Here is a 72,089-nt window from a genome sequence, read left to right on the forward strand (position 1 = left end):
CTCAAAATTAAAGTGGCGATTCCTCACTCTTTCCCACTTCGGTGAGTGTTCGTCCAGGCGACCGCAAAATACCTTGCGACATATAATATAATTTCTTGTAGTGAAATTATATGGCTTAACTCTACTTTATCATAAAAAACTTCAATTATATGAAATTTAATTCGAGTGGTAATTAATTACAGATCTATGATTTGTAATTTGTTATATTGACTTTGTTTCTCATGATTTATAAGAATAATAATAATTTTTTAATGTATAAGTTAAATATAAAAATAAAAATAATTCATGATATACAAATTCTAGCATAAGAGATATTGCCATTAAACTCGTCCAAATTGATAAATCAACTGAATTTTGCATAAAATTAATCTAAATTTTACTTAATTACATTATGAACATCATAATTTATTTGAAAGGAATTCGATTTATATAATATTATGGACCAAGCATACGAGAAAGGAAAAATAAACATATAACCTTAAGATTTTAAAAATATTATTTACACCGAATGCAAGTCATTTTATATTAATTGAATTGAATTCTTATAAAATTTTACATTTTAACCAAGGGGAATAGATGATCAAATCTATAGGAGAAAAGAGTAAATAAGTTATTACCTCCATGCACAAGTGCCCAAATTGTATGCCTATAACTGCTTTGTGTGGAGCTAGTGTGTGCTTCAATGTTGAAGTGTGCCGAAAGTATTTGTATGCAAAAATGTAGCCAAAGCATCTCCTACTTTCTTTTTCGATTTCGATCTCTCAACAAATAGTCCAAGAAGGGTGACTTGGACTCTTATACTTTTTGGCCTTTGCTTGTAATCGTATAAAAAATTGTAGCTTAGTTTAACTATATGTGTCAAAGTATTGTGAAGATGCAAAGCAACCCAAATACATACGCTAAGTATGCTCAAATCAAAGCTCTATAATATATCAAAACTAAGAAACAATATGTAAATCCCAATCGATTCAACTAACCCTATAAATATATCATTTAAATCAACAATTCAAAATAACACAATAAATTGTATCAAAGTAAAGATAGAAAAGTCAAGAGAGTTTAACACATGATTTTATAGTGGTCTGCTTTTAATTAGCCTATATCCACTCTTTAATGACCCACTTTGAGAGTTCACTCCACTATTTACTCTTTTCAACGGGCAAAAAATCAACCTTTGTACATCTAACAGTCTTTCCTAAGCACTTGCAATCATTTACATATGTCACACCAATACTCAACTCAACATCAAGTTTCAGTAGGTGCTTTAATAACCCTTATAAATGTGTTTTGAGATGATTGTCACTCAATCTCACTCAATTACATTCAAGAATTACAAAGATGGGAGAGAGTAGGCTTGTTAATAGAGAACAAAGAACAAGTTTAAGCATTTTAAATAAAAGCTATAAATGAAGATCCAAATGGTAAGAGAAATTTGGAGGCTGCATTAAGTGTAAAATGGCTAAAAATAGGTGCATGTAGCCCAAGGACCTTTTTTTACTGTTTGAAGTAACTTTGGTACCCAACATTAGGGGAGAGCAGTTTTCGGTTTAAACCGAACTGAACCGATTCAATTCAGTTTCATCGGTTCGATTTTAAAATTCAATCGGTTTGGTTTGGTTTATAATTTTGATAATTTCGGTTAATCGGTTTGGTTCGGTTATTTTCATAAAAAATAAAAAAATGAACCAAACTAAAATTATTAATATATATAGAAAATTAAAGAAAATCGAATCAAACCGAATCGCACCGAATCAAAGTCAAAGAAAACCGAACCGAACCTTAAGATTTTTTAGTTTTGATTTCTAATTTTTTTTTTTGTTTTTATGTTTTATTATTTAGATTTAATGTTAAAAATGCGAAATTTTATAAATTTCAGTTTGATCGATTTAAAACCAAACTGAACTGATATTTATCGGTTCAATTTTCTCTTATTAATCGGTTTGATTCGGTTTTTAAAATTTTTTATTTTTTATTTTCGGTTTTATCGGTCCGGTTCGGTTCGAAACCGAACCGACCGTTTACACACCCCTACCCAACATACACATTTTCAAGCAAACTAGCCATTATTTTATTGTTTTGTGCAAAGTCTAAATAGGTGTGTCTGAATTTTAAATTTAGTTAGCTAATTTTGAAAATTAGCAAACTAAAATACCTTTTGCATCTTTTACGAAATTGAAAAATTAATTTGCTCATTCCAAAACTTTAAACACATATTAAAAATGATTTTCAAGCATTTAAATTTGAAAAACTTAGGGGCTAAAAGCTTCAAATATTGGTAATACTCGCTCTTACTTTTGTACAAGAGTCCTAAAACATAAGAAACTAGTTCTAAACCTTTAATGATGTTCAATTGCACTTGAAAGGCAATATTTCTATCTTCCTTTGACTTTGATTCATCTTTGTGTTAGCCTTAAATAACTTCTATCTGTGAGTTGGCTTAATACAACGTGTTTTTTCTTTAATAAATACTAGGAAGATACTTCACACAACTTGAAGTATGATTTGAATGGTTATACTTGAATTTTGTTATCATCAAAATTAATGCTCACTTTGAGCTCAATAAACCGTCACTATTCATTGAGACTGAAATTGATTGGTTTTGCTAAGATTGACTTTCTTCTTCCTCCTTTTCTCATTTAGATTTGTATTGATAAATTTCTCCTTTCATTATGCACCAAGGATTGGAGAGAAGGGATTTGAGGAGATTATTTGGGTTTTTTTTTCTGTCTGAAGATGATAATTCATTGAAGGAGATCAAACTGGTAAAGAACCCGTTACAAACTGATACTAGTACACAGGATTAACATTGAATGAAGCATCATGCAAAGACTTTTGAGCTAAATAATGGGTAGCTCTATTACCAGCATGCTTGACATAGTTAAAAGAAACTAAATCTAAGCCTCTACTCATGCTAGTAATATCAAAAACTAAACTTACAATGTTTTGAAGCCTCTTATCAAAGCCATATAAACTGCAGCCTTACAAGCCAAACTGTCTAACACTAAAGGATCTGATATATAAGAGACAAGATGATTATTCCAACTAATAATTGAACCTGAATGGTTTATAAAAATGACTACCACAGCTACTCTCTTCCTGCTTGAAATCCACAGCTGCATCGAAAGTTGCCTTCAGCACATTAGTAGGAAGGGGCAGCCAAAAAGGCTGTTGCAAGTCTAAAGGGTTCTTTAGGAATTGATCTATGGGATTCACAGCAACAAAATCTTGGTAAAAGGAAATAACATAATTAAGAACCCAAAGATAATCCTAGTGTTACCCATTAAAGACATGTGCATTTTTGCATTTCCAAATGGCCCACCAAATAAATACTGCTAACTAAATGAAATTATGACTTGATTGTTGATGCATTAGATGATGAGTAAGCTCCTCCCAACAATCCAGGATAAAATGGCCAGCAAAGAGAGTTGACTGAACTCTAAAAAGGGAGTTAAACAGATGGCCAATACTCTTGGACAATCAAAGAAGATATGTTTCGTTGTTTCCCTCTGACCATAAAGAAGGCAATTCAATGATGCATTGCACATCCTTCAATGAAGAAGGTCCCTAGAGGGCAGTTTTTCCTTAAGAAGAGACCAAAAGAATATAGAGAGCTTACTTAGAAGTGGTATCTTCCAAATAGATTTCCAAAAAGCATCATTCCTTAGCTGAGAAGATGGACCAGGACTAGCTGATGCCCTTAACAAATGAGATTTGAAAATTTTCTTGGCTATATAATAACCAGACTTAACTGAATAAACACCTCGTCGATTGTAATGCCATAAGATACAATCCTCCTGTCTATGAAATCCCACTGGAATGGATAAGATATTCTTTACCTCTTCCTCCTCAAAGTTTTTCTTAATCAAGTCAATATTCCATGAATTGGAAGTCGAATCTATGAGATGGGACACCAAGCAGACTTGTGGATCATGTGAATCTTTAATTTTAGTGGGGGGGGGGGGGGAAGGAGGGGGATGAGGGAACCTTTTGAAACCCATTTCTCGGACCTACAAAGAATGTTTTAGCCATATCCTACTTGCCATATAATCCCTCTCTCTAACACTTGTCTCCCCCCATAAAATACTCTTCCAACCCCATGAAGGTTTACTTCCCGCTCTCGCTTGCATGAAGGATGTGGAATGAAAATATTTGCCTTTGAGAATCTTGTCTTGCTAGCAAGGCCATATTAAAACTCTCTAAGTGTTTGAACGCCATACTTCCTGAAGCTTTTGGATCATATAGTGAATTCCAAGAGACCTAGTGAATCTTTTTTCCATTCCCCTTCTACCCCCACCAAAAGTTAGAGATAACTAAGTTAATGGAATTACAAAGAGAAGTTGGAAGCCTGAAACAAGACATAGCATGCACCAGGATAGCCGTGGCTATTGCTTTGATAAGAGTTTCCCTACCCCTTTTTAACAAAAATTGCTCCTTCCATCCCATAGTTTATTTTATTGAAAATCCTATCTTTGATGCTGGAAAAAATTTGATTCTTTAATTTTAGGAATATTTGCAAGAAGATCAAGGAATTCATCTGGATAATCCACCCTACCAATTCTTAAAAAAGAAGCTATCCGGCCTCTAAGGTTCCTCGATGTGTTGGCATTGAAGATAAGACTAGACTTCTTAAAATTAATACATTGACCATTGGCTATCAAGTAAGAGTGAAGAATAAAAGCAATCTTTGTAGCTTCCTCCATAGATGCTTTAGAAAACAAGATCGAATCATCCGCAAAAAGCAAATGAGTGATAGTAGGCCCATATCTGGAGATGGTTAGACTCTGAAGAGATGAAACTTTAATGTTATGAGCAAGACCTTCCACACTAAAGAGAAACAAATATGGGGAAAGCGGATCTTCTTGTCTTAGGCCTTTACTAGGGGTTATAAAGCCATATCAGTACCCATTAATTTGAATAAAGTAAGAAACTATAGTAATACATTCCATAACCCATGCAATCGAAGTTCCATGAAAACCAAATTTTTGAAGCATATGCTTGAGAAAGGACCATTCAACACACTCATATGCCTTACTCACATCTAGTTTCAGTGCCATACCATAGTTCTTGCCATACCTCCTTTGCTTAGGATTGCGCATAATATCATGATTGATTAAAATATTATCAAAAATAGGCCTCCCTTTTGTAAACACACTTTGCTCTTGATCAATTATCTGGTTCATGATAAGCTGCAGTCTGAAGGTCAAAATCTTGGAGATGATCTTATAAAAAACATTACACAATCCAATTGGGCAAAGATCCCTCATTGATTGCACATTCTTTACCTTAGGAATTAAGGTAATGATGGTATGATTCACCCCTTTGACCATTTGTCCACTTGCAAAGAAATGTTGGACAGCTTCACAAATATCAAAGCCAATAATATGCCAATAATTCTAAAAAAATGAACCTGTGAGACCATCTTCTCCTGGGGCTTTGGAGGGGTCTATAGTAAATACAGCTTTTTAGATTTCTTCTGAATTGATAGTTTTGATCAAAGTCTCATTCATCACATTTGTAATCCTTGTTTGGAAACCTCTAGTAATTGCATCAAAATTGGATGGCCTGGATAAGGAATAAATGTTTTGAAAATAATTGGGGGTAATGGATTAGATGTCGTCCAAGGTTATCTTCCACACTCCGTTATTATCTCTTATCCCTATAATGGAATTTCACTTTCTCCTTTGAACACATTTAGCATGAAAAAAAGTTGTATTTCAATCTCCCACTTGAAGCTAAGTATGCCTTGCTTTTTGAGCCCAAAACTGCTCTTAATTTTGAATTTCTCTCTCTAATTCCTTTTCCAATCTCTTAACTCTGTCCCCATCCCAAACTTGCATGCTGCCTTTGACCTGCTCTAACTGATCTTATAATTGAGTGTTCCTCTGCCTAGAATTATAGTTATTGTTCGTGTTCTAATCCACAAGGCATATCTACAAGTTTTCAATTTAGAGAAAACATTAAGAAGAGTAGAACCTGTCTTATTGGAATTTCAGCCTGCCAAAACTACTTATTCCACCTCTGGTTTAGCTAGCCAACGTCTATCAAAGCGAAAAAAAACATTTAGCTTTTCGGAAAGTAGGGTCAGTTTGGAGTAGAATTGGCTGGTGATCTGAGCCCAAGTCCGTGAGGTGATGCACAACTACAGATAGAAAATGAAAAAGCCATTTAGAGGAAGCTAAACATCTATCAATTTGCTCCTGAACATTAGCTTTACCATGCCGATGGTTATTCCAAGTCATCATTGGACCATTGAACCCTATATCTAATAAATTCAAATGATTTATAAAATCACAGAATGTGTATGATTTTGGGTCTAAGTTCTCCAAACCACCTCTTTTCTCATTGCCATTTAAGATAGCATTAAAGTCTTCCAACAAAGCTAAATTCTGAATTTGATTGTAGTATTGTATAAGGAATTCTAACTGGTTAACCATAACATCCATCTCACAACATATGTACATCAAAATCACATTCCAATTCATTCCAGGCTTCAAATCAGAGATTTCGGCATAGATGCAGATTCCAGCCATTTTTACAATGGAGACACTACAACCAGAATTCCAAGCAAAAATAACACCCCCTACAGTACCTTGAGGATCAACTACAACCATGCCAAAATAGACACACTTATTTAAAACTCTTTTCACTATTCTACTTTTATTGTTTGTCTCCATTAAGTACACAAAATGGGGGGAAATGGGAATGGCATAGCCCCTTAAGATTGTGAATTATTAAGGGGTTCCCCACACCCTGACAGTTCCATGAAAGAAAACTCATTGATCCAATTGGGGCCATTCAAGGCTGGCCTCCCCCACCTTATCAGAGACTACATTGCTCAAGCACATCTTCTTGTTAAGGGATTTAGAGTCATCACCATTCCTGTAGCACTTTTTGTTTCCCCTTACCTTTCCATCCAAGGTATCAGACACAATAAGTATTTGTTTCAGTCTCAATTCCTCAATTACCACTCCCTAGTATCCTTATGATTTGGCACGAGCTGCTTTTTTCTAGCTTCTTGAGGTTTAATTTATAGGTTCAACTAAATTTCCATGTTGTTCCATGTTCTATTCTTCTTTATTCACTGGAGGGGGAAATAAATCACTTATAATAGAGATCAACTGTTCCCAGTTTAGAAGTTACTTGGGCCCCATATTCCTTTTCAGAGCAATTAATAGAGAGCATTGGGCCTTACATCTTGACTTCTTCTTAGCTTCACTGCCTAGCTTTAGAGTAATGCTATGGGCTATGGGCTTCCTTAATTCCTTCCTCATTCATTGTCTTACCAGTATTAATTCAAAAGTCATTGTGGGCTTTGTAGCACTAATAGCTTCTAGGCTCACCTGGCTTTGGATGGTTATTTTGTTAAGGACTTTAGCCTTTTTTGTAGCCTTTATATTATCAGCAGCTAACTTACCTTTTCCAGAGGACTGAGAAGATAAAAGGGATGGGTCTTGTAGAACATTCATTACTACCATTTGAAAATGGTTAACCAAATAGGGATGTTTCTCAAAAAAAGCTTCTGCATCTAGGTGGTGAATATCAATGGAATGGAGATATTACTGAAACAAGATGAGTATTTAGCTTAAGGGGAAGGATTCAACCAAACTGACATTCGACAGTAGCAAATTTGGTTCACTTCCTGAAGTTTCACAAAAAAAGTAATCTTTGGAAATCCCTTTTGCTTTGTTCTGCACATTACTATTATGGGTATGAATATCCTCCTCCTCCTGGTTTTGGTTGTGAATGGTGGTTTTTGGGGATATTGGAGCAGTATTGTGTAAGTTAAGGGCAGTATTGATTGGATGTAGTGAAGTAGTAAGATTTATTGGGATAGTTTCCAGCAGGTTGGATTTGTATTTGGTAGCACTAAGACAAGGATGGATGTGGCTATGTCGATCTAGAGTAGGAAGGATGGCCAGTTATTTAAGGGTTAGAGGAAAGGAACTTTGGACCAAAACTTTTGGCTTGCCCCTCCCATTGGGTTTAGCTCCTAGCATTAAAGATACATTTAGAAGAGTTATAGAAGGAATCTTGCTAGAGGGAAGCTTAGGAGTTGTGTAAAGTTTGGTGTAGGAGGATTTGTAACTGTACACACTGATGGAGGGGAGTTAGGTAGATAGACTTTCAACGATGGTCTGAAAAGTTCTTTCTATGGCAAATTGGGATTGTGTGGGGTTTTTGGTAGAGCACAAAATTTTCGAATATGTCCCAAAATTCTACAATTAAAACAAATGTTCGATAACTTCTCATATTTGATTTGGACCCAACTAACTGTACCATCCATTTTCTTACTGTGGAACCCTGTGATGAAAGGTTTGTTAATATTCAGTTGAACTCTGATTCGCATTAGATGAGGATTGCCCTGAAATCTCTCTTGAGCAAAATCTGTTTCAATACGGTCTCCAATGAAATTTCCAGTGATATGAGCATTTTGGGCAGTAATTCTATTAGGGGGAAGGCCATGGACCTGCACCCAGAAAGGAGATAGGTTTAAGGTTAGCTCTTACACATGAATGACATTTATTCCGTGCTCGAAATCAAATAGGAAGATATTACTCCCTTTGCCAATCACTTGAAAATCCCTGCATGTATAACAAGCTTTAGAGAAAACCATTTTAACTATTGATGCACTGAATGTTTTTGTGGAAATCACTTTCCCAACCAGTAGGTTCTTTTGTAATTGCATGCCTTTACTATTATTAGCTTCCAGCTCTAGTAATGAGTCAGAGCAGTTTAAATTCTGAGCTTTATCAATGAGATTTATGACATCCATTTATGGGTTAGACATAAAGGAAAGATGATTTGGTAGTTGAGAAGTAAATGATGAAGATGAAGGCAAATAAAAGATATCTAAGAAGACAAAGGAGATAAAAGTTGAAGAGATAGCAAACAGAGGGAGAAGGGAAGGTGGATGGACTAAGACGGTGGTCGGAGATATACCAGGACAAGGCTAACACCTTACAGAGAAGACCCCCAATGGGCGGGTAACTTGGTTCTTTAAGCATATAGGTTCAATTCTCAAAGTGATTATTTGGGTTGGAAAGAATGAATTGGAAATTGTTTATGGGATGCCATGCATGGTCAATAATTTTTTTTTTGTGATTATGAGGTACAAGGGTCCCACATAGTAATACTAAAAAATTCTAGCTAGAATACCACATCATCTTTGGCACATTTCCCCAAATCCAATTCAAAAATTGAATAAAATTTTCAAAATTTTTATAAAATTATACTATTTTACCCAAATCGAAACATTTGGATTAAAATGGACATTTGCACAAAGGGAAGAAGAAGCAGTGGCAATTCTATGAGAAATGAATGGGACTTCGTGCAAAGGGAAAAAAAGGAAGAAACAATAGTAGCAACAATAGCAATTCTATAAGAAATAAAGGGATAAAGAGTACTATGAAAGATGTAGAAGACGTAGTTGATTTGTACATAAAAGATTGAGATTCTCATTTTATTTATAGAAAGGCAAAATAACATAATATAACAAACTTTATTAGTTTTTTTTTCTTTCAATGCTCCCGTCTCAAGGAAGAGAGGCTCCACCTTCTCTATTTTTCTCATCATTTCTCCTCTCCCCTCTTCTTTTCTCTTTTTGATCTCCTATTTGGGTAGCTACCAGTGAATATTCTATCAGTGGCAACCCCTCCCCTTTCCTTTCTATTTTTTTTTATAATTTTTTTCTTTTTTTTTTCTAATAGCTGCCAAATCTATGTTCTTTTAAAATATATTATAGACATATCCCATCAAAGATATTATTATTGATAGACTTTAAGTGAGTAAATTTTCAAATCTATTATTCTTAATAGATCTTAAGTGTATGTGCTATCTCTTTAATAAGTTTTATTGTTTTCTCTAAATTGATGGAGTTATTCCTCATTATTAAGGAGTTTTTATATATGGTTATTAGTGAGTTATTTTATTTTGACAAAAAGTTATAGGAAGTATAAATCCTTTTTAAATAGAAGATCTAAATTTAAAAGTTATTTAATGAGACATATAAAAAGATGATGAAATAAAATAAAAGAGCGGGCAACTTGTTTATTTGCTGACCATGTTTTTGTTAAAATTATCATATCTTTTAAATCTTTTGTATTAAAAATATAATATATAGATTTGTAATGCAATTTTATATTATATTTTCAAGTAGTTAAATATATATTTTTTTTCATAAAAAAATTAGCTTATTTTTTTATTTTTTAAAAATAAACAAATCAAATAAAAAATTTTAAAATATTAATTGAAGCAAATCATTTAAACTGATCTATAAAAAAATCATTAAAACTGAAAATTTAAATTAAAAAAATATTAAATTAAATTAATTTAATTCAAAAATTTTGCAAGAATTCACCCTTATTTGAAGTAAAGTTTGTAAGAATTTAATTCATTTAATTTTTTCGCTCAATTCTCCGAAAGATTTTAATTTTTTGTAATTTAAAAAAATAAATTAAAAATATTTACATAAAAATTTAATTAAATTATTTTATTTCAAATAATTTATTGGAAAGAAAAAGCTCTCTAACGAGTCGAGCTTCCCTTCCAGCTCAAGGACAAAGCCTTTCTTTTAAGTTTTAACTGAAGCTGAGGCATGGGCTTTGACGCTGACTCAGCTTACTCAGCTAACCAAGCACCGCTTTCGGTTTTGTCCAGGCCAAAAATAACCAAAAAAAAAAAAACCCACCGATCTGATGTACCTCTGGTCTGGTGTATAGATCTCTTACAGCGCTTCAAATTTTGTGTTCTTACAAAGGTCAGTAAATAAACAGAGAGAGAGAGAGAGAACGAGAGAGAGAGACAATCATGAGGTATTATTATGGATCCAGAAGGAGAAGAGTGTCCGTTCACGCATTTCTCGGCGTGGTTGCGGTTTTCACTGGCGTTGGCTTACTCATGCTCACACTGAGATCCGTTGATCCGCCTTACAATGATGCCCTTTTTCTTTCGAATCTCCAGGCTGAAGAAGATGATAGAGGTGCAGCAGGAGGAGGTCTAGATTCAATGTTTGCCTCACGAAATGGCACCATTTCGGCAGAAGTGGATGCTTATAGAGAGAAAACAGGAGGTTCAAAATCTTGTGCTACGGTTGAAGAAATGGGCGAGAGTTTCAAGGGAGCCGCGTGGAAGGAAAGTCTGCGAGTGAGAAGAATCATCCAGGAGCACTTCGCTGTAAACGGTACTTTTATTTATTTATTTATTTTGTTTTATTTGAATTACGTTTTGTTTGGTTACCCAGAAAATGTAGGACTTTGTGGGAGAAAAGGGAGGGAAGGGATACTCAAAATGACGACGTCATTAATATTTTTGAGAGAAGACGTTAATACTCATTTAATTATTTTAGTAAAAGAAATTTAGGAAAAGTGACGTAGTAAATTTCATATTTGTAATTTTTTGTGTGTTTAAATTCTGTTATGGACGAGGATTTGGCAATCTACTGACCAATTGGGTATGAAATGCTTTCTTTTAGTCTTATTTTTAGCTTTGGTTTCATTTTTTAGGATAAATTTACGTTTTGAGAACTTTATTTTAAAAGAATAAATCCAATTAACGAATTGATGAAAAAAAATATAGTTTGATGCTAAGAAAATTTTTTTAGCTTTTCATTTTTATGTACAATAAGACGAGCATATGGAAACGTCAAGCTAAGAAATTGGAATAATGAAGAGTGTACAAAACATTACAATTTTTTTTGTTTTATTCAATGGAGCGGCACAATGGCAAGGTAACAACTAGTTTGTGACACAATTACACAATGGGAGGTAATAGGTGGATGGAAAGATTTGAACTCGATATCTTTTCACTCTTTATAATCTACAATATGAAGGAAGACCAATCAATTACCCACTGGTGTGTTATATGATACAATGGTAGGTAACAATCTCCTTTGTCATATAATTAGATGAAGAGACTCAAACTTGAGACATCTTCCGCTCCCCTTTGATTGGCACAAAACATTGCATTTTTACCTTGACATTTTTTGATGGAATATATTATCATTATAACTGTAAATTCTGATTGGTTGTTATCTTTTTGCTGATTTCTGCGTCATGATGAATGTATTGTTTCTTCCCCTTATTTGTTTATAGTTATGTTCCTACTAATTGATGTATAACCAATAAATATTGAGGGGATTTTCTCAAGTTAGAGCTAACAAATTCTCAACTTATTGCTCAAAGTAATAGTCAATAATCATAATAAGTCTGTGAATAAAATAGAGAAACTGGACTCCTACTTATAGAACTTGAAATCTCAATCACATTAGTATTTTAGAAATCTTGATTCAATCCTAATTAGGAATTACAAATTAATAAAAGTAATAAAATAAAATAAACTATTTTCTGTAATTTTTCCTAAAATGAGTAGTTCTAAAGTCTCTAGGATTTCCTACATCATTAACCTTTTATAGCAAGCAAGTGCTTTCCTGTGCATACTGATCAATTTGGAAACATGTGATGAAGGCATCGGGTGCAAATCATGGAGATGTTCTTTTGCACTTCTACTTGAAGATTCAGTCATTTGCACCTTCCTGCATTGTTTATATTCCAGTTCAAAAGGAAAAGAAAAACTTAAAACAATTATTGTCTTTCATTTTTTAGGGGTTCATCAAAAGGTTATTACCTTTTGTGAATGCATTTGAGAATTTGGACTGCAAATGTTTGGTTCTGTTTCAGGTGCTTCAAGAATCCGAAATCTTCCTCCAGGGCAGTTCTGCAAGCATGGCTTTGTCTTGGGGAAGGCATCAGAAGCAGGTTTTGGCAATGAAATGTACAAGATCTTAAATGCTGCAGCATTAAGCATAATGTTGAACCGGTCCCTGATCATTGGGCAGACCAGGCATATTGGTTCTTCCTCAAGCCTTTCTGTTTCGCATTTGAATTGAAATTATAACTTAGCAAATGCTAGGATTTTGGATTATCTGCTTGCTGCTATCATCATTTCATACTGTTTGTCATCTATGTATCACCATAGCCTATTAGATGAGTCGAAGATAGTGTTGAGTTCAGAAGTGACACCCAACAGTAACACCACATAGATGGTGTACTATGACAATTTTTCAGATAAACATTAAAAAGGCCATTGAATGACCAATAAACTTAGCTCAGTGGTATTGGAGTCATCTCCAGGATTATAAGGTCTTGAGTTCAAATTCTAATTGGAGCCAACTCAACTCAACTCAATTCAACTAAGCCTTTATCCCAAAAATTTGGGGTTGGCTATATGGATTCGCTTTTTCCACTCTGAACGATTTTGGGTTAAATCCTCAGAAATGTGTAATGCTTCTAAGTCATGTTGTACTACTCTTCTCCAAGTCAATTTAGGTCTACCCCTTTTTTTCTTTCTATCCTCTAACTTAATGTGCTCTACTTGTCTAACTGGAGCCTCCGTATGTCTACGCTTCACATGACCAAACCACCTCAATATCCCTTCTCTCGACTCATCTTCAATTGGCACCACTCCTACCTTTTCTCTAATACTCTCATTACGGACTTTATCTAGTCTAGTATGGCCACTCATCCACCTTAACATTCTCATCTCTGCAACTCTTATCTTAGATGCATACGACTCTCTCAATGCCCAACACTCACTACCATATAGCATAGCCGGTCGTATGGCTATACGGTAAAATTTTCCTTTCAATTTATTGGGAATCTTACGATCACATAAAACTCCCCTGGCACGTCTCCACTTCAACCATCCGGCTTTAATCCTATGATTAACATCCTCCTCACATCCCCCATATGCTTGAATGATTTAGGAAAGGTTACATTTTTATGGTGAGCAGATCTCAAGCAATTGTGAATTTAGGATTTTGAATGAAGGAAGAACGGGAGAGTTTGAGCTAAGGAAATTGATTCAGAGCTTGTTAGAGTGAGAAAAAAGACAAAAGAAATTGGAGATTGTTGAGGCTGTGAACATTATCCAAGGTAGTGTAGCAGTCGAGGGGAAGGAGGAGAGGAAGAGAGAAGAGGGAAGAGAAAACTGGCACCAGGCCTTTCAAAACAAGTCCTCAATATCATTATGAAAACCTAAGAAAATACGTATGTGTTTCTAGAGCTAATACTACGCCTACTAGGATTAGCAATTCCCAAACTTGGAATATTCTAAACAAATACTGGATAGTATGAGCAAACAACCTTTTAAAAATTCTTAATGACTATAAATATTCCTAAGTAGTACTAAACCCTAAGCTTCATATATAGCAATTTGCAAGAAAAATCCGAATTTTACAACTAAAAATTAAATAGAAATAATCCTTAAATCTTGTTTTCCATGAATGCATCATTGTGGCAAGCCATTTTTTACTCATCCTCCAAACTTGTGGTCTTCGGGGAACAACAGAGCATGTAAATAGTTATGCAATTTTGTAGATGCTTAGTTTTTTTATTAGTACTGATTATTGCCTCACTTCTACTTGTCAGGGGCAAGTATCCTTTTGGTGATTATATTTCTTACACCAATCATTCTTTCACCTTGAACGAAGTGAAGCACCTGTGGCGACAAAATGGCTGCGTAAAGAACTATGGAAGGCATCTGGTTATAAGGATTGATGACTTTGAGAAGCCAACTAAAACAAATGTCCTCTGTAGTAATTGGAGAAAATGGGAGCAACCTATCATATGGTAAGGTGAGGATACTTTTGATATCTGAGTTATTCTTCGCATCATCACTCATGTTTAACTATTGAACCGCAGGTTTCAAAATACAACAGATGCTGTGGCCAGTCAATTTTTCTTGAAGAATGTGTACCATGAAATGAGAGATGCTGCTTCTGATTTATTTGGACACCCAGAACAGTTACTATCTCGGCCTAATGTTTTTGGGGAGCTGATGAAAGTTCTTATATCCCCTTCAGAAGATGTTATGGAAGCAGTCAGCAGGGTTCTTGGTGGTGGGGCAGATCCTGATATATCATTGCACATGCGGATGCTTATGAGCAGGTATTGTTATTAAGTTTTTATCAATTTCCATGCAAGTATCAAGAAGATGATAGTTATATGCATATGAGCTCTTCTCTACCATTTGAGCCTAGTGATCACTGGCAATTGGATCAATTCATCTATTAAGTTTGATCAATATTAAATGGTTTTCCTCCTTCTCGGTGCTTTACTTAGGGCAATAAATCCTTTAGAATAGTTAAATATGATTTATATACTGTTGTATAAAAGCAAAGATGCAACCTTTTGTGTAGTCACCTGAGCAATAATAAAGATGGAAAATAAATATAAACCTTTTCATGGGAAATAAAAAAAAAAAATGTTTGTGTCCCATATTTCAGGTCAGTGAGAGCCACACAGGCAGCATTGAACTGCATCAAAAAAGCCTTGCGTAATCAACACCAAACATCAAGACCTAGGGTGGTTTTAGTATCAGATACTCCATCTTTTGTAAATAGTATTCTTCCGAACATAAGTGGATTTGCAGAGGTAATTTACTCAGTACTAAATAATGCTGTTAATAGCTTTGATTTGCTCATGCAATGAAATTACTGTTCATGTTCAACTAACATCTATATGGTTTAGTCTTTAACTAAAATTTTAATGTTAGTTAGCAATACGATAATATTCTCCAGTACTGTTGGTTGAGTTAATTTTATTCTAGATTCAAAATCAAGTTCGATTTAATTTCCAATCCAAGATCATGTGACTGCTCATTCTCAATTAAAAATGACTTGCTTTTTTCAGGTTCTTTATTTTGATTATAAAAATTTCCAAGGAAATGTCTCTCGAAATGTTAACACATCACACAGTTTAGATTTTAGAGTGAAGGATTGGGGCCCTGCACCCAGATGGGTTGCATTTGTGGACTTCTTTCTTGCATCACGAGCAAAGCATACTGTTGTCTCCGGTGCTCAAAGACGTGTTGGGACTACCTATGCCCAATTAATTGCAGCATTGGCTGCAGCAAACCACCTAGGTACTTCTTCTCACTTCCTGATTTATGTTTATTTGGGAAAGTAGCAGCTAATAGCTTTTTTTTTTTTTTTTTTTCTTTTCACAGGGGAAAACTCTACTGGTTCAAGTTTTTCTTTCTTAAGCAGCTTCCAAAGTAATCTGTTAACAGATGGTTTAAAGTTGCAGGTTGGATGGGGACATGTTTGGAATAGATTTGCAGGCCCTTTGAGTTGTAGGAACCAGTCTAATCAATGTGCCTTCACGCCACTTCTCCCTCCAGCTTGGTGGGATGGTCTTTGGCAATCCCCAATTCCACGGGACGTCCGCAGGCTAGTGGCATTTGGCATCAAACTATCTGGTTTTGGCACAGTTGACGAGAATCATCTTCAATCTTTCTGTAGTTCAAAGAAAAGTACGGTGAAAACTATGTTGATTATATGAGCATAATTTTTGGACTTGCATCTTTTTCCATTTGGGAAACAAAATGAATAGGTTTCAGGTGAAAATCAAGATGATTGAGCACACCAAGAGGATCAAGACGGCACATCTCATGATGAGAATACAGAAACTTATCTACAATTCAAGACTTTTGACGTTCTCATCACATTGACGAGGGAGTAATTAGAGATAATTAAATGATTAATAGAAAGCAAAGCAAATAAATTTTACTTTCATTTCCGAAGTATTTGTTATCAATTGACATCTATATTTAATTATTGTTCCTGTAATCTAATGTTTGTATTTTTGGGCTAATTATCGAAAGAATTCTTAATTTTGCTTTACCTCTAAATTAGCTTCTTCAGTTTTGAGATGATCTCTTAGTAGTCTGTGCACATTTGATCGACAATATTGACCGCAACAAACAGATGACCAATATGGCTATTGCCAAAAAAAAATTATAATTGGGATTTTTAATGCGGTAGTTTCAAGACTGTAAGTTCTTAGTTAAAAGCAAAATTATTATTGTTGATTCTAAGCATATACCCGATCAAGAGCTTTGGGCACCCGTTGCGACTGCGTTAAGCTCTTGTTTGATAGGGTTTCAGAGCTAAAAAACAAAAGTGTTGTTTACAAGTAGTTTGAAAAAGGAAAAAGTTCGATTATTTTAATATTATAATAATTAAAATATATTAAATTAACTTTTAATATATTTAAGTTAAATATTTTTCTTATAATAATTTTAACAATAATACTAAATACTCTAAGTTCGTATTTAATATAATTAATTAAATTTATTATGTTATATATTTAATTATTTTATTTAATAATATAAAAAATATTTATTATAATGAAATGTCAATTATGTAATATAATTATAATTAATATTATTTTTTGTTTATGTCAACACTACTATTATTCAGCCATCTCCACTACTACTATTACTTCTATTTTACCACCACCATTATTATCACCCCTTATCACTATCGTCACCGCTACCGTCACTAGATCATTATAGTCACCAACACTGCTTAGCCATTACCTGTCCACCAATGTCACCGTTACTACCTAGTCATTATCGCCATCACTGCAAATATTAATAATTCTAAATTAAAATATATATATATATATATATATATATATATATATATATATAACTAATTTAATTATATTGTGTTATGTAAACAAGCATGAAATTGTAATGGTAATTACACAACTAAATAAAATAATGTAATATTTAATACATTACATTACAACTTTGATTCTATTGCGTAGTTAATTACATTTTATTACATTATGTTGTACCAAATATAGTATAAGATCGTAAGACATTTGTATTAAATAAGGGTGGGAGTGTGTAAATGATTATTTTGATTCCGAAAAGAATTGAAAAAAAAATTGAAAATTAAATTTCATTTAAAATTGAAGCCAAATCAAACTCTATAAAATTGAATCTTTTATGGTCAAATAACAGTCACCAATTTCAAACAAACATTCAAAACAAAATAATAATAACAAAAAAATTGACATCAACATAGAATTGATAAACAAAATTTCTTAACTCAAAATCACAATCATCCAAACAAGATAATAAGGGCAATATTACAAACTAAAAAAATAAAATAAAAAAATAAAAGCAAGAGAAGTGTTGTTGTGGTGTTAAGAAAGCAAATGTAGAGTTTGAAGTTGAGCACTATATGACTGGGATTTTTCAAAAAGAAGACGATAGTCTGTAGAGAGCAAAAGAAGAGGGAAAAGATGAGGAGGTAAGCAACAGGCAAAGAAGAAATGAAGGGAAAACGAAGAGATGGGATAGGTAGGGTTTGTGAAAGAAAGAAGAGATGGGGAATGGGGAGGTAGCGCATGGCGGGTAAAGAAGAAATGAACGGAGAAGAAGAGTCGAGTTGATAGAGTTTTGTGAGAATCATTATATAGTAGTAATTTGATGGCTGAGATCAATTTAACAGATAGATAATTAGGATTAGATGTTCATTATATATATATATATATTAAAAAGGGCGAGTAGTACTCATAAAAATAGTTAACCATTGAGCTACAAAAGGTGAAAAATATCATATTTACCTTAATTTTAATTTATTTAGCTGAGTTTGATTCTATCAAACATTTTATTCTCAAAATTAAATCGAATGGAATGAATCAATTTTTTAAAAATATTTTAAATCAAAACTTTAAAAAATTAAAAATTTTATAATAAATTCATTAATTTTTTTTTCAATTTAAATCAAATTATGTTCAATCTATATAAAAGTTAAATATATAACTATTTTTTTATGTAATTTGCAGCACGAGATATCTATTCGCTAGATAAACTCGTGATTTAATTTTTTATATATAAATTTTTATTATTTTTTATATATGACAAATATTATTATAATATTATAAATATTATATTTAATTATTTTTATAAACAATATTTTTAAAAAATTAATATATTTATAAATTATAATATTTTGTTAATATAAATAATAAAATTAATTTGAAAATATGACTAGTTAATAAAAAAAATTCTAAGAACTTTTTTATTTTATTTAAAATTTTAATTAATTTTATTAAAGTTATAAAATTAATGTTACTTTTATTCTATCTACCTAAATTACTAAAAATTGAAATACAATTATAATAATTTTATTAAAATTTTCAATAAAAACATTTTTTTTAATTTATTATATTCGACAATAATTTGAAAATATAAAATTATTTATTTTTTCTTAATAAAAATGAAATAAATGAAAATTTATATATCTATAAAAATAAAATTTAAATTTGAAGGACAATTTGATCAAAGTCAATATTCTTCTCTCTCTTGTATATTTATATATAATATAGATATTATATATTGAATAGTTTTATATTAAAAATATATATAAAAAAAAAAGTCTTTCTGGCTCAGTCCAAACCTTAAAATGATTAGGATTTTTTTTAAGCATGATTAGGGTTAGTTTTCTAATATAATATATTATTTAAATTCTGAGTTAAATAGAAACCCTCAATATATCTGAGTGATTTTTTAATTTATATTTAAATTTATAAATTATATTAAAATTATATTTAAAATTAATATTAAAATTTAAATTTTAAATACTCAACTCTCAAATAATTTAATTGAATTAGACTTAATTATAATTTAAATTCAATTTAAATTATAAAATAAAATATTAATTAACTTTAATTTAATTTAATGATATTAGAGTTTAAGACTCTAAAACTGATGATAATTAGATATATAAATGTTGTGTCCTGTGAAAATTCAAGACTCATGCTTTTGTGGCCTTTCCTTGAATTGAGACTGTCTCAATCTCATGATATCTATTGCTATGATTTCAAGTTGGAAATGCCAACTAAATTTAATAAGTATAATTATTATTTTATTTTTATTAAATTATTTAATTATTTTATTAATTTTCCTGTTAATCAATTTAAATTATCATTTAGACTATTTATTTTAATGAAATTGATTAGTTAGTAATATATTTTAAAAATATATTCATTAGTTCATTAGTTCCTGTAATTTAGTTCTATTAACTATTTAATTTTATAATTATTTTTAAATTATCTTAATCTTCAGAGAAATTTCAAAAATAATATCTAAGAATTTTAACAAAATTACTTAAACAATTAAAAAATATATAAATTTAGATTTAATCTCCATATTACAAAATTTTTATTTTTATTAAGAATATATTTTATAAAATATCATATTTTTTAAAATATATAAAATAATTAATTAGTTTACTAAAATAAAGATATTAAATAATAATAATTTTCAAAATGTAAAAATTAATTAATTACCAACTATTAGTTTCCTAAAATAGACTAAATAGTAATTTGATTAATATTGACTTAAAAAAAATTTGACGGATGACTATACAATTTAATTAATAAAAATAAAATAAAATGACTAAATAATATATTTTTTAAAATATATGAAACAAATAATTAATTTAGTTAAAATACATTATTAAACAATAATTTTTTCTATTTAATAAACTAGTTTCTTTTAATTGTCTTTTACCGATAAGTTTATTTTCCAATTTAGTATCTCAACAATAAATTTAAATTAATAAAGTGAAAATTGGGACTTTCACCCTTTTTTCTAATGAAAAAGATTTTTAATATTTATTGATATATAGATAAAAAATGAAGCCATCTCTAAAATTATAAAATTAAAAATTTAATCAATGGGACACTTATTTTTTCTAGATGTCTCTTTGTATTTGTTAAATAATCAATCAATAACAATTAGAATTAGAATTATAACATAAATAAAATTTTTAATAAATTTTATAATAATTACAATTAAATATTAGCAGTAAATCATAAAAAATATGTATATACAAACAGTTATAAAAAGTTAAAATTTGATAATGGAAAAATCTATATAGCAATTAAAAATTAATAATTTAATCAATAAGCTTTTAGCTTTTCAAGTTTAAATTTTAATTAAAATTAATTATTTGAAAAATAATCCAAAACAGGGCAAAAGCCATTTGGCAGTGACACTGTCCTCACAGCTAATGCCAAGCTTTTCAAATTTACTTAATCACTAAGCAATGCCATATATTATGTGTATGCCAAATCATAAAATCCTTCCATTTATGAATAGCTATCTCATTATTTGGGTTATAATCCCTTGCTATAAAACTAAATTTGTTAAATTTTACATAATAAAATATTTTGACTCTCAATAAACTATTTATATAATTTAAAATAACAGAAAAAATATTAACTATATAAAAAAATAAAATACTAAATATATAACAGTTAATTATAGCGATTTTATATCTAAAAATAATAATAATTATTCATGTTATCACTGCTATTTACATCAACGTATTACTTATGAATTAACTATTAAAGGTTAAAAAGATTTTATCGTAAAATTTTAAAGTCTGTGATTTTATATTGATAAAATATTCAATTTAGCTTTTATACTTATTAGAAAAGTTTAATTGAGCCTATTTTCAATTTTTTTATCTAAATTAATCTAAAAAGTTTCAATTTAGATTTAAAATTAAAATTTATGAGCTCAATTTCTTAATTTTTTTATTTAAATAAAAAATAAAGAAGTCCAATTTCTTATTTTTAGGATTGAATTTTTTTATTTAAATTCAAAAATTAATATACTTAATTTCTTGATTTTTTTTAATTTTTAGATTAAATTAAACTTAAATTAAAATTTTTATATTAAATAGAATAAAAAATTAAAAATAAATTAAATTAAATTAAATTTCTCCATTAAATAAAGTTAATTGAGCTTTAAACCATTTTATATTGCATTTTTGTGAAATTTTTGTTACAATCTAAGTATAATTTTTGAAATTTATAAATAAATGTATACATGTATATATATGGCGGGTTATTAATGATAATATCTAAGGAAATCTAGACAGTGTAAAATTTGCAAAGTGTATCAATATAAAAATCGACCCAGAAAAAGAAAATATGATCAAAGACTGAGGTCATTTACGTATACCACGAAGACGAAAGCAAGATTCTATAGAAGAAGCCATGTGCAGTAAAGCCGTGTTTGTTTGGTTGCTAAGAAAACGTTTACAGAATCTGGACAAACTGAAAGTCCCATCATCCCTTTCTATCTTCTCAGGATATATATGTATCCCTCTATCTGTCTCTCAATGAGTCTCTTCTTTTGCCTTTGTTAGTTATTGACTGCACTCTCTGCGAAACGTTATCAGGACTTCTCATTTTCTCCCTCAAATTTTCTTTTCTTTTCTTTTCCTTTTCTTTTCTTTTCTTTTCTCTTATAGATATTCATATTCTCTTTCTCTATCATCGATTTCCCTTGTTTCTGGAAATGGGTCATTGCCCCTGTTTTGGTTTTTTGAATAGGAAGAAGCTCAAGAACAACGTTAGCGATAAAGAACCATCTTATGGTGAGTTTTTCACACATATATATATATATATATATATATATATATATATATATATATATATATATATATATATATATATATATATATATAACATTTGATGCATTCTCCCCATTTGAGATGATTTTGATCAATTTTTTGTTTTCTTTTTAATTCCTTCGTCTTCGTTTTCAATGGCTTTTGGGGTATTGTTTGGTGCAACTCCAAGAAACTTTTTAGGTTTTAGTCACCAGTAGTCTCTTTATTCGTTTGGTTTAGTGATATTGATTGTAGTTAATTAAATTCTTGCTAGTGTTAAGCATGTGTCCGATTCGAGTGATAAGAATCTGGTCTATATCTTTTAGATTTTGCTTGTGATTGGATAGGCATCTTTCTGGGTATCTGATCATATGATGAAAAGACGGAATTTTTCTGATCACGGATTCATCCAAAATATGCAAAATCCTTTGCTTTGTCATCTCTCTCTATTTTCTAAAGATCTTTATTACTGTTAGCATAATTTCATAGAGAAAATTGGGCTCTCTGAGCAATGTGCTTGAAAGATTATTAGAAATTTCATGGTAATGCTAGATTCAAAGGCAAGTGCATATGAATTTGCTGATCAGAGAATGTTATGTATGCAGCAATAAAGAAGAAGTTGTTTCCTAACCAACTCATACTGCAGATAGATGGTGCTTCACAGAACTGAATTTCCACTTGATTGTAATTTCCTTTTAATTCAAAAATTCAAAATTCACCTTATTTGAATGCGAGAAGTTATGAGTCTTAAATGTAGGCGTAGTTGGGTTTTATTGTACATTCAGTTATGGTTTTGCTCTGTCCCATGAGAAAAGTTTATTGGTGGATTTGGATTCAATACTCAACAGAACCTAAGTCTCTTCTATTGAAAAATAAATATAGAATCAAGATCAGGGTCAGCAGCAGCAGCATCAGGGACAGGGTCAAAGTCAGGGTCAAGATCAAAAGTTAATGAAGATTGTAGGCAAGAACCATCAGCTCCAGGACATAGGGCTAAGCCATCTAATATGGCTCCAACATTCACCTATGAAGAACTTGCAATTGCAACAAATAATTTTCAACCAGATTCTTTTCTTGGCAGAGGTGGTTTTGGTGCAGTTTATAAAGGGAAATTAGAAAGCACTAATCAGGTAAAAGGGTTCATTCTTCTTCGAATAGAGACTTTATTCTTTCTTATGTCCTCTCTGAATATTTCATGGTCTTTGTTGTGGCAATTTTTATGTTAATTGATGGATTAAGCCTATCTGATATGGTAAATAATAGGTTGTAGCAGTTAAGCAGCTAGATCTATCAGGTATCCAAGGAGAAAAGGAGTTCCTGGTTGAAGTTCTCATGCTCAATCTACTGCATCACCCTAACCTTGTCAACTTGATTGGATTCTGTGCGGAAGGACAACAACGCCTTCTTGTCTATGAATACTTGTCCATGGGATCCTTGGAAGATCACCTTTTTGGTATTAAACATCTGTCAATTTCTTTATCTGCGACTGTATAGAAAGATAACTATTAATTGGACTATAGTATAGAGCTTGTATGATGATGCATCTTCAATGTTATTCATTTTGAAGCGATGATTATTGATCTCATGGGCTGTCTGCAGATGTTACGCCTGATATGGAGCCTCTGGACTGGAATACAAGGATGCAAATAGCTGCTGGGGCAGCCAAGGGATTGGACTATCTGCACAACGCGAATCCTCCTGTTATATACAGGGACTTAAAGGCCTCAAACATATTATTGGATGAGGGATTCCAGACAAAACTCTCAGATTTTGGACTTGCAAAGTTTGGTCCAATGGGGGATACATCTCATGTCTCCACCAGGGTGATGGGCACATATGGTTACTGTGCTCCTGAGTATGCTTCAACTGGAAGATTGACAATGAAGACTGACATTTACAGCTTTGGGGTAGTCTTGTTAGAGCTAATTACAGGACGTAGAGCAGTGGACGAATTTGATGGTCGCAAAATACATCTGATTCATTGGGTACCCTACTAGATAAAGTTGTTCATTTTGATGTTAAGATTCATATCTGTTGATGAATTTTCCATACTACTTTGTTGCAGGCACTTCCCTTGATGAAAGACGGTGGAAACTACTTAAAATTAGCAGATCCATTGCTGAGAGGTCGGTTCTCAATATCTGTGTTTAACAAGGCTATAGAGGTAGCATCAACATGCCTGAATGAGAATGCCAATAGACGACCTTCATCAAGTGAGTTGGTGAATGCCATGGATTACTTGGTGTCCCATAGGAAATCCAAGAAGAAATGTCCTGAGATTGATTTCCCTCCTAGTGTAGCTGCAGTGACTATAGGGAAGGATTTAGATCGAGATTGCGCAGTAGCAGAGGCCAGGAAGTGGGGAGAGAGTTGGAGAGAAAAGAGAAGACAAAGTCCACAGAATACTACTATTTCTAATAGCACCAGCAGGTATCAATAATCCCCAACTTAAAACCATATTTTCCTTCAAACAAGAACTAAACTTTGTATGAAAAACCAGGCTTATGGGTTTAGCTGGTTCATCCTCAACCGTTTCAAAGTTATAATTTTGCCTTTTTCTTTAAACTTTGTATAAATAGTGCATACATTACATTTAAACCTGTAGATTTCTGGTTCTTGCCCAGATGTTAATATCACATGTATGTCTTGTTTGAGTTTTAATAATAAAAAATTATTTCATGGGAGAGATTCAAAGATAAAAGAATAAATAATAAAATATAAATAAATCAACCTATTATACACAAAATGGAGCTCCAAACCAGAGTGAACAACTTGTAATGTAAGATCATTTCTTGCATTATATTTGCTCTTGATCCTTCCAAATGAGAAAGAAGATATTAAGAGATAAAAATACATTTTTATGATAAATAATTAAAAAAAAAAAGAGATAGATGATAACTATAAAAGATTAGATGTTTGATGCATAACTAAATATATATAAAAAAAAAGGTCCCACCGGGAGTCGAACCCAGGTCGCTGGATTCAAAGTCCAGAGTGCTAACCACTACACCATGGAACCATTTATGTTTGATTTTCGCTAATTATAATTATATATAAATAATAAAACAAAAAAAAAAGAAGTTGAAAGGAAGTGTTCCTATTTTATAAATTTGAGGAATATATTTTCAAATTAATATTAATTATATCCAATAAATGTGAATCATATATTTTTTTAAAGGTCTAATACATGAATTAGTTTTTCAAGTATTCAAAAAAAAATAGTGCACTTATATTTGTTTTTTCAATTTCTGTACTTTTCAATTTTTTTATTTTTTTTTATAATTTATAAGTATTTTTTAATTAAATAATAAATATTAATAAATTAAAAATCTAGTTTAATTTATTATAAAAGTAAAAAAGATATATCAAACAGTATATTTAATAATATTTTATTCATAAATTTGAAAATTTATACTTATTAATAGATTAAAATAAAAATTTTAAATACATAAGGGGTCAAAATAAAATATTAAGAATGCACTGGATTTTTCTCAAATATTTTAATAATTATTTTTTTTTCAATACAATCACCTCCTAAAGTCTTTGTGTATAATAAAATTAACATAATTAATAATGTAAACATTTTAATTCTCCAATTACATAAATTTAAAAATAAAGCATACTCTTATATATAACATTTTAATTTCTATAAAATTAAAAAAATGAGAACATATAATATCGGCACATAAATAAACACATGTATAGATACATATAAATAATAATAAAAAATCCACTCAATACAACAATTATAAGTCCTCTTACAAGACACTTATAATACTCCGGTTAAGGATGGCAACGGGTACAGTTTTTGTCGGTATTCGATTTTATCGGACCCTAATAGTACGGGTTTGGGTATTATATAATTGAGTTTGGGATGAGTTCGGATTTAAAAAATATTACCCATTACGGGTTCGAGTCGGATTCGAATTTTATATGTTAGTTATCCGTTACCCAAACTCGTTTACATAAATACTTAATTAAATATAAAATATATTTTTTTATAATAATATTTATAAAATTTTATATTTTTTATTTTATATAAAATAGAATTTAAATATTTTATGAAATTATTAAAATTTTAAAATATAAATTATTAATTAAAATAATTTTTTATACAAAATATTAATTAAAAAATATAAAATTAAACGGGTTGGGATTTTTTTTTCGGGTAATAATAATTGAGTTTGGAATAGGTTAGGGTAGTTAATAATAAATTTTAATCAGGTTTGAAACGAGTTCGAATTTTGATAATATTAATCAGATTCGAGTTCGAATATAGTGATTTTCGCGGATACCCTACCCATTGTTATCCCTATTCTCAGTTATTCTCGTACTTACATCAAAGTGCATCAAGAATTCCCTTTTTAATTACATGTAACAACTTATTCCTAAATAATTTTTGATAACATTCATGACATAGTATTTTTATATTATGGGTATGGATTTTTTTTATATTAAAATACTATTATTTAATACTTTTATTTTAGAAAATTAATTATTTGATTTCTTTATCTTAAAAAAATATATTATTTAGTTTCCATATTTTTATTATATTTATTATTTAGTCTCCCACTCATTTTAAACGTTAGTTTTTAGTTCTTATAATTTAAAAAACATAATTATATAATCCATCTATTTTCTAAATTTTAAACTATTTAATTTTAATAATAGTAATTTTTCTTTTATATTTTAATATATTGACTAATAAAATATTTGACCAAAAAAACTAAATAATAGATAGAATAAAAAAATATATATACATTAACTAATGTATTTTTTAAAATAAGGAATCAAGTAATTAGTTTCACTAAACTAGAATCATTAAATAGTAATTTTTCTTATATTTACTATGTTAATATAAATAATAAATAAAATGAGATGAAAATATGAACTTCATTAATGTTATCATAAAATAAAGCCAATTTAAAATTGGTTAACAAAGATAATATAATTAATGCAAATTTAATAATCAATTAACTAAATAATTTAAAAACAATTAAAATAATAATAACCGAAAAAATTGAAAAAAATAATTTAAATTTATATATGAACACATAAATGATTTAAAACTTAAGATAAATAAATAGAGATTAAAAATTTATCAAGTAAAATTAAAAACTTAAAACAAAAATTTGGGAGTGATTCAAGTGTTCCTTCTAATTTAAAAGATTCAACCAACGAAAAGAAAAAAAAAATGTAATAATATTTCAAAAAACTTTAATATATATATATATATATATATATATATATATATATATATATATATATATATATAGAAAATTTTTTCATAATAAAATAAAAAATTTAAAAATAAAATATTGAAAATAAGGAATTACAATAGGGTAAAATAATCTCAATATTATTGTTATAAGTTATAACAGTGAATTACACTTTATTACAAAATTAAAATTGTTTTAAAAAAATTTTCAAATAATAATAATTAAATAATTTAAAAGCAATTAAAATTAAAATAAAAAATTAAAATGAGAAAAATAATTAATAAAGGAAAAACCTAAATAAAAATTTTAAGAGGAGTCAAATATTCCTTCTAAGAAGATTTAACTAATTGAAATGGAAAAAAAGTGAAATAGCAAATTAAAAGATTTCAAGATATATTATATAATTTAAAAAAAATATTTATTTTTAGTAATAAAATAAAAAAATACAAAATAAAAAATCAGAAATAAGGAATTAGCAACAGATTAAAATAATTACAACAATACTATTATTACAATAGTAATCTACACTTTATTATAAACTAAAATTGTTTCAAAATTTATTATTATAATAATAATAAAATAGTTAAAAAGTAATTGAAATTAAAATAAAAATTGAAATTTCTTGCACGTATTTAAGTTGCTTTGAAGGTGTATTGTGAATTTGGGCTTAGGTTTTAGACTCATCATGGGTGAATCCAAGCCTTAATTCTTTAGAAAATAAATAAATAATTAATTTGTCAATTTTATTTTTATTTTTATTTTTAAAGATCAAATCCATCAAATTTATGGCTTATGGTTAATTTTATACTTGTATTTTAATATAGTATATATATATATATATATTAGGTTTTCTAAAAAGAAAAATTTTAATTAAAAATCATTTATTTAGAAAAATAAATAAATAAATCAATTAAATATTATTACATTATTAAAATTTAATTATTTTATTTGTATAATTATTTAATTATTAAGAATCTTAAAATAAATTGCATTTGATGGTATGAAAATCTATGCATCTAGATTTCATCATAAATATTGTTAAAATTTTATAAGACTAAAATATATTAAATTTAATAAAGAAAGTAACTTTTTTTATATACATATTTAACTACAATTAGGGTCCAATTTGAGATTTTACGGTTCTGAAAAAATTTTTAATGCATTAAAGTAATTTTATTAATTGACAATTAATATATTTTACAAATATAAAAATTAAAATTCAAATAGTAATGTGATATATGGATCCAGCGTTTATCTATGGCTATAGGAGATTGCGATGCTTTGCCTTGCCTTTCTTCCCCTTACCGCCTGCTTGGATTGGAGGAAAAGGAAATAAACTAGGAAAAATAATTATGATGTGATAAACTAGGAAAAATAATTATGATGTGATATTTTCCTCTGTTCGGAAAAATAAAAGAAAAATGAGTATTGAAAAGAAAATATGCCATATTTTCCCTTGATCCTGTTCTCTCCAACTCTGAGAGAAAAGAAAATGTGAGGTAAAGTCACCTTTTTAACTTGTAAAATTACATAATAATCCTTTTACTTTTATTTTCATTTTTATCTTCTAGTTGTTTGCATATTGTCCTTTTTTCTAATATTTTTGACATCAATGATAAAACAGTAGAGTAATATCTTATGAGCTCCCTTTTTATAATTATATATTTAATATCGTGTTTATTAAATTGAAATCTTTATTCACATGAAAAAATAATCTATAAGATAAGGTAAGATATTAATTTTATTATTTTGTTTTCACTCTTTCACATGAGAAGATAAATTTATTTTTTCTCTTTTCCAATCACAAGAGGGAAAATAAAGAATGAAAAATAAAAAAAAAAAATTCCTCTTTTTTTTTTTTTTTTTTTTTTTTTAAATAAGCTGAATTTCATTACCATAAAACAGAAGTCAGCCAAGGGAGCAGAGCTTCAAATGGTTCGGTCCATACAACCATATGATCAAAATGAATAGAACATCTAGCTAGCCTATGAGCTACAAAATTAGCCTGCCGTGGGACCCAATTTATAGAGACATCAGTTCCTTGCCTAATGATCTGCTTGCAATCTCGAACTAAAAGACCCCAATCCGAGTAATCTTCTTCCCAAGAAAGGATACCCTACACTAGCTCCTTAGAATCCACTTCCACTTGAATATTATGAAAGTGCTTGCTGCTAAACCGAGATAGCATTGATCTAAGCCCAAAAGCTTCTACCACCTTAGGAGGAGAAAAACCCTTCTTCTAGCTTGACCCTGCTTTGATGAAATAGCCTTAGCAGTCGCAAACCACGAACCTGAATCCCACTTTAGCTTGATCTTGAAAAATGGCACCATCCACATTGCATTTCAAATAACTGCTAGGAGGGGGAACCCATTGAGAGCTTCTCCCACTTGCCAATGTGGGAGTTTCAGAGGGCTGATGCTGTGTTTTGGCGTTAGTCCAGTCTTGAAGAATTGAGTTTCCCCGAAAGCACACTTCCTGGCTCGATATAGGCTTATGATTCCAAATTAGTTGGTTTCTGCTTTATCATAAACTCCAGACCATAGCTATCATTTTGCAATTAAAATCAAAACTTTCAGTCTGAAATAAATGCATAATCCAATCTTTAAAAAGAGAAGTATGGTTTTGATCCACTCAAATGCCAAGTTCTCTCCAGCAAGAAGCAACCACTGGACAAGTAATAAGTGTGTGAACAGTGTCTTCAGGTCTACCACATGTCAAACAATTCTCAACCACATCCAAACCACGTCTTCTGAGATTTACTTTGGTGGGAAGGATGTCTTTGTAAGCTCTCCAAAGGAAATTCTTTATTTTAGGAGGTATACCTGAAGGAGGAGAAGCATGAAAAACATAAGTTTATATCATTGAATTCAAAAAATTTTCACCTAGGATCACATGCATCATGCAAGATTCATTTTTATCTATTTGATTTCAATGATAAATAGTATATTAAAACTCTTTTAATATGTTTTTAGATCTACATTTGCCATTTAAGATTTTAGAATTAATAAGATTAATTCATTAGAACCCTAGATTAGATCAATAACAAGTGCACTAACCTTTTGATGCACTGCAGTATGTTTGGCACCTTTGGGATGCGCATTAGGACACCAGATGTTGCTCCTCTAGCTTGTCCACACCAAGATCACTAATGGTAGCCCTTGAACAGTTTCTAAAGCTTTCCCAATTAATTAGAAAATCAAGTTTTGCCTTTTAAGAGATTACAAATGTAAACAGGACACTATAAACGATTTCTAGTATTTTTAATTCAAGAGATTGTTGTCTAATCTCTTTGAATTGATGAGAGACGAAGAAGAAGAGAAGGAGTGGCAGCCATGGGTGGCGGCACAAAGAGAGAACAGCAGCTTATGATTTTTGTTCTTTCATCTTTACACTTATATAGCTAGGTTATCACTTAAAACCCTTGCCACATGTTACTTTCTGATTGGCTCTAGGTTTAATTGACCCAATCACATTGTGTCAAGTGTCAAGCCTATATTTCATCTTGACTTTGATAATCTTACATGATTAAAAGACATATGACAAGCTTATGTGTAGTGTCATGTGTCACCATCTCATAGTGCCACATGTCACCCTGTGAAATGACCAAAATACCCCTATGTCTTAATTTTGAGTTCTTAACCCAAAATAATTATTTTTCTTTTTCTGATCAATTTATATCAAGTATAAATAAATTAATTAATCTCTATTAATTAATTTCTCATTAATTAAATTTATATTTAAACACTTTAAATATAAATTTAACTTATACCATACTTCCAATAACCTAGATTTAGTTTCAAGCCATGCTAGGGACTTTGCAATCTAATTGCTAACTAAACCTATTTAATTAATCAATTAAACTCTTTAATTAATTAATTAAATTATATTTAATTTAGTGATTACTTATGTATATGTGACTTACTAGGCTCATCACTAATTGGCAATGAGACATGATATCAACTCTTATCAGAACTCTTTCTTACCATAAATGATTTCTCTAAATTATTTTATATAGCTCATAGACTATGGTTAACACTTAGCATAGCGTGCCATAGCCACCCAATCAGCAATAAGATTTACCTTAAATGAACCTATAATCCTATGTTACTATGCACTAGAATCTCTCTATTACAAAATTCCAATTCGAGCTGGAGTCATGGTTTACGTCAAACCCCATTTGCTATGAATATTATGTTCTCTTTTAATTCCATTTATTGATTAAAAAGATTTTCTCATCAGAAATCTTTTATGATTAAATCTATCTGTTCTGGTCAGGAACTTGAAACATCAAGAACAATTAAATGAACATGGGATTTTATCCCTATTTACTTAGAGAAACAGATTCCATCTTGATCAACACCTACCTCCATATATAACTAGTACGAGCCAACACATGCCTATATACCCATACACAGTACAAGTATGAAAGCAATATCAAACTCAAACTACCTATATACAAGATAACTATGCTATCTCAGGTCTAAAGATTATATGCACTGATATAATTTATGACAATACACTGACAAGAGTAAACTCCATGTGCTTGTCATAAATGTCACTGGTTCGACCTACTTATCATGTATAAGTGCCTATCATGTTTGTTATATGGCATGAGACTCACCATTCCATCTTATTTACATCTCATATAAATAACTTGGGAACAAACATGATTATAATCTTTCTAGATAAGTCATGTTCTTATTGTGAAGTATCATCGATTGTGAACCTATTTATGATACTTTGTGCTAGAAATACTGTCACTCATATTCTTAACAACTTAAGAATAGAATTTCTAATAAAATATCAATGGACCTTTTCTATTACACATAAATATATTATGTAAACGGAAAAGTGAAAATACCTTTTATTAATAAAATATGTATAAGATACATACTAAATGATATGCTCTAGGGCATACTACTAACAATACTCAGGTTCCACAACTTTCGCCAATGATCATGAGGGTTTCTTCCCTCCACACCTCCCCTCATATTTGTGGCCACATGATAAGCCGATTTCACTGAGTACTTGCCTCTTTTGTCAAAATGCCAAATCCAGGTGTCTTCCCTATAAAAAATACTAATAGGCATGCTGTTAATAACCTCCACATCTCTCACTTGGAAGATTCCTCTCAGAAGATTATTGTCCCAACACCTACGAACTGGGTTAATCAGCTCTTCAACTGTCATGTTCTCTCTGTCCTGTAGTGGGAATGATTTGACCCAAAAATTGTCATTTTCATTTAACCAGGGATCTTGCCAAATCCTGATGTGCATCCCATTCCCAACACTAAGATGACAACCTCGTTTCAAAAGCGACTGGGAATGCAAAATACTCTTCCAGACATAGCTTGGATTTGCCCCTTCCGAGGCCTCCAAGAAGTTACCCCTTGGGTAGTATTTAGCTTTGAAGCATTTACTTAGAAGAGATTCTAAGTTCTTTATTAAGCTCCACCCTTGCTTTCCTAGCATTGCTGTATTGAAGCAATGAAGGTCTCAAAAACCCAATCCACCATCGTCTTTCCTACAACACATCCTATCCCAAGACATCCAATGAAGATTTCTTTGTCCAGTTTTTTTCCTTTAAATAAGCAAAAATCTATCTCTTGTTCCTGCCAATAAAGGAAGGGAGGCCAAGGTATCTCCCATGGTTGATAGGGCTGTAGACTCCAAGGGTATCCTTAATTTTGAGCTTTAAATCTTGTCTGACGTTGCCACTAAAAAAAATACCTGATTTTTTATAGTTGATAGCCTGACTGGGTACCTTTTCATAGTTATTCAAAATTTCCTTGATTTTCTTGCCCTTAGGCTCTTCAGCATTGAAGAAAAGGAAGCTATCATCAGCGAAAAGTAGATGGGAGATAGGTGGGGCTTTCCTGAAGATGCGAACCCCATGGATATGACCTAGTCGTTCCGCTCTTGCTAATAAAGTAGTTAGGCCTTCCGCACAGAGGATAAATAAGTATGGTGACAACGGATCCCCTTATCTCAGACCTCTCCTCGGCTTCACTAGACCCACCTCCATACCATTAACATTGATGGTATAATTAACTACGGTGACACAATTCATGATTAACTTTACCCACAACTCATTAAAACCTAATTTCAGAAGAACAAGATGCAGGTAAGTCCAATCCACTTTGTCATAGGCCTTGTTAATATCAAATTTGAGAGCAGCTTCCCCTTTCCTTCCACTGCACTTTCTTTTCATAAAGTGGATAGTCTCAAAAGCAACAAGCATACTATCAGAAATAGCACGACCCAGCACAAAAGAAAATTGACTAAGAGCAACTACTTTATGGAGAATCCTTTTTAGTCTGTTGGCAATAACCTTAGAGATAATTTTGAGCAGCACATTGCATAAGGATATAGGCCATAGGTCCTGCATCGACTTCAGCTCCACACCTTTTGGAATCAACACAATGATCGTTTCATTGAGTGAGGGAGGAATCTCACTCGAATTAAGCCAAATTTGGCAGTTTCTGATTACCTCATCACTTATCAAATGCCAAAATTTCTATAAAAAAGCTGGATTTAGCCCATCTAGCCCTGGGGCTTTATCTGGGTTCATTTGGAAGATAGCTTTCTTGAATTCACAAACCTGGAAAGGACTGAGTAGCATCTCATTATCTTCTTTAGAGACCTTCTCTGAAATACACCTGAGGGCATCATCATACTCGCCTTGCTGCTAGTGAACAGAGAACTGAAATACTCCAAAGCCACATTACCCATTAGAGATGTTTCGTAGACCCAATTGCCATCTTTATCCTGAATTTTCGAGAGTCTATTCATTTTCTTTCTACTTCAAGCTAAAGCAAGGAAGTACTGTGTGTTACGGTCCCCACTCTGAAGCCAGAACTTTTTTGCTCTTTGCCTCTAGAAGTCCTCTTCTTGCTGTAAAAGAAGTTGCATTTCCTTATTTAAAGAGATAAGATCCCCTCCAAAAAGGCCTGTCCTAGCACTGCAACACCTGTTAATTTTCTTCTCAAGAACCTTTTTCTTGTGCTTGAATCGTTTTATAAAGTTTTTTCCCCAATCTGCCAGATCCTTACCATAATTATTTAGCTTATCAATAAGGCAATTCGATGTACTACTAGCCCAGCTAGTTTGAATTAACTGCGTCACTTTCGACTCCCTTAACCATGCACTTTCAAACCTAAAACAATTGGAAGCCTTGACCCACTTCCGAGCATCTAATTCCAGAAGAATAGGGGAGTGGTCCGACATTAAAGCTTGTAAATTGAATAACCTACAGTCTGGAAACATCTGAAGAGCCTCAACATTTAGGAAAGCCCTATCAAGACGCTCCTCCACCCACCTTTGAGTGCCTCTTCCACGTTCCCATGTGAATGGACAACCCTCTAGAGGGACATCATGAAGCTTACAGGTTTTGATAACATTTTTAAACCCCTGGTAGAGATGGTTCGGATGAGCATATCCCCCTCTTTTATCGTCTGCCACCAGGAGGTCATTAAAATCACCTATGCAAATCCATGGAAGCGAAGAAGCAACTGCTAGGTTAGTAAGCAAATTCCATGATTCTCTCCTTCTACCTCTTTCTGGAAAGCCATAGAACCCTGTAAGTCTCCAATCCCTATGAGAATTGTCTGAGATTATCATATCGATGCAATTGTTTGAGAACTAAGATATATTAACTGAAACAGAATCCTGCCAGAGAACTGCAAGACCCCCTCCTCTTCCTTCTTTGTCTACCGTAAAACCACTAAAAAATCCCAATTTAATCCGAAGCGATTCAATCACATTAGCATGAACTAAAGTTTCCATCAGAAAAACAACTTGTGGCCTTTTAACGTGTACTAGCTCCTTGAGAGCTAGAACTGTCCGAGGCTTGCCAAGCCTCGGCAGTTCCAACTTATGCAATTCATGGCTGTCGGCGAGCCTGCTGAGCAGGGCTCGCCATTGGGGCTTGAGAGGAAGTATTTGTTACCATAACTGATCCATAGGGCAGCATACTTTGCTCCTCTGCTTCCAAAGTTTACTGCTCTATGGGAAGACTCAATTTCCTACACTATCTTTTATTACACTCAAGCACTATTAGAGAAAGATCAATGTCTTTTGAATTTGGGACTTAAGAGGGTTGCCCTTGTTGGTGCTCATCTTTTCTTTGCTCGCACTTTAGGTGGTTTTCTCAATTTCTGCTTCTCTTCACAACCAATTTATTTTTCTTCCCCTCCAATAATTCATCCAAACATAACATTAGAGTGACAATGGTGAGCCCGTGAATTTATATGAAGTATCTTTTTCCTAAGTTTGGCCAGTTTAACTTATAGCCGCTAGTTTCACAGAATGATTTCTCTTCATTTTATTTGGATGATGGATCACTCTTACTCGATTCTGGCGGATTGCAACATCGCGCAAATTTTCTAAATTTTTATCCGTGGTTGAGCTAAATTTGCTGTCTAGAATTGAATTTTTTTTATGAAATTTATACATTGTGTAGGAATTTTGTTCTGGGCAAGGTTCATTAAATATAATTTGCCCTTTTAAATTTTAATGCAGTGATATTAAATAATATATATATAGTAATGTGAAACCGACCGAAAAATTAGATGGGCATGTCTTATCCCTAATGCTTGTGACACTCAAAAAGCATGGGAGGCTATTGGTGTGATTTGGGTTGGGCCCACAAGATGAGATATTTAATTATAACAGTTAATTAAGTTAAGGAGGACGTGTATTAATTATTGAATTAGGTTGGAGTTTTGGCTAATTGCTGCATAAAAAAGCTACAGCCCCACCTAATTTTTGCAAATTCCAGTACTTCCAACTGCCTGCATTATTGCATCCATCCGCAGGGAATACCACGGAAGCCCCCCCATCATTTCACCGTATGCTCTCCTCTTTCTTCTTAAATATATCTTTTTCTTAAATATTTTATTGCTCTTAGCATAGTTTATTTATAATTAATATCTATTTAATATTGAAATTAATTAGTCAATATTACTTTAAAAAATATTTTAAATATTATTAAAAAAATTTTAAAAAAATTATTTTATTATTTTAATATTTTTCTAATATAAATTTATTATATTTAATTTTAAATTATTTTTTAATATTTGTAATAAATATATTTTAAATAATATTTTTTGACAATAATTTTAACAATAATATTAAATATGTCCTTGAAATTTTCAAGAACTAAATAAACCCAACAAATGCAACAAAATTGTTTTACAACACAGCAAATCTCAACAAAGAAAATTCAAATTGTAATTGTATCACAATTTTTCATCTTAAATTATAAAATCCTAGCAATTATATAAACATTTTTGTGGAGAAAGTGTCATAGGAGACGAAAAGGAAACAGAGGAGGGAGACTGCGAGCTTTAATGGCGATGCTGGGGCGGAAGATAGACATCAACAACAAATAACATACGAGGGGAAAATATATTAAATAATAGTGTATTAATTTGTTTACTTAGCCTGGATTTCAAGTAGGGAATATATATTTCAATTATTCATAAGATAAAAATATTTTGCAAATGTTAGTATATTAGAATATAACGTTAATTAATTAAGCTTCAAGAAATAAGGATTAATATTTCATTTGGAGAAAACTAAACGAAAGCTTATACATTGGAGAATGAAAATTTCATTGCCCATTAGGAATTGAAGTAAGAGGGGAGGTTTTTATTATTATTATTATTATTATTATTATTATTAAGATTTCATTTATTTCATAAAAAATATTATTATTATTATTATTATTATTATTATTATATATATTGGATATTTTTAATAATTTTTTATTTTTACGAGTATTGTATATTATTTCTTGAAATATGAAAGGTAAACTTTGAGAAAAAAAAAAAAAGAAAAACAAATGCAAAATCCGAAAGTCAACACTGTCTTGACATCTATCTACCATAAATTAACTCAAGAAAACAACTCTACTGTTTCCTTTTGAAAAAAACAATTTTCTCAAAGTCTGTCGATTTCTTTCTCTTTCACTCACTCTCACACTCACGCTCCCGCTAACAGTCTCTCTCTCCTTACTTGCTTGAAAAATTAAAACATAATTATATAAAAATTAAAAATTAATTACATCATTAAAATAATTTGATTATTTTTTCTATTTTTAAAATATAAAAAAATTGATATAAATTATTTATTTTTATGATTAAAAAAATTACATTTCTTTATTTATTACTCGAGTTATTATATTTTTATTGAATAAAAAAAATTCTCAACAGAGTATAATAAAAACGTAAATTTATCATTATCCTAAAATAAATAAATAAAATTATCATTTTTTTAATTTTTTTAAATACTCGTGATCTATTATCATAGTTATTAAAAAAAATTATAAAATTTGCATCGTCCCGATTCTAACTCTCCAAAACTAATCGCGAGTAATAAATTAAACAAGCATGCACTATGACATACGAAAAAATAATTAAAAAAAATTACTGATTGATTAAAATAATTAAATTTTTTTTAATTTTTTTAATTTGCTATTTCCTTGATTGGAGAGATGGGGTCGAGTCACATTTCTCTGTTTCTATGTTGGGTTAAAAACCAACCAAACCCGGTCCACACCCACCACAGCCCGGTCCATCACGCTATACTCCATCCAATCAAAACTCGCCACCTCACTCTTTCTCCATTCCTATACACTATCTGTTACAACCCAAAGAACGAAAAAAAAAAAAAAAAACCGAAAACCCCGCAAACAAACACAGAAGCCCCACCGCCCCTCCCCCATTCCCACCTCGCCGGAATCTCATGAAACCCTAAAAATTTAACTCCGAGAGCTCTTCAAGCTCTCAAATTTTCTCCTCGTCTGGTGTTGCTTCTGGTTTCTAGGGTTTAAGCGGTCTTCTATACGCTGATAGGGAGGGAGGGAGGGAGGGAGAGAGAGAGATTATTCTTATACGTATCGAGAAATGTACGTGGTGCCGCCACCTCTGCAATCCGATTCTGGATCGGCTGGCGTTGGGTCCGATGATTTACGGGTCTATCAAACTTGGAAAGGCAATAATGTAAGTTCTTTATTATTTTTTTTTTCCTTCTTTCTTGTTATGGGAATTTGGCTTGGAGCTTTTCTTTATGGTAATTCGTAAGCTAATCATTAATATACTATAAATGGATTCGTTTTGTCATTTTGAACTTAACAAGTAATGAATATAAGGTTCTTCATTGTGTTGACTTCTACTGATTGGATGTCCTGGTAAATTTGAACTTGAATTACTGGTTGGCATCTAAAGTTTCATTCCTTTTTTTTTTTTTCCCCTATTATTGAAAAAATTTTCCTTTTGGATGTGATGCTGGTAAAGATAACCTGAAATGGTTTAAGATTTTTTTTTTTTAATCAGTATAACGTGCTAGTACCAGGTAATATTCAGTTTGGAGGAGCAGTTCACACTTCTCTGGATAAAACTAGCAGGCAGTCACATAGGATTGATGGGAACAGCTATGAACATTGCTGTTATCGTTCTGCTTTGCTTGTGAAGTTGGAAGCTTGGTTTCAAGATTGATTGAGCAGTGATTTGGTGATTTGCATTTTCTAAATTAGGAGTCATGCTGCCATGAGACCATGGAAAGGAAGCCATTTCCTTGTGTTTATTTATCTCATATTTGTAGCACTCATTTTATTTTCAGTGGAATTTGAAATTGGAATGAGCTTGACAATGTATGATATTGTTTTGCTAAGTACAATAGGTGTTACTTTTAATATTTTTGTTGTTGTTCACCAATAGGGGTTCTTTTTTCCTGTTATCTGGTCTGACTTGGCAGAAATTTGAGAAAATTTTATATTTTTGTTTGTTTGTTTTTGAACAAGGGAAGTAGAGGAGGGAAAAAGGGGAAAGAAAGTTCTTTTGATTACTTAATGAGGTTCTAGTTGCTGACTGAGAATTGATTGATATGCTCTTTTGCAGATATTCTTTCTTCAAGGGAGGTTTATATTTGGACCAGATGCAAGATCACTTGCACTGACTATATTCCTGATTGTTGCTCCAGTTTCAGTTTTCTGTCTCTTTGTTGCTAGAAAACTGATGGATGATTTTTCTGATCACTTGGGAGTATCAATAATGGTCGTTGCTGCTGTATTCACCGTATATGTGAGCTCTCTCTCTCTCTCTCTCTCTCTCTCTCTCTCTCTCTATATATATATATATATATATATATATATATATATATATATATCTCAAGTTCACACCAAATTTATCTATCATCCAGATCTTTAAATCACATTATGATTTTTCTTATGCATAAAATTAGTAGTTCTAAGTCATGCGAAGACAATTTCAATCAGGTCTGTGAGCTTGTAAAACCTAAAGCGCCAAGGATTTTCTAACAAGACTCAAAGAAGAATGTTTCCTTGGAAATCTTTAGATTTTCTGGAATGTTTGCTTCATAGTCGCATTTTCTCATGCTATATAGAGCAACAGGATTGCCTGGCTATTGCTAGAGCAGTATGTAAAACCTAAAGCAGCTTATTTTCTAACAAGACTCGAAGAAGAAAGTTTCCTTGGAAATCTTTAGATTTTCTGGAAAGTTTGCTTCATAGTTGCATTTTCTCATGCTATATAGAGCAACAGGATTGCCTGGCTTTTGCTAGAGCATGCGCTGTTTTTGAATGAGATGTTATTTACCTGGATTTTTTTATCAAGTGACAACTCTTCAGGTCTTCCCTGATGCTGGAATGAAATCCCTATTAGACCCAGAACAGGGCAGTTGTTGCATTGGTGCATCACTGCAGATTGCAGCTAAAGTTCACCAACTGAGCACCAATCACATCTTTAGTCAGTTCAGCACATCCAGCCCAAAAAAGATACAGGAAAGAAAGGGTTCTTAGGGGATGATTGGAGTGCTCCTTCAGAAGGAAGGCTTTCCCATACAGAAATTAGTGCATAATTTAAATTTGGTGTGGCCAGTGGTAGGATAGGTGGGATTGGCTAAAGATTTCTAATTTCTGTGTAGATGAACGTGGAAGTTGTGTAACTGATTGTTATGAGCTGTAGGTGGCATTAAAGTATGAGTAGATTCTTCAGGAGTTAGCCCAAGTTTTGAAGTGTGGCTTGTTTAGAAGATGGGTGAACCTTTTAGAAACAGATATTCGTTACTTACTTAAACCTTGCCAATATTTTCTTTAAATATTTTAAGCATGGGGCCGAGTTTTCTTGTCAACCTTAGTGAACCATGCCAGCCTTTTTTATACAGTTAGAGGCTCTTCAGATTGGTGTGCATTGTGAACTGTGGATATTGGAATGGCATTCATATTATGGCCAAGTATATAATCTCACAAAAGGACTATTCAAAAATAATTAATTATGTGTTTGCATTTTTTATTTTCTTTTAAATACACATGTATGCATAACTGTGTATTTTTATATGTATAATAGGTGCACTGCTAAAAAATTTCAAACATGTTCTTTAGTGTGTTCATTTTCTTATGTAGGCTAGGCTGGTGGTGGAGTTATACATATGCTAGGGTTGCTTCGAATTTGGAAATGTAAACGTATGTGGTTTCGTGTACCAAAAAAAGCCAAGAAAAGGAAATTACACAAAAGACCCAAACAAATTGACATGAATTTCCAAAAGTGGCCCATTGGGTGATCCAAACTTGCACAATACCTAGTAGGGGTGAGCAATCGATTAACCGAATTGAACCAAATTTATAACTAAACAAATTTTTTAGCCATTTCTAAAATACTAACCAATTTGACTGAAAGTTAATAGAAAACCAAATATAAATCGGTTCTGTTATTTAGTTTAACTGAATTAACTTAAAAATAATTTATATGTTATTTGATAATAAAAATATAATTATATATTATTACCAAAAATATAATTATAAATATATATTATCAATAAAAATAATTAAAGATTCAATATTATCAATAAAGAATAATGGTAAATAATACACATTATTAATAAAATTATTATTATTATTATTATTCAAAAATTCGGTTATTTTGGTTACAATTCCAAAGGTAACCGGACCAATAACAAAAGATTTCAAGATTTATTAACTGAACTGAACCCATAATCAAATTATCCTTTATCAAATAACTGAATTGGCTGGTTCGGTTTTGTTTTTGGTTATAACTGAATAGTACACACCCCTACAAGCAAGTTTCAACTCAAATCCATATGGGAAAATGCAGTACCTGAAACATTCTGAACCCAAACCTGACCTGACTTGATTACTCCCTCTATGATTTTGTGTATTTTGTATAGATTTTGGCAAAGTTGCTTTGCAGCAGAAGGTATCACCAAAATGCCTGTACCACTGCTGGAAGGCACTTATTCTTATTGGCATAATGTTTTTGGATGGTGATTGCTTTGGAGACAGTTATCTTGTCCTAGAAGTTAAAAGAAACAAATGTGTTCTCAAGGCACTCTACAGTGTCTTTTATAGGCAAGATAGTGTTGAGTTCCCAGAATACTGAACTCTGACGTGTGTGATATCTCAGGTTTTAGTTCTTCTCCTGCTAACCTCTGGAAGAGATCCTGGCATAATTCCCCGCAATGCACATCCTCCAGAACCAGAAGGCTTTGATGGAACTGCAGATGTTGGTGCTGGTCAAACTCCACAGTTACGTTTGCCACGAATTAAGGAGGTAGAGGTCAATGGAGCAGTTGTGAAGATAAAGTATTGTGATACTTGCATGCTTTACAGACCTCCTCGCTGTTCACACTGTTCAATATGCAATAACTGTGTAGAACGATTTGACCATCACTGTCCTTGGGTTGGGCAATGTATTGGGTTGGTAAGTGATCCCTTGTTTAGAGTTGTTTACCATAGCCAAGCTTAATATTTAGTGACTAAAACAAAATATTATTATCCGCTGGGTGTGATGTATCAATTTGGATGGCAGTTCTCTTTTTCTTTTTCTTTTTTTGCTCCCATTTTTCCTGATGAATTCACTCTTTTCTATTCCAACAGAAGATGATAATTAAATGGACACAATCTAGATTGATTTCATCTCAAATATGACTTAATTTTTTACCAATAGGTGTTTTTAAAACTTGATCAAATGTTAATATATTATATGTGAGACTTTGTTCACATGTTTCTTGGATTAATATAAAATGCTGGTATTAATAATTGTGGCAGTTAATCTGAAGGTATTTTTGAATATCTTTTCCTGTTAATTTGTGGATAATGTGTCTGAAGGAAAATTTTTTGATGCAGAGAAATTACCGATTCTTCTTCACGTTTGTCTTCTCAACAACTCTTCTTTGTATATATGTTTTTGTGTTCTGCTGGGTCTACGTCAGGAGGATCATGTTATCAGAGCACACATCAATTTGGAAAGCAATGATCAAAACCCCTGCCTCCATTGTTCTAATAGTTTACACTTTCATATCAATGTGGTTTGTCGGTGGCCTTACTGCCTTCCATTTATATCTCATTAGTACTAATCAAGTAAGAAACTCATCTTCCTTATTTAGAAAATTCCATCATGTTTCTTAATTCAAGTGTTTGTTTTAAGATGTGAATACAAGTTTGATATTTATGTTACCTTGCTTGTCAGACTACTTACGAGAATTTTAGATACCGATATGATAGGAGAGCAAATCCCTATAATAAAGGCGTGGTTGAGAACTTTAAAGAAATCTTTTGCTCCAGTATTCCTCCTTCCAAGAACAATTTCGGGGCAAAGGTACCAAGAGAACCTTTACCAACTCGACCAATTGGTGGAGGTTTCATGAGTCCTAATATGGGGAAAGCTGTGGATGACATAGAAATGGGCAGGAAAACAGTGTGGGGAGATATGGGTGCTATGGCTGATCATGGTGAGGGGCAACTCGCAAACAATGATCGCTTGAACATAAAGGATGGTGAATTAAGTGAGGTATCCCCAGACATAAGGACTGTAGTGGAGGAAGGGGACCACAGTGGAATACATCCAAGAAGATCTAGCTGGGGTAGAAAAAGTGGAAGCTGGGAGATGTCACCTGAAGTTCTTGCCTTGGCGGCCAGAGTAAGGGAACCAAACCGTGCGTGTGGGAGTGGCAGTGGTAGCTTGACAACTGAGAACCGAGTTTCATAGCCTGAAATTTGTCTTATAACTAATCCAATAGATTCATGGGGATTTGATCAGTTGAGTACAAGGTGAGACCATTTGAGTCCATGCTCCAAACTATGTTATGTGCAGTATGGGAGAACCTTTTTAGCCGAGTGTTTGGAAGAATTGGTTTGGTCATTGTTCTTGTGGGGGGTGTGATGGAATGATGTATTGTTGTATGAGTGGGACTTCTTTTTCTTTTCTCTTATTCGATTTTTCGTTTGTATTTGTGGAATTAGTTAGCATATAATTTTATTTCATTTCACTTGTGTAACAAGTCATTGTTATTTTGTGTCCCGAGTCTCAAGATTCTGCATGAGCAATTTTACATTAAATGGCAACCAAATAAAGAAATAAATAAAAGTGAATTTTACAAATAAAAAGGCAGATTTCAAAATAAATATATATTTTTTTAATTGAATTTATTCAATTTGTCATTTCATGTATATATCTTATGTAGAATCACTGGCTTCTTGTACAATTACTCCTTAAGTCGGGGGACGCTAAGTTCGAATGCCACCCTTGATACTAAGGTTGTTATAAGCAAAGGAGCTGTACATTCGTATTGTAAAATTGTAAGATTTTATAATTTACTTAAAATTTATTTTAAAAAATGTATAATTATATTTATATAAATACATAAATAAACTTTAATGTATATTTAAATATAAGAAGTTATGAAAAAAAAATTTCTAATATAGTGTTAGGTTTTTATATTCAAATTATTTTAATTTTAAATGAAATATTTTCTTCACGAAATTATGAATATGAGAATAATTAAAATTATACACATAAATAATATAAACTTCATATTTAAAAAAATAATTCTAAGTTTTTAACTTTGCAAAGATATAAATATAAATAATAGAAATATTTGATAAATAATACATAAAAATTGATCATATTTACAATAATTAAAATATAATAAAAGTTATCCAAAATTAATATAAAATTATAAAATTAATAATTCTCATAAAATTTTGGCTAAAATTGATCATTAGGCCTTTTTTAGCTTTGAGAAAAGACTTGACAAATTAATTTGTAAACAATAAATACATTCAATGGTTAAAAAATTGAGCGCATGTTATCTTGAGTTGAAGGTGCCGCAGAGGATTAAACCCACAATGGCCTTCTGGTTACCGTCAGGGATTGTGGCGGGCCGATGTCCACTGAACTCACCGCCATGGGGCACTGGATTGCTTACTTCTGATCTTTTCTCAGTCTCACATCACATGAACACAGCCACTTGCAATCTCCATGGGAAAATAAACAATAATAACTCAAAGTAGGAGAGGTAACTGTGTGGTCAGCACAAAACAATGGACAAGAGTTATTTTTTTTTTAATCAATTAAATTTAAACTTAGACCTCACAAACTTCTATTAAAACTCAAAGTTTGATATAATTTTAAAAGCGATTTTAATATTATTAAATTAAAATTCATTAGTTCTTAAACCTGATATTTACACATAAAAGCTTAAAAGACTTTTTTGTAAGTTTACCCATATTTTATAGTATTTTTTTTTTCAATAAATAAAACACACAGTTAGATGAGTGGTAGGAGTTCAAAAATATTTTTTTTCATGCAATTTTTATTTTCTGACGAGTAAAGTGTAAAATATAAAGGGAGAGAGAGATAGTGCCATTAAAATCTAGACCAAGAACTATAGCTTGGCTTAAATTTGCATTGAATTTTTTCTTCTTTTTTTTCTTTTTTTGTTTTCACTTCACTCAGTCATGTTTCTTCCCTCTTTCTTCTTTACATATCTCAGATTCTTTCCTGTTGAGAAAATGAAACTCCCATAGTCCCATGCCAATGCAGAAGGGAGAGTTCTGATGAAGTAGGTGAGTTTCTTCATCATTGTTAATTTATCAACTCTTATTTTGGTTGGTATCCTCCTAATTTGCACATAGGAATCCAAGTTAATTTCTATTTGTTGCCACCCACCTTTTGGTTGGACATGAATGATGTGAATACATTTAGATTTGATTGGTGTGGATTTTTTTTTCTTCTTTTTTTTTTTTCACGGCAGATATGTTTAAGAACCAGCCGCAAGAACTTGCGCAAAGAAGCTGTTTCAGCCTTCCTTCTTATGCTTGCACTAGAGGACCTGATCATGCACCAAGATTCAAAGCTTCTGTGAACTTCAATGGTGAGATATTTGAAAGCCCAAGTTACTGCACCGCATTGAGACAGGCAGAACATGCAGCTGCTGAAGTAGCCCTCAATGTCCTTTCTTCCAGGGGTCCTTCAAGGTCTTTAACTGCGAGGGTTCTTGTAAGTTTCTTTGGCAGGATAAATTTGATATGTTTTGGTTAGTTTTCCTCTCTAATTGAAGTGATTAAAGTGTACCCATTTATCTTTAATCTGATGACTTTTTTTCCCTTCTTTTTGGAAATCTAATCAAAGGATGAGACTGGAATTTAAAAGAACCTCCTTCAAGAAACTGCACATAGAGCTGGGCTTAACCTCCCTGTATATACCAATGTAAGTTCAGGTCCTGGTAATGTCCCAACTTTTACTTGTACAGTGGAGCTTGCTGGTATGAATTTCACAGGAGAGCCAGCAAAGACACGGAAACAAGCAGAGAAGAATGCCGCAACAGGAGCTTGGTCTGCTTTGACAAGAAGTAAAATTTTCCTTCCCATTTTTGGACTTACTCTCATATTGAAGTACTTGCATGATTAATGTACAATTTTTATGCAGTGCCTAACCTTGATTGCTTGACAAACAAAGAATTAGAGACTCGTGAGGACCAAGATCAAGCAGTTCTGGCAAGGGGCCTCTCAAACTTTAGATTTAAGTATGAATACAGACAAGCAAGAAAGAGGGATCATGGTCAAGCAAGAAGAAGAATGGTGAGGGATTACAGAGACCTTAATGGCTCTGCATCATTTTCCTCCACCACCAATAACTCTCCACAGCATCAACATTGGAATCTCTTGGATCTGTTAATGGATTCTGCCCCAGATAGTTCAATGCAAAAGCAAAGCTCCTTTGAGTCTCTCCTTCCTCCACCCCCACCAAGAACAACTTCAAAGATTTTGCCACCAAAATCATGTAGAGATAATCCATCTCTCTACCAATCAATCAGGGGCATATATCAAACACAACTTAATAGCAAACAAGAAGTTAAAATGCAAGAGATTCCAGTCTCAATGGAAGAACATCAAAAGGATGAGGAAGAATGGCTAGGCGTTATCAAAAAACCAACTGAAAAGGATAGTACAAGTTCTATAAACAGTCCCCATCCCAGGAAACTTGGCACAACCCTGCAGGAATCAACTCACATTAGTAGTAGTAGAATGTATGGGTCTTCAATTGCATCAACTTCTTCAAGAATCCACATGGCTAATCCTATTTACTCTGGAATGTCTCACCCTCACAGGATTGCCCCAGCAGTTCAAATTAGATCAGTTATTCCAGTTTGTGCAACACCACCAGCAGTAGTCAGAACCCCATCAGCATCAGTTATTAGTACTGCATCATCATCATCATCATCTACCAGATCCAAGCCCACACAAACAGGAGAAGAGCATAAGCACAGGTATCAATGCTCAACAAGACAGAATTTGTAACACCTCTTACCCGATCTACAGTGTAGCCGAGCAAAACAATGTCATATTCTGTGCCAAAGCACTTAATCTTAAATCAATTTAATTCTATCATAATTTAATTAAGGAAATTTTAAATGGAATCTGTAACAGTTTTCTCGTATTATTAATGTTGACCCCGTGTAGTTCAAAATGAACATTAATTTTGATGATGACAAAACTCAAATAGAATCTATATAACTAAATTTTAAGTGATGTGTAGATTCTCTTTCTTATTCATGAAAAATCTTTGAAGTTGCATTTAAGGACGAAGAACACTCAAAGGCATCTCAAGATGAATCAAAGTTGAGAAAGAACAAGATCATGAAAGTTAAAACTCAAAGTAAAGGTATGAAAATCATAAAGTTAGAAATTAAGTCTTAGGACTTGTGTAAAAAGAATAGATGAAAGTTTTAGTCAAATGGAGCTCAAAATTAAATTTTTCTTTCAATTACTTTATAAAATTTTCTCTCATCATGACCTTAAATATTGCTATTGGAATATATATATTTTTTAAGGTCTAAATTAGATTTTTAAATATTACAATTTGAAACAGACATCTGGTAAATTAGTTTGCTAACTTGTTTGCTAAAATATTAGTTTGCTAATGTGTTTGCTAAAATATTAGTTTGCTAACTTGTTTATTACTGTCGCCAAAATTTTATTAGTTTGCTAAATGATCAGAGTTGCTCAACTTTGTACAAAAAGACAAAATAGCGGTTATTTTGCCTAGAACAGAGTGTATAACGTTCCAAAAAGGTTTCAAATAGTTTAAAATGATTTGGAACTATAAATACACCTTCTTTACTTCATTTTACACTTGATGAAAGCTCACAATTGCACTCCAATATTGATTTTTCATTTATTGCTTTCTTTCAAGAGCTTTAAAGTGTTTGAGCTACCATTGGCAAATCAACTCATCTCTTCTTTATAGTTTGATTTGTATTGAGATAGAGTGAGTATTAAAGCATTAAATTGAATTTAAGAGAGGTTGTACAAGTACCTATTGAAGCTTAAGAGTGTGAGAGCTTGAGATAGCACTTGTCAAGGGTTCAAGCTACCTTGGTAAAAGCTTGGTGTTGAAAAAGTTGTAAAGGGCTTTTGGTCTCTTGCCTTTAAAAGAGCAAATAGTGGAGAGAAGACTCAAAGAGGGTTCTTTGAGAGAGTGGATGTAGGCTAGTTAAGCCGAACCACTATAAAAATCATTGTGTTTGATTTCTCTAACCTTAATCTTTTTATTTTTGTGTAATTTAATTTCTATGCATGATATTGAATGTTGATTGAATAGATTAAGTTGATATACTTGAGGATATATTGAGTAAGTTGAGAAATTAATTGAATATTTTGTGATGCATGTTATGTCAAACATTGCTATAAATATTGATTGAAGCTTGAATTGCAATTTAGAGACACATTATTGAAACACATATCACTTTCACTATATATAAAGAAGCACCTAGTTGAACAAAGCCATAATTTTTCATTAGGCTATAAGTAAGGGCCAAAAAATTGTTTAAGTCCAATTCACCCCCCCTCTTGGACTGTTTTGGGACAACAAATTGGTATCAGAGCTTGTCTCTCTTGCTTAAGGTGTCACAACCTTGGAGTGATCCCCAATGGCTGGTTCATCTAGCAACATTACCGGTATACCCGCACCACTAGCAGAAGGCTACTCAATTACTAGACCACCACTCTTCAATGGCACTAATTACTCATTTTGGAAAGTGAGAATGAGAAATTTCATACAATCTGTAGATATTGATGCATGGAGAATTATTAAAAATGATCCACATGTTCCTCAAAAGAATGGTCAAGGAAATACTAAAGTTCCTAAAAATGAAGATGAATATAATGACAATGATTAGAAGAAAATTTCTGTAAATGCTAAAGCTATTAATATTTTCATTGCTCACTTGACCTTAATGAATACAATCGTGTTTTAGGATGTCAATCTGCCAAGGAAATTTGGGAAAAGCTTGAGGTCACTTATGAAGGAATGGATGTCGTCAAGGAGTCCAAAGCAAACCTTCTTATCCGAGATTATGAGCTATTCGAAATGAAGCCAAGAGAATCAATTGCGGATATGAGTACAAGGTTTACCGATCTTGTCAATCTTCTCAAAGCACTTGGTAAAAGATTTAAGGAAGCTGAACTTGTAAAGAAGATTCTTAGATCACTTCCAAAATCTTGGGAAGCAAAGACTATAGTTATCCAAGATACCAAGGATTTTAAAACATTCACCTATGACGAACTCATTGGATCTCTCATTACACATGAGATGGTATATAAGAAAGATGAAGTTGAAAATAAGCAAAAGAAGAAGAAAAGCATTGCTCTCAAGTCAAATAAGGATGAAGATAAGAAGAAAGGAGTTGTATTTAAAGTTGACTCAAGTGACAACTTAAATGCTTCAAGTGATGATGATGATGATGAAATGGCTATGCTTGCAAGAAAATTCAAAAGAGCTTTCAAGAAGGGAGGAAGTAAATACAAGAAATTCCTGAAAAAGTATACTCCCAAGGATAAACGTTTCAAGGATCCAAAAGAAGAAGTTGTATGTTATAAGTATCACAAACCAGGACATATCAAGCCCAAATGTCCATTGCTCAAAAAGAAGAAAGGAAAAAAAGACAGGAGCAAGAAGGCTATCAAAGTAGTATGGAGCAACAGTGAAAAATCTTCAAATGATAAATCAAGTGACCAGGAGACTGCTCACCCTTGTATGATGGCATTTGAAGAGAAAGTCGAAAGTTCACAAAAGGAAGAAGAAAGTGATAATGAGGTAAACTCTCTTGAATCTCCTAATGTAGAGGAACTTGAACTTGCATTTGCTAAAGTATATGATGAGTATAGAAACTATAAGAGAAAGTGCACTAAAATGAATTTAGAAATTGAATCATTGAGATCACAAAATATTGCCATGTCCAATGTGTATAAGGAAAATGCATTTTACAAAGGACAAATTGCTTTGTTTAAAGAGCTAGATTTGGAGTTAAAAAAATCAAAAGAAACTTATGAAAAGCTCATTGAGAAAAATAAGGTTCTTGAAGCTAAAATAGAATCTTTGACAAATGATTTAGCAAAATTTACAAAAGGAAAAGAAACTCTAGATGTACTTCTTGGAAACCAAAGAATTTCAAATGAAAAATATGGAATTGGTTTTGATGGTTTCATGAACTATGGTAAATACAAAAATCATTTCATTAAAGCATCTACATTCTCCTTGCCTAATGTCACATGTTATTATTGCAATAAAAGAGGTCATATGATTAGTTCTTGTGCACTTAGGAAGGGTCTCCTTAAGGTAAAGAAGGTATGGGTGCCAAAGGGAACCTTACCTAAAGTCACTAACCCCCAAGGACCCAAAGTTGCTTGGGTACCTAAAGCTAAATGATTAAATTTCAGGTTTGTTTCAAAAGGATGAAGGAAAGTGAAAAATGGTATATAGATAGTGGTTGTTCAAAGCACATGATCGGTGAAAAGGATAAGTTTTCAAAAATCACAATGGTAGATGGAGGACATGTGAAATTTGGAGATAAAGGAAAAGGAAAAATAATTGAAAATGATACAATTGGAACCAAACCTTGCATTGAAGATGTGTCACTTGTTGAAGGTTTGAAATACATCTTGCTAAGTATAAGCCAACTTTGTGATAAAGGTTTTGAGGTAAAGTTCACTTCTTCTCTTTGTACAATCAATAACTTAGATAATGACACATTGTTCATTGCCAATAGTGTAACACCCTCCCTGTAGCAACTCCGTACATTCTATTGTTCCGGTGACCTGTGTAGGTCCGGACAGTTAGAACGTCTGGAAAAAAAAATATTTAAACTAAAGTGAGGAATCATAATTAACTCAAATATTAATAAGAAAAATTTAGGAAAAATTTTAGAAATAAAATACAACCAAGTTAAATGAGCCGGTGCCCTAGCGATGGATAACCCAATGGGAAGTTGCGGTACTTGTAACTAGGAGTCCTAGACCCGAGAGAAAATTCATAAAATAATTTTTGAGACTCCAGAGAAGAGTCATTGAGGTTTCTATGGCATTAGAATGCCAAGAAAATGCTTAGAAAAAATTTTCAATCGGTACAGACAATTTTAGTCTGTTAAGCCAAACGGAGGGCATTTTGATCATTTCGTCTTCAGAGATGATTTTTGGCCGACTTGTCCAGTTAAGTAAATAATTATTATGACATAAAATATGAATAAATATTTCTAAAAATTAAATTGAAAATGAGTAGAAAAGAAAAGGAAAGAAAAATGAAAGAAATAGGGAATTATGACATCATATGATGTCATTAAAAGTGCTTCCACCAATCACAATTGAACAAGCTATTAAAAACCAATTAAAAAGAGATAAAATGAGGTAAAAATAAACAAAAAACAATCTGTTTCTTCCCCAAAACCAGACCAGCTGTAAACCTTACCCTAACCCAACCTCCATGGAAGCTTGAGTAAGCTCCCAAATCTTACTGCATTTCACCTTAAAACCACAACCTTGCTTCGCAAAAAATTGATCTTACAACTTAAACATCCTCTAGCCAGCAAAAAGAAGAAGAAAGAAGGAAGTTTTGGAGACTTGGAATAGTTAGCAAAAGAGGTTGGTGTCCAAATCTTTGATTCTTTCTTTTAAATTTTTGTTAGAATGCAAATTTGAGCTAGGATATGTGTAAGTTCATTGAAGATAAACATGTTAAGGTGTTACCCTATTTTTGGCAGCCATGGATTTGTTGTGGTCTTGATGGTTTCTTTGGATTAAATGAGTGAATGGGCTACCCTTGATATGATTATATCACTCAAAACATTAGTTTATGAGTTTAGTGCAAGAAAATGTAACTTTGGAATGTTAGGATTAGAGTTTGAAACTCAAATATGTGAGTAGATATAATTGGACACAAAATGATGTTGTAATGATTAATTAGTAACCATTTGAATGTGTGTGAGGAGGAATTGAAGTGAGTAAGGATAACCAAGTTGACCTTAGGCATGCTGCCCTTGGTGACCTGCAGGACTGGTTGTGAGTCCAATAGGTTTGGGCAGCCATAAATGGAGTTGTATAAGTTTAATTGGTGCAAGGCCAATTGGACATTAAACTAGACACATAATGGCACCACTTTAGTGTAGAAACCCTACCTAGAAAACCAAACTAAGTTGACTTAAAAATTGCCCTAATCCGGATGACTTGCATTCTGCCTGGGCAAAATGACCAAATGAATAGTGTTTATTCATTTGGTCATAACTCAGTGTAGAAAGGTCCAATTGACCTGAAATTTTACCAACAGAAATCTGAGACATAAACCTACAACTTTCATGAGAAACAAAATCCAAATTTTGATCATAACATATTCAAAAATTGACCTGCAGTCAGTGCACAAAACCTGCAGAATTGGTTCTGCCCAGAAAATCTGAAAATTTGGCAATCCGGCCAGTTATGGTATTTAGGTCATAACTTGAGCTACAAAACTCTAAATGGAGTGATTCAAAAAAAGAAATGTAACTAGACACAATAAGGAACAACTTTCATGAAGACAATTTTGCTAAATTCCTACTGTACAAATGACCAATAGAACAATAAATATGAGGCTTGAAATCTGAAAATTTTGAATAACTAACGCTAAGCTTAGAAATGGTATTGGCAACCAATACCAACAATTTTAAAATGCAAAATGTGGTATATTGGGAGTATTAGAACCAATGTACCTATTATCTATGCAAAAGTCAACATTTTAGTTGACTAATGAAATGAATAGTAACATCTAAACTTAAATTTCAAGAATTGTACAATTTAAAAGTATAACATGCCCTAGTACACCTAGTAAGATTGGTTTGGATAGTTTGACATGCCAATAGGGTTCAGTTAGCAGTACTGCACATGGCATTATGCCATTCTGTGATTTTATGGCTTTTAGCCATTCTGTCATTATATTGATACTTGGCCTTATGCCTAATGTTATTACAGCTTATTATTTGTTTTATTACGCACTGGGAGATACATATGTAACCAATGGTATGACAGCCCGAGGTACTTGATACCTAGTGCCAATTTACCCGTTTATCCAGTCCAATCATTCAGTATAAGTTACTTGGGCAACCAAAAATGAAAGTAAATAAATTTAATGAAATTATGAATATAACAAGTACAAAATAAATAAGATTACTAAAAATGATCGAAAAATTATCGGCATAAGATATCAGAATATGCACTGCATATTTATTTTCTGTTATTTCTTTTTTTATTCTATTATTAGCACCACTAAGCATTATTACTTAGCGCGTTGCTTTTTGCCACGCGTAGATTCTGGAGAGACCGACCGAGAGCCCAGTAGACCACAGACTGGGTGAGACCTTCTGCAGCTTTGCATAGTATCCGTGTCACCTCACCGTCATTAGTGCATTGATAGGACACTAGGTTGTATTTTGATATTTTGTAATTAACTTTTATTTTCTCGTGTGTAATTAAGACTTATGTAATGTATTTTGATATTGATATAAATAGTGAAAATTGTGTTTATGAATGAAAAAGCGAATATTTATTTATGATTTGTACATGAATATCTTATGAAATGAATGAATGAGAATTGGGAGTATATTTGAGAAATATTGAGATTTTGTTGATGAAATGGAGTTTGGGATTGATTGAGAATTTTGGAACTGTTTTTCTCAAGTTCTGAAGAACAGTTTTCTCTATTTTTATCCGGTACTCTGTCAGATTTTCTATAAAATTTGCGAAACCTCAATTACATTATAATTTCAATAAATGACTTAAATGAATTATATTTCACAAATTGTACTTCATAACTATGAAAAAAAATAAATTAGGAAGAATAAAAATGATTGAATTAAAATAGGGTGTTCCGGTACACTGCGTGGCATATCTTACTCGGCTATACTGTAGACGGGTAAGGGGTGTCACAAATAGATCTAATAATGTTTACTTGCTTGACATGAATAACTTTGAAACTAATCATGGTACATGTCTAGTATCTTTTGATAATTCTAGTTATTTATAGCATAGAAGATTAGGACATGCAAGCATGCATACACTCTCAAAATTATCCAAGAAAGAACTTGTTAAAGGTCTTCCAAAGATTAACTATGAAAATGAATTTCAATGTAGGGCATGTGCATTAGGAAAGCATACTAGAGCATATTTTAAATCTAAAAATATTGTTTCTACCACTAGGCCATTAGAATTGTTTCATCTTGATTTGTTTGGACTCGTGTCTCTTGCTAGTCTTGGTGGGAAGACACATGCCTTAGTTATTATTGATCACTATTCAAGATATACATGGACATTCTTTCTTGCTCACAAAGATGAAACTTTTGAGAAATTCACATCTTTTAGTAAAATGGTTCAAAATGAAAAAAGGTTTTTGCATCACATCTATAAGGAGTGATCATGGAACTGAATTTGAAAATTATTTATTTGAGAAATATTGTGATGAACATGGAATCAACTATAATTTTTCAGCTCCTAGAACACCACAACAAAATGGGGTTGTAGAAAGAAAAAATAGGACTTTGCAAGAAATGACTAGAACCATGTTGAATGAAAATAATTTGCCAAAGTATTTTTGGGCTAAAGCTATTAATTCTTCTTGCTATGAGCTTTGAAAAAGGAAGAAAACCAAATATTTCATATTTCAGAGCATTTGGATATAAGTGTTATATCTTAAATAACAAGAAGGATAACTTGAAGAAATTTGATGCTAAATCCGATGAAGGAATCTTTCTTGGGTATTCAACAAAGAGTAAAGCATATAGGGTGTTTAATAGAAGAACATTAGTTATTGAGGAAACTATTCATGTTTTGTTTGATTAGGCTAACCCTTCTATTAGAAGGAAAGATGTTTTTGATGATAATAATGAGCAGGTATTTGGAAAAGATAATGTAAAATCAAGTCAAGAAATGGAACAAATTGATGACAAAGATGAAGAAACTCAAGGGGATACCACAATAGATGTCTATAATGCCAACAATGATCAATCAATAAAGAAATGTCAAATTTGGAAGAATTACAAGTGAATGAACCCCGACATGAAGATTTACCTAAAGAATAGAGATTCCATAGAAATCATCCCCATGAAGACATCATTGATGATCCATCTCAAAGGATGATGACTAGAGCACAATTGAGAAAATATTTTGGTAATGTTGCCTTTGTTTCACAAATTGAACCTAATTGTTTTGAAGAAGCTCAAAATGATAAAAGTTGGATTCTTGCCATGCAATAAGAACTCAATCAATTTAAGAGAAACAACGTTTGGAATTTAGTGCCTAAACTAAAAAATCATTCAATTATTGGTACTAAATGGGTTTTCAGAAACAAAATGGATGAAAAAGGCAATGTTGTTAGAAACAAAGCTAGACTAGTGGCTCAAGGCTACAACCAAGAAAAAGGTATTAATTTTGATTAAACCTTTGCTCCGGTTGCTAGAATTGAAGCTATTAGAATGTTGTGTGCCTTTGCATGTTACAAGGATTTTATGCTTTATCAAATGGATGTCAAGAGTGAATTTTTAAATGGTTATATTGATGAGGAAGTGTACGTTGCACAACCTCCGGGTTTTGAAAATCATGAGCATCCAAATCATGTTTATAAACTTACTAAACCTTTATATGGTTTAAAATAAACTCCTAGAGCATGGTATGAAAGGCTTAGTAAATTCATTTTACAAAATGATTTCCAAAGAGGCAAAGTGGACACAACACTTTTATTAAGAAGCATCATAATGATATGCTAATTGTGCAAATATATGTTGATAATATAATTTTTGGTGCTAGTAAAGAATCTCTTCACAAGAAATTTTCTAAGATTATGCAGAATGAATTTGGATGAGCATGATAGGGGAGCTCACATTCTTCCTTGGACTTCAAATTAAGCAAATGAAAGATGGCATCTTCATAAATCAATCAAAGTACATCAAGGATATATTGAAGAAATTTAAAATGGAAGATTTGAAGAGCATGAGCACTTCTATGAGTTCATCAATTAAAATGGACAATGATAAAAAAAGGTAAAGAAGTAGATACAAATCTTTATAGAGGTATGATTGGCTCTCTTTTATATCTTACTGCTTCTAGACCAGACATACATTTTAGTGTTTACTTGTATGCAAGATTTCAATCATGTCCAAAAGAATCCCATCTAAGTGCAGTTAAAAGAATCTTCAAATACCTCATTGGCACACACTTAATTGGTTTATAGTATCCAAAATGTAAATCATTCAATCTTGTAGGTTATATTGATTCAGATTTTGCAGGAAGTAGATTGGATAGAAAAAGTACCTCAGGTACCTGTCAATTTCTTGGTCTTGCACTAGTTTGTTAGCACAATAAGAAATAAACTTCAGTAGCTCTGTCAACAGCTGAGGTTGAATATATAGCTACCGGTAGCTGTGTTGCTCAAATTTTATGGATGAAACAACAATTGAAAGATTTTGGTTTAAAATATAATCTTGTTCCAATTAGGTGTGACAACACAAGTGCCATAAACTTAATAAAAAATCCAGTCCAACATTTAAGAACAAAACATATCGAGATCAGACATCATTTTATTAGAGATCATGTTCAAAATGGAGATATCAAAATTGAATTTGTTACTTCTGAAAATAAACTTGTAGATATTTTTACAAAACCACTCAATGAGGAAACTTTTTACAAAATTAGAAGGAAAATTGGCATGAGTGAACCACTTGCTTGAAATTCAATTCATATAGATTTGATATATCTGCATATTATCTAATGTGTGAGTAATTTGCTGTGATATTAGTTTACTAAGAAAACTCTAAATAATAGTAGTTAACTTATTTTTGTACTCATGAAATTAGTTTACTAAGTTGTATGCTACTGTTGCGTGCCTAAACTTAGTTTACTGTATATATATATATATATATATATATATATATATACACACATTTGAAATAAAAAAAAATTCAAATAAGGTACACTAGAAGAGGGAAAGCGTGTGACTCAAGAAATCTTATCCACTGTTATACGAAACCGTCACCTATCAATACTCTTTTTTTTTTTCGCCATACCAACTCTCTCTCTCCTCTGCATTGGTTTATGGTATTACTTTTACCAATTTTCTTGTCATTAACACTGACCCATATTCATCAGAGCGCCTATCTCACTCTCTAATCATCAATTAAAATTCTAATCTCTCATTCATTCCTCACTGCGCCAGAACCCATTTTAAATCCCCAATTCTTCATCGCCTCTGGTTCACCATCTATGGCTCGCACCAAACGAAAAACCCTTGCTGCTGCTGCCTCGCCGTCCTCTTCTTCATCTGAAGAACTCCCTGTTGCCGCATTAAAGAAGAAATTGAAGGAAAAGAAGAAAATACCAAAAACTGAATCCACCAGTGTATCCTCCGACCCATCTAAGGAAGTCGAACCTGCTATGACGACACCAGAAAAGAAAAAGGGGAGGAAAATGCGTGGGATTGATATTCAACGCAAAAAGAGTGCTGCAAAATCATCGGGCTCTGTTATTGACAAAGCGCTTCTCAACTGTAAGTTCATTAAACGGGATAATTTTGATCAGGTTGATTTTCAATTTAAGAAACTCTTTGAATTTCAAGAATGGATGAATGTTTGTGAATGCACTGATGTTTACTACCCTAGACTAGTCCAAGAATTCTATAGAACTTTAAAAATAGTTGATGAAAAAAACAGATTTGAGGTCTCTTTGAATGACAGAGAATATGATATTTCTGTTGAGTTGATTGCTAAAGCCTTAAAATTGCCAAATGATGGAAATAGAATCTCTACTCATAGAGATGTTGCTAGAGTTCCAGGTTTTAATCTGACTGAATTTGAAAGTGAAGTTTTTCTTACCAATACTGCCACTAGTGAAAAATTCACTAGCACTAAAGCCTTTTAGCACATTAAGATTATTCACAGTATGGTGAATTATATATTTTGTCATAAATCTAGCAGCTATGGATATTTGAGTTACTTGGATATGTGCATCATGTGGCATACTGTTAACAGAGTAAGAATGAATTTGGCATGTCTGATTTTCAAGAATATGTGTAAAGCTTATGGGATTGGTAAATTACCCTATGCACACCTCTTAACTGCCTTGTTTAGAGAATTAGAGATAAATGTCTCTAAGGAGAGTTCTAGGGCAGATTTAATGGTGCTTAGAGAAATTCATTCTGATATTGATAGAAGAAAGAAACATTTTGAAAAAGGTGGATCTTCTAAAGCTAAAGTTAATTCAGATTCCCAAAGTGAGATTATGAGTGAGCTTCAAGGGCTAAGAACATTTATTAATGAGAAATTCAATACATCAAATCAGTCTATTGAACTTCTGAGAAAATTTGTGGATATTGTTGATTACAAAGTAAGTGAATTAGTGCTCATACAAGTAATTGAGATTGGAAATCAATTGAATAAAATTGAACATAGAACTAGATGATCCTGAGATTGGTTATTAAAGAACCTGAGACCACACCTTAAAGAGATTGGAAAGCCATTGCATATGAACATGAGATTGAATAACCATGAGATCGGATATACATCGAAACTTTGAGACGTTTGAGTGATTGGGAATATTATAGAGTTTGGAAAGGTGACTTGAGATCGGACCGTAATTGAAGTAACTTATTAAGATTGGGTAATGTTTACACCAGAAATCTATTCAAAAAAAGACCATTTTCATGAATTTTAAAATTGCATTACAACTTTTACAAATTGTGAATTCAATAGTCGGCCAAAATATGATGACTACACAAAGTAGTGATGAAAAATAATATCTAGAGACTACTCGAATGGGTTGCATGAGATAATGCGTTGTCGTTTTAATTTATTTTGGAATTAGATATTTTATTTTATAATATTTAAAAGAAAATTTACTATTAGTTAATCATTGTCGCATGGATTACTTATAATATAATTTAATATTTATTTTATTTATATTTTATATTTTAAAATTATATTATAAAATTTTATTAATGATAAAATTCTAAATTAATTATAATTTTATTTTAAGGATTAATAAATAAAATTTTTAAATAGCATTTGATATAATTTTATTTTTAATAAAAGATACGAAACTTTATGCTATTAGATTTAATTTTTAAATTTTATAAATAATTTTTTAGTGAATAATTATTTAAATATATTAATACAATTTTTAAGAGAACAAATCACCACTTTTTAGTCTAATAAAAACTATTAAAAAAACTATTGATTTCTAGTATATATAATACGAAGAACAAAATTTTTTTAATGCTTGAAATTTTAAACTTAAGAGTTTCAAAATTTTTAAAAAATATAGTTAAAAGGAAGATTTTTTTTTTTTTTGGTTTGAGATAAAATTTTAATAGTTAAAATTTGAAAATGCTTAGATTAAAAAAAAATGTTTAATATAATAAATTAATTTTTTATATAAAAAATATAAAAATAAAAACAATGAAAAAATTGTGCCAGATGGCAATTTTTTGAGCTGCTTTATTAGTTTAGATAATATAATCTTGTAAATCAAATTTTAAGGTTGACACACACACATATATATATATATATATATATATATATATATTCAAAAATTATTCTGTTTATTTTATAGAAAATAATTTATATAAAAAATATTTTTTATTATTTGATTGTAATGTTAAATTAATAATGTATATTTATTTTATTTATGTATAAATGTGTACAAATTTTAATAAAATTATTAGAGTTTAGAAAACAAAAAATATTTTTTTAAAAATAAAAATTATTTTCTTAAAAAATAACTTAATTTTCTCTTTAATCAAAAAAATATTTTTTATTAATTAATTTTTTTAAATGTCCAAAAATTAAAAAATATAAATATTTTTTAAAAAATATTTTCTGTAAAATAAATGAAGTTTAGATAAAATTATTTTTGTTATTAAATTAATGCATCACTAAGTTTCTTGCTCTTGAAATGGTCATTTAATTGTTCCAGAAAAAAAAAATGGTGTGGACAAAAATTTAGCGCCTCTTTCTTAAAAAATGATTAACAAAAAAGTAGCGCCGTTGCCGGGGATCGAACCCGGGTCACCCGCGTGACAGGCGGGAATACTCACCACTATACTACAACGACTGGATGATAAGCTTTGGCTGGGCAATATAATAAAAGAATATTTATGCAAATATTTTTATCATTTCGAAATTTTCTATAACATTATTATTTACTTAAAATTACCTTCATCACATAATATTATATTATATTAGTATAATATTCATAATTTTTTAAAAAATCTCTAATTTTTTTTCATTCATTCAAAAAACTTTTATATAAATATTAACAAGAATAGAAAAAAGGAGTTATTTAGAAAAAAAAAATAATATATTTTTTTTAATATAATAGGTGTGGATATATGAATAAGGGATATTGGCTTATATAAGTGAGTGAATCTATGGAGGGGCATTATTGACTAACTATATTTTTGAAATAGTCCTTTTTTAATTTAATGTAAGGCAATGAAAATGATATTAATACTATTGAATTAAACTCTTTGATATAAATAATATTCTTCTAAATTGTTTCATATTTTATTTCATTTAGAATAAAATTATTTATAAAAAAATTTAATTGAATTATTATGTAATCATAATTATTTTTATTTTTTTTAAGCATAATCTTTTTAAATAAAAAAATTTAATTCTTCCATTTAAAATACGACTTCATTTAAAATAAATTATTTACAATAAAAGAATTTAATTAAATTTTTATATAATTATATTTGATTTTTATTTTTTTAAAATAATTTTTTAAAATTAAAAGAATTAAAATTTTTAATTCTAAATAAAAGAATTAATTAAGAAGAAATAAATTAAATTAAATTATCATAAAATCCTAAATTTTAAAAGGGCAATGAGAATTGATCAAACATTGAATTCTTGTAAAGTTTATTTTCAAACAAATCCATGTTTTATTCTTTAAAAGGAAAGGGAAAAAAGAAAAGAAGTCGAGGATAGAATGATAAGGTTAATACAACGCCGGACAGCTAAGCTTACACAAGGTCCTTGGAGAATTTTTTTTAAAAATGACTTTTAGCCATAAATTTTAATGCATTGTTAAAATTCTCATCATTAAGGCTACGTTTAGCAGAACATAATATAATGCAATAAAACTAATTATATAATGTAATCAAAATTATAATGTAATATAATATAATTATCATTATATTCTTATATTTGGTTGCAAAATAAAAATATAAGTAGCATAATATAATAATAAATTTTATTTTAATATTTAATTTATTTATTATGTTAATAATAAATAGTAATTGTATTATAACTTGATTATGTTATAGTAAACATAATCTAAATGTATTAATAATAGATCCATCATTAATTCATTGCTAATTAATATTATTAGTTATAGAATTTTAATTTGTCACTAAAACTCCCTTCCCCCCCCCCCCCCACCCCTCCTTTTTTTTTTTTGGAGTGTATATGTCAAGGAGCAGGAACTCCTGATTGCCTAATAAAGAATAATGTACAGCATCTCCAGCAGGAAGCAAGCATCTCCTAACAACTTCTTAAGATTTGTTTGTTTCATCAGAACCCTGATAATACCTTTTGAATAGAAGCATATCAAAGGAGAACCGCAATTGTTTTTCTTGCCGATTACAATATATATTATTGAGCAACTTCAAATCAGCCGTTGTTTCACCAAAAAGAAAAAGAATTGGGCATGCCTATCCCCACTTACTTTTCAAGAAGGAATAGCAATTTTATATTTTTCTTTAATTGCTTTGATGATAACACTCATGCCTAGAACCTAAGCGAATAGGAAACCTGTTTTATATTGGTTAAAAATCAGAGTGTGATCTGGAAACATGGTTGTTGTGTATATAATGATATCTTGTTTAATGAGCTTCTGAGTGGAACAAGATAGGTTTATTATTGACTTTTTACTTGGAGCATCCCATAAATCAACATGAGAAGCTCGATATTAATGAACTTGAATCTTGTGGTAATAATTTAGTTGATCCTACAATTGATATCAGTTTTAATGATGATTTTGTAAGTAATGTGGTGAATGCTGCCATAGAGAGCTTTAAGACTTGAACTGATATTAGGTTTTCGAAATTTGTAATAAGTCTTCTTGTTTTTAAAACTCATAATTAAGCCCAACATTGAATTCACCTAAGCATTATATAAAATAATATAAATTTAAAAGTTTAACTCAACGCAATTATAAGACATAAAATATAGGAGAGCTCAGCTACGGCGACCTCAGCTTAATCCTCAAATGAATATTTGTAACCAAAATACATATAAAGTCAGTGTCCCACCGGGAAGAATGTAAGTTGAATTTAAATAAAAATATTCAAATTGTTACTTGAGAAAAACATTTGAATAGGGGGAAGGTGCCTTTGGAAAGTTTACATTATTCTCTGGTGAATTCCATCTGAAGTGTTCTGGCTTTTGGAATGGGTCCATACTTTATAAGAAAGTAATTGGTGTGCAGATCAGCTAGTAATTGAACAATAAAATAAAATGGTTACATTTTATAATATAATCACTATTTCAACCATTGAATTAATTAATTTTATAATTATAAATAATTAATACTTAGCGATTGCATAGCGTCCAATTCAAATCGGGAGAGCCAACCAGGTCTGGTCAAAGCGGGGATCTAGAATGAAGATAGGTAAGGCCAGGGTGGGTACACATCACGTAGACAAAGAAACTTTAGTGACGTTACTAACGGAATAATGAAAAGGTTGAGACTTGGGAAAGAAGGGTGATATAGAACTGCAAACTAGAGGAATATCCAAAAGCAGATGACAATGGCGGAGAGGAATATTCTACGATGAGATTCAATCCTGTTCTGTTTCTCCCATTTTATTTTTCTCCTCTATATATACCCATCTCTTCAAACCCTTCACTACAACGACAATTCTCTATAATCCCTTTTGAATCCTTCTCGTTTAATCTCTCTGCAAACCATTTTAAATAATGGCTCTTAAAGCCGTTCATGTCTCCGACGTCACTAACTTCGACCAGGTCCCCGAAAATGCTTCTCTTGGTCTCGACTCCACCCGCTTCTATACTATCATTGTTATTATTATTATTAGTATCCATATTTTGTTGGGTTGAGGATGAAGATGATTGATTTTTTTTTTTTTGGTTGGTGGTGGTGTTGCAGGGGTGGAATTGAATAGGGTGCCTTATAAGATACCCAAGTTTCTTGTTGTTGGGCATAGAGGAAATGGGATGAATATATTGACTTCGGGTGACCAAAGAATGAAAGCTATAAAGGAGAACTCTATAATGTCCTTCAATTCTGCTGCAAAATTCCCAGTTGATTTCATCGAGTTCGACGTTCAGGTTAGCATCTTCTTCCTCTCTCTTGTAAATCTCGCTCTTTTTTTTCGTTTTTATTCGTACAAGTCTGGAACTGGTTTTGATTTTGAATTCAGAAATCACATTACAGTTTGTCGACGGCGTCGTTCGCCGCGTCCGGTTGTTTTCCCTTTTTTTTTTTTTTTTTCCATATACGCGTAGAGGCCGATTTTGATAATTAAAAAAGTCAATATTTTAGTATTGAACTGAGTCTAAACAGCTAAAAAGTATAAATCTTTGCATTAAAAACGTTGTCGTTTTGGATTTTTAAGGATGCTAAATAAAGATTAAAATCTGGCAAATTGGAAAAAAGGGAGCGAATTTTCTGTGATGTGTTTTAGAATATTTTAGTTTGTCGGAGGAGGATATTGAACTGATGATGTTTATTTTGGTTGGGGATTTTTTGGATTCTTTTTTATGATAAAAGAAATTGAATGAAAATAAAGTATGGAGCTGAATGAGACAAAGACAACAAAGAGTGAAAAACGACTGTCGTTTTTGTAGGTGACCAAGGATGGCTGCCCAGTCATTTTCCATGACGATTTCATCATCTCTGAAGATAACGTAAGTTCCTCCACTCCTTTTAATGAAATAAAGATTCATTTTCCCCCCTTTTCTGAAGACTCTAGTTTTTGAGCTAATCTTGGTATTTGGATTTTATTTTTAGGGTGTTATCTTTGAGAAAAGAGTAACAGAACTCTGCCTATCTGAATTCCTATGCTATGGCCCCCAAAATGAAGCGGGGAAGATAGGCAAAGCTCTGCTAAGAAAAACCGAAAATGGGGGAATTGTCAGCTGGAATGTAGAGAAAGATGACTCTCTTTGCACTTTGAAAGATGCATTTCAACAAGTGGAGCTTTCTGTGGGATTCAACATTGAATTAAAATTTGATTTTCACATTGTCTACCAAGAAGACTATCTCATCCATGTACTTCAAGCCGTCTTGAAGGTATGCTAATTACTTGCTCTCTCTCTCTCTCTCTTTGGATCAACCCTTTATTTTTAAGCTTAATATGTATTGGATCAAATTGTATTTATTCTTATTAAAGTTTCTTGTCAATTTTTCCCTCTAGGTGGTGTTGGAATATGCACATGATAGACCAATTATCTTCTCATCCTTCCAACCTGATGCAGTACTGCTTGTTAGAAAACTGCAGAATACCTACCCTGTAAGCCAATCCCCTAAGCATTTAATATTCTCTTATTATTTACTGTTTTTTTTTCCTTCTAACTGATGGTTGTTTTACAGGTTTTCTTTTTGACAATTGGGAGAGCCGCAATTTTCTATGATGCTAGGATGAATTCGCTAGAGGAGGCTATAAAGTTGTGCGTCGAAGGTGGTTTGCATGGAATTGTTTCTGAAGTTACAGGGGTTTTTAGAAATCCTGGGGCAGTGACCAAAATCAAGGACGCTCAGCTCTCACTTCTAACCTTTGGAAAATTGAAGTAAGTTTCAGTCTTATTCTGAACAGCCTAAGATCCAATCATTAGTCATGTTGACAAGATCGTTAAAGTTGTTGAATTGAATACTGAATATTTTGCGTATTGTGTGAAATTTCCATGTCCTGAGAGTTCATTTTTGTTTTGCAGTAATGTGGCTGAAGCTGTTTACATGCAATATTTGATGGGTATAGATGGAGTAATAGTTGATCTTGTTAAAGAGATAACTGATGCTGTATCTGATATGATAAAGCCATCCAAGGTGGATGATTCGGAGGAGGCTACATTAGCAGAAGAAGGGAACAGAGAGGTGGTGGAGTTGAAATCAAATCCTCACTTCTCACAGAAGGAGCTTTCATTTCTTCTGAAGCTTATTCCACAGTTGATACAGGAGTGATACAAAATGCCTCGTTTATAGTTTGTGAAATTTGGCCCCTTTTTGATAGTTTGTACATAATCTATCCCATCTTGAGAGTTAAACATAAATACGTCCCACAAAATGAAAATCAGTAATAAATTTTCATGATTTCTTTTCCCCTTCTTTCTAATCATTTTTCCTCATTCTCATCTGCTGTTATTTACCTTACCTTGGTTTTCCTAGTTACGTATGCTCATATCCTCCATGGATGATTTGTTATTTTTAATTTATGGGTTTCAATTCATAAAAGTTAAATCATTTAATTTTTATATTCATAATATAGGATTTTCAATTTAAAATAATAGGGCAATCAGTATAACGTGAATATATAATGTAAGTTAAAAAATTTCATGAATGATGTATTTTTTTTTTTAACCACTTTCTTGAATGAGTTATTTGCTTGAAATAAGGAAAAAAATAATAATTTCAAATCTAAGATTTTTTTTTCCATGGAATTTTTTCAAATTTTAGCAATATTAAACACATACCTCTTTCATCAAATAAAATACAATAATGTGATAAAAAATAAATATATTGAGAATAATAATAATAACAACAGATAAGAATAAAGTTAAAAAAAAATAATTAATATTTTCTTAATTGTCTAAAATGACAAATAAAATGGGACAAAAAAATTTTGTAAACATCAATTGAAATGAGATTCAAATGTAATGGCCCGGCCTATTAGTGATATTGTCCGTTCTAGATCGAAGTTCTCACGGTTTTAAAACGCGTCATTAGGGTTACGAATCACCAACTTATAAACCCAGTATCTTTCCCGTGTTTTGTCGATGTGGAATTTGCCTAAGATATTACAATCTACCCCCTTATGGGACTCAGCGTCCTCGCTGAGGTTTGACCTACCATCGCTTAAGGTTGCACGCGGAGCGACTCTGATATCACAAATGTAATGGTCCGGCCCACTAGTGATATTGTTATTAGGGGTTACGAACCGCCAACTTATAAATCCAGCATCGAGTACTTTTTTTCAATTTTATTCCCATTCTAGTAAATATAATAATTATATATTTTTTTAATTTATTTTATTATTTTTATTTTTTATTAGTAAAATAAAATAAAATAATTATTAAATTAAAAAAAATATTTCACTATAATTTAAATGAATTAATTATTTTTTAATTATTATAAAAAAAATTTTAAATAACAAATAAAAATAAACGGATGAAATTTAGCACCGACGCCGCAGTTAAGGAAGACGGGGTATGGTCCGGGGATGATCTTTCGCCTTCATAAGGGCGAAGTGCCGACAGCGAAATCCCGAATTCTCCAACATCAAATTCCAGTTGAGGATGCTGAAGTTGAGGCCGCAATATTTTTGTTTAAATAGTGTTCTGGAATTGGGCTTCAAAGATATTGTCCTACGATCAAATTTGTTGATCATAGTTAATGTGGTTAATTCAAATTTTTGAAATGCTCTCCAACTCCTTAAATATGAGTGGGGCCACTACTTCAATCGAGAGGCCCTTACATGCCTAGTGGGCTTGAATTGGAGCCCCCACCATGTGAATTCCACTTATCATTTTATATTGAATTAATTATAAATTAAAAAGCAGTGCGTGTTGCCTTCGAGCGAGTAAAAGCTCACCACCACTGCCGTGAACCCTTAACTCACAAGCAAAGTAGTTGTGTAGTCAGTAGTGGGAGATTTCTTAACTTTATTGAATTACACCCATAAGTTTGCATTCCAATGATAGGGATCGGATTCAAGCATTGATTCCTCCCAAGTTTATATAGTTTAGAAATTATGAAATTTAGAATCTTGTTTTTTTTTTTTTTTTTTAAATAAAAGATTAGAAGAATAGAGATTTAACTTAAATTTGTTAGGTAAGTGATATGTTTTCAATCATTAGATCACATCAGATTAAATAAATTTGTCACAACTCAACTTATGGGTCGAACCGGCACTAAGACCTGGGTCAACCTAAAACCTCCGAGGCCCGTAGTAAGCCTAATTATTCCTCAACCCAACTCTAAGGCCCATTTGGGGCCCAATTTTAAAAATTCAACCGGACAGAGTCCGGCTATAAAATAGATCATTTAACGGGGAGTTTTTGACTCGTTCGACCTATAAACACAATATATAATAAATTGGGGAGCTCAGCTCACACTCTACATAATCAAAATGTCATAAATCAAATAGGAGCTCAGCTCCCTCATCTAATCCCATCATGCATACAGTTAATAATTTTACAGGTTCAACATAACTTTTATAATACAGGCATAAAATAAAAATAAGTGCTTCTAACACATGCAAAGTCTAAAATTTAACTCAATTGTATAAAATACATTAAATACTATTAATGGACCTGCGAAGAAGAAGAGTAGGTTACCCACAATAAATAATCCCCCTGTAGCATGAAAAAATAGATAAACAGTAGTGAGCGTTTGACTTAGAGAGTAAAATATCAATTTTAACCATAATCTCTATAGCTATCTAAAGCTAATGCACCCTGTGGAGTGAAATACAATATCGTCAAAATTTTCATATCATAACAGCAAAAAGGCAATTTGGAGCACTCACACACCCAAAACTGTAAAACAATATATATATGGGAGCTGATCCCCTATACAGCCCTTTTAATCCAACCTCTACCGGCGAGTGTCTCTCAAGCCGGACTTTCGCTTAATAAACCAAATGTGGGTCCTAGCGAGTGTCTCTCAAGCCGTGTCTACTCGTCCTGTCCTGTCACGACCCAAAATTCTGAACCGTGACCGGCGCATAATTTAAGTATTCTTAAATCATGCAAGCCTTATCAGAGTATCTTGAATGAATATATTGTCACTTACTAATCCCAAAAATAGACAAAATCCAAATAAACAAAATGCTGAATAAACATCATAAATATCCCATAGGTAAACTGCGGAGTCTCTACAGATTTCAATAAAAACTTAAACTGTTCAATAAATTAAACTAATTATTAGCCCGAGAAAACATGAATTCGGGCATACCATGAGAACAAATCAAAGTTGTCCCTCTCCAGAAAATGGACTGAATATTTGGATCAATTTGCGAATTCTACGATGCGAAACAAATAGACGAGAAAACGTGGTTTGAGCTAGATGCTCAGTGAATGATAATTATAGCACACAACGGAATAGGAACAGGCAGACGCTTGATTAATTTCACAATAAATTTTCTATTCAATAAAATCATGCTCATGCTGTCAAAAATCATTAATAAAATAACTTCATAAAACATATATATAAAAGAAATTCATTCAATAAAAATTTTATGGTACAGTGCACCAGGGTGATGATACCCCACATCACCAAAGGCCAGATGGTAAGCGCGCTACCAGATATTAGATACCTTTCTCCTCCTTCACAGATATCAATACATATGATACTAATGCAAACCATAATATGCATGACTCGACAATGCAACCTAATACCGTGATAGTCCACACGGCGGGGCCAGATAACAGAAACAGATACTGGGCACAGGTACCAATTCAAAATAGAAAATCAATTTGTATAAATCAATCAAAATCAATAAAAAATTTCAGATAACAAATAATAACTGATAGTGCAATTTCAATAGTGTATTTCAATAGTTTCAGAGAGTCAATAAAATCAAATCAATCTCAAATCAATTCAGTATAATACATCGGTAAATTTTATAGTCAAATATCAATCAATATAAATATATTAAAGGCCTGTTCTCGGAATCCTAATGGGTCTAATGCAGAGATAGTTGACAAAATCAATTATTTAATCAAAATCGAAATAAAATTCAATAATAAAATAAAACTCTAGAAAATCACATATAAAATAATTGTTAAAATATTGATTTAAAATTTTATTTAATAACAAACTTAATGCTAAGAAATTTTAAAAAATGACTAAAACGGTGCCATGTACTATAATTACCACTCACCTGGAACTTCCAAGACAATAGTTATTTCAATGGAAGAGAGACAATTTCAACTGACTGATTGAATATTCAAATCTCCTACACACCCAAAATATTAAAGAAAATATCAAATAATAAATTTTATATATATATATATATATATATATATATATAATAATCAATTATTATCCAACAGCAATTATGATCAACCCAATTCAATACTAATGATCAAAGAAATAAATTTCTAGGGTATTTGTAACAAATCAATGAAAGAAAATAAAATCAAATTCACCCATTATTGAATAAAAAATGAGAATTTTTACCTTGAAAACAGAATCGAATTTGATGAATAGAAAAGTAAAAATTCAGGAATTCTCTGTTGAGAGTATTTGATAGAAAAAAAAGAGAGGTGACAAACAGGTTTTGAGAGCAAAGTTTAGCAGAAGAGATAATTAGGGTATATATATATATTTCAAGAGTTCTATTAGGTGTAGAATGTGATAAGAGTTATTATTGAACTGGGTTGTTCAGATTACAGATATATATTTAATTTCAAAAATAATATATATATATCTAAAAATAAATAAGCAGACCATCCAATAAAAAATATATATATATATATTTATAAATATATTAAATTATTATTAGCTAATTAAAATAAAATAATAATAAATAATAAATATATATGGGTTTCCACATGTCCATATCCAATACCATACCACACGCATGCCACGCACACACACTGCTCCAAATTACCACAAACAACATCCATGGCACTTCAACAATTATAAATGCAATATAAAATGTGCCTAATGTTTAACTACATAGATACATATTTATAAGTGATGCATGGACATACTTGAACATATAATAATATCGAAATTATAATTAAAATTAATATTTTACTCACAGACTTAACCGAAGTCACTGTGGCGGCTAGACAGAGGAGGAAGGCTGTCCCGGCTCACCTGACAATTTTATTACAATTATTTAATACATTTGACTCAATACAAACTAAGAAAAGATCAAAGATGTCCTAAGTCGTGTCGAAAATCTGGCAAAGTCTCCCTTATACCTAGGACCTACCTAACTTGCAAAAGGGCTCAAAATGCAATTCTATATTCACAAACCATACACCCACAACTCGATCACATTACATAGCCCCTCCTGAGCCCATCCAAATAGTCAACAATCACAATATGAAAAATTACAATTTAGTCATTATAATTAACCCTTTTGCAAAAACTACCCAATTGAGCTTAAAAATTCTAAACCATTGCCCCACAGTCCTTAGCAATATTACTAAGATAATGCAAAAGGAATTATAATTTTCTAAGCTACCACGAATATTTTATGGATTTTTAATCCAATTCAAGCACTAGATAATTAAGAAAAAGTAAGGTTCGAGTTTACCTATGTCGATTCCAACCCCGGGAACGCGCTCGAGACATCTGACAACAGTGGGGTAACCAAAATCTCGACCCAATTCCAAGACTTTTTTTGCAGCCTGTCTGCCCAACTCTAAATTTACAGACCTGGGCAACCGTTGAATTTCCGCGAATTGAATGTGCCTACATGAAGCCCACAACACGGGGGTTAGTATATAATTTTTACAGAATTTTCTAAGCTCATTTAGTGCTCGAAAAAATACTTTGAAGTTTCGCGAGACCCACCAAAAAATAGTGTCAGAAAATTTTGAAATTGGTATTGCCACGAAGCTCTCAACGAGTGGAGCACTCCGGTACTCTCTGTTTTCTCATGGGGTTCACGGTTTGCGAGAAATTTAGCCTAAAAATCAAAATGGGCTAAAACTTTCCGGACAAAATTGGGTAAACCACTTAATAGATTTTGGTGTTCTTGGTGTCTATGAAAAGCTCTATAGGTGCATATGAGGTTTGGCACAAGACCCAGTCAGGTTGGTGGCCGGATCAGCCGGAATCGGGCCGGGAAGACGAAACAACGCGCTGCGCGTTAGGGCTTCTTCAAGCGAGTTTTCCTTGCACCTCAGGCGACAGCTAGCGAGGGGGACAGGCTGGGGTGGCACGCCGGCGAGTTGGGTAGGCTGGGGCGGCGGTGGGGTGGCGAGAGGAGAAGAGAGGAGATAGAAAACAGGAGAGAAAGAGAGCGTCGGGTGCGCGCGGAGGGAAGAAGAAAAGGAAATGGTAGGTCCGATTCGACCGGTCCGATCCGGTTCGATTCGATTCGGCCGATCCGATTCATGATACAAAATTTGAATTTTTACTATGTCTTGGGACTGACAACGAGACCCAAAAATTACGAAAAAATTTTAGAAAATTCAGAAAAATTCGTAGAGTCCAAATATATTTTTAGTTTTGCCACATGGCCTTTAAATTAATTTTTAAAATCATCAAAATTTTATATTTTCGGAAAATCGAACCCGATTTCTAAAATCTGAAAAATTTTAAATAATTTCCTAAAATTTAAATAAAACAAAATATAAATAATTACCCATAAAATAATAAATTTAAAAATTACGGGCGTTACATTCTTTCCCCCTTACAAAAAATTCGTCATTGAATTTTACACAAGGCAGGATAAAAGATCAGAATTACACATTAAATAGATAAGGGTACTTGCTACGCATGTCCCGCTCTGACTCCCAGGTGCATTCTTCCACTGACTGGCTCCTCCACAAAACCTTAACTATAGGGATCTGTTTTGATCTTAGCTGCCTCACTTGGTAGTCCACTATGGCTACAAGTTGCTCCTCAAACGTCAAGTCTTCCTTTAGCTCTACTATATTTGGTTGTAACACATGAGAAGGATCATATATGTATTTCCTGAGCATGGAGATGTGAAATACAGGATGAACATGAGAAAGGTTGGGTGGTAACTCCAACCGATAGACAACTGCTCTAACTCTATCAGTAATCTCAAAATGTC

At 31.7% G+C, this 72,089-nt stretch overlaps 5 protein-coding genes, 2 non-coding genes and 1 pseudogene across 8 annotated transcripts; 5 read left to right on the forward strand and 3 right to left on the reverse strand.

Annotated features, from left to right (window-relative positions):
* The first annotated feature begins 10,601 nt into the window (after nt 1–10,601).
* Nucleotides 10,602–16,668, forward strand: LOC110648254 (uncharacterized). The gene is made up of 7 exons (XM_058147337.1): nt 10,602–11,179; nt 12,675–12,837; nt 14,424–14,624; nt 14,697–14,942; nt 15,281–15,428; nt 15,687–15,918; nt 16,003–16,668. Exons 1-7 carry the CDS (start codon nt 10,807–10,809, stop codon nt 16,335–16,337), a joined length of 1,698 nt encoding a protein of 565 aa, XP_058003320.1. The 5' UTR covers nt 10,602–10,806; the 3' UTR covers nt 16,338–16,668.
* A 5,052-nt stretch (nt 16,669–21,720) lies between these two features.
* On the forward strand, nt 21,721–24,897 carry LOC110652938 (serine/threonine-protein kinase PBS1). Its single transcript, XM_058147342.1, has 5 exons — nt 21,721–22,246; nt 23,144–23,391; nt 23,525–23,714; nt 23,861–24,246; nt 24,327–24,897. Exons 1-5 carry the CDS (start codon nt 22,168–22,170, stop codon nt 24,699–24,701), a joined length of 1,278 nt encoding a protein of 425 aa, XP_058003325.1. The 5' UTR covers nt 21,721–22,167; the 3' UTR covers nt 24,702–24,897.
* Nucleotides 24,898–25,208: 311 nt separating this feature from the next.
* TRNAQ-UUG (transfer RNA glutamine (anticodon UUG)) lies at nt 25,209–25,280 on the reverse strand. Its single transcript has one exon. It is a non-coding gene; the product is annotated as a tRNA-Gln (tRNA).
* A 9,076-nt stretch (nt 25,281–34,356) lies between these two features.
* Nucleotides 34,357–35,100, reverse strand: LOC131183285 (uncharacterized). The gene has a single exon (XM_058153910.1). It carries the CDS (start codon nt 35,098–35,100, stop codon nt 34,357–34,359), a length of 744 nt encoding a protein of 247 aa, XP_058009893.1.
* Nucleotides 35,101–38,124: 3,024 nt separating this feature from the next.
* On the forward strand, nt 38,125–43,797 carry LOC110646742 (probable protein S-acyltransferase 7). The gene is made up of 5 exons (XM_021800278.2): nt 38,125–38,483; nt 39,381–39,563; nt 41,922–42,218; nt 42,644–42,877; nt 42,987–43,797. Exons 1-5 carry the CDS (start codon nt 38,388–38,390, stop codon nt 43,503–43,505), a joined length of 1,329 nt encoding a protein of 442 aa, XP_021655970.2. The 5' UTR covers nt 38,125–38,387; the 3' UTR covers nt 43,506–43,797.
* Nucleotides 43,798–45,554: 1,757 nt separating this feature from the next.
* Nucleotides 45,555–47,249, forward strand: LOC110646736 (double-stranded RNA-binding protein 3-like; annotated as a pseudogene).
* Nucleotides 47,250–60,124: 12,875 nt separating this feature from the next.
* TRNAD-GUC (transfer RNA aspartic acid (anticodon GUC)) lies at nt 60,125–60,196 on the reverse strand. The gene has a single exon. It is a non-coding gene; the product is annotated as a tRNA-Asp (tRNA).
* Nucleotides 60,197–62,843: 2,647 nt separating this feature from the next.
* On the forward strand, nt 62,844–65,429 carry LOC110646744 (glycerophosphodiester phosphodiesterase GDPD2). 2 transcript variants are annotated; one of them, XM_021800281.2, is made up of 7 exons: nt 62,844–63,136; nt 63,257–63,438; nt 63,958–64,017; nt 64,121–64,402; nt 64,527–64,622; nt 64,703–64,899; nt 65,044–65,429. In XM_021800281.2, the coding sequence occupies exons 1-7, from the start codon at nt 63,067–63,069 to the stop codon at nt 65,288–65,290; spliced, it is 1,134 nt and encodes a 377-aa protein (XP_021655973.2). In that variant the 5' UTR covers nt 62,844–63,066; the 3' UTR covers nt 65,291–65,429. The 2 variants fall into 2 exon arrangements, with proteins under 2 accessions (XP_021655973.2, XP_021655974.2); XM_021800282.2 differs by having other exon boundaries at nt 62,846–63,114.
* Nucleotides 65,430–72,089: the final 6,660 nt, after the last annotated feature.

The sequence above is a fragment of the Hevea brasiliensis genome, chromosome 1, assembly GCF_030052815.1.
Source record: "Hevea brasiliensis isolate MT/VB/25A 57/8 chromosome 1, ASM3005281v1, whole genome shotgun sequence".
In the NCBI taxonomy this organism is placed as follows: domain Eukaryota; kingdom Viridiplantae; phylum Streptophyta; class Magnoliopsida; order Malpighiales; family Euphorbiaceae; genus Hevea; species Hevea brasiliensis.

What these genes read in the sequence shown, in the direction of transcription:
- LOC110648254 (XM_058147337.1), top strand. Translation starts at nt 10,807, where the DNA reads ATGAGGTATTATTATGGATCCAGAAGGAGAAGAGTGTCCGTTCACGCA. An exon ending in CTGATCATTGGGCAGACCAG is followed by an intron (nt 12,838 to 14,423) that starts GCATATTGGTTC and finishes TCTACTTGTCAG; the next exon opens with GGGCAAGTATCCTTTTGGTG. An exon ending in ATGCGGATGCTTATGAGCAG is followed by an intron (nt 14,943 to 15,280) that starts GTATTGTTATTA and finishes CCCATATTTCAG; the next exon opens with GTCAGTGAGAGCCACACAGG.
- LOC110652938 (XM_058147342.1), top strand. Translation starts at nt 22,168, where the DNA reads ATGGGTCATTGCCCCTGTTTTGGTTTTTTGAATAGGAAGAAGCTCAAG. An exon ending in CTTGGAAGATCACCTTTTTG is followed by an intron (nt 23,715 to 23,860) that starts GTATTAAACATC and finishes GGCTGTCTGCAG; the next exon opens with ATGTTACGCCTGATATGGAG. An exon ending in AAATACATCTGATTCATTGG is followed by an intron (nt 24,247 to 24,326) that starts GTACCCTACTAG and finishes ACTTTGTTGCAG; the next exon opens with GCACTTCCCTTGATGAAAGA.
- LOC131183285 (XM_058153910.1), bottom strand. Translation starts at nt 35,100, where the DNA reads ATGATAATCTCAGACAATTCTCATAGGGATTGGAGACTTACAGGGTTC.
- LOC110646742 (XM_021800278.2), top strand. Translation starts at nt 38,388, where the DNA reads ATGTACGTGGTGCCGCCACCTCTGCAATCCGATTCTGGATCGGCTGGC. An exon ending in CTGCTGTATTCACCGTATAT is followed by an intron (nt 39,564 to 41,921) that starts GTGAGCTCTCTC and finishes GTGATATCTCAG; the next exon opens with GTTTTAGTTCTTCTCCTGCT. An exon ending in TTGGGCAATGTATTGGGTTG is followed by an intron (nt 42,219 to 42,643) that starts GTAAGTGATCCC and finishes TTTTTGATGCAG; the next exon opens with AGAAATTACCGATTCTTCTT.
- LOC110646744 (XM_021800281.2), top strand. Translation starts at nt 63,067, where the DNA reads ATGGCTCTTAAAGCCGTTCATGTCTCCGACGTCACTAACTTCGACCAG. An exon ending in TCATCGAGTTCGACGTTCAG is followed by an intron (nt 63,439 to 63,957) that starts GTTAGCATCTTC and finishes TCGTTTTTGTAG; the next exon opens with GTGACCAAGGATGGCTGCCC. An exon ending in CTAACCTTTGGAAAATTGAA is followed by an intron (nt 64,900 to 65,043) that starts GTAAGTTTCAGT and finishes TTTGTTTTGCAG; the next exon opens with TAATGTGGCTGAAGCTGTTT.